Genomic DNA, 72,089 nt, shown 5'->3' on the forward strand with positions numbered 1-72,089 from the left:
AGATATGCCCCCAGTCAGTAGATTTGCCCACAGTAGTTATGTCCCCTGTAAATATGCCCCCAGTCAGTAGTTATTCCCCCAATCAGTAGATATGCCCCTGTAGTTATGCACCCAGTAGATATGCCACCAGTCAAACTTTATTCCCCCTGTACCCCAGTAGTCGTGCCCCAGTAGACGTGCCCCCCAGTAGACGTGCCCCCCAGTAGACATGCCCCCAGTAGATGTGCTCACAGTCAAAAGTTATGCCCCCAGTAGATGTGACAGCAGCAGATGTACCCCCAGTAGATGTGGCCCCAGTAGTTGTGCCCCCGGCAGATGTGCCCACAACCATTGTGCCCCCCAGTAGATGTGCCCCCTAGTAGCGCCGCTTACACAAATATGCAAGAAAAAAAAACAATACTCACCAGCCCCGCTCCTAGTACCGGAATGCTGCTGCCCTCCGCCTGGCTGCCCACTTTTCAGATCTATGGGAGAGACGTCATGACGTCTCTCCCATAGCGCCGCACACGCACACTGGCTGAGCTGGAAGCCGGAGCTCAGGAGTGAGCTCCGGTGGCCACTGAGAGGAAGAAGCTGGAGCCCGCTGGTAACAAAATCTCAGCGGGCGCCTGACTTCTCTATGGGTTAGGTGAGCCAGAGGAGGCAGAACTGCATTTCAAATGGAACTGACGGAACACAGTTCCGCCCGGTTCCGGATCACTTTAACCTCTGTGGATATACTATGTTAGATGTTTAAAGAACAGACAACTAGATAACTGCAAGATAGGCCATGTCAAGAGACTGGAGTGGGCAATGACATTACAAGGGGTGAAACTGAAAGGGCATTCAGTTTAGGTGGAGTGATTGCCAAGAGTCAAATGAAAACATTACCAGGTCACAACAGACTAGACTAACGAAGCAAGAATTATACATGGAGGGAAAGAGCCACCCACACCTCACCTGGAGAACCAAATTCCCAGTATCAGCCTTCTCTTGGACCTATAGCAGCAACATTATCTTTGGACTGCCCTCAGGTTGCTCCCTGGACATAAAAGAGCAGTGGAACATAACTGCATTGATAAAAGTGTAATTGGACACAGAAACACAGTGGGAAAGGAGCGTTGACTTCAATTTCCTTCACTCCCTTTATTGGTACAGTCTGTGGAAAACATTGTCAGCGACTACAGTCATTTGCTACATTGTAGTGCTGCTCCTGGAAATGATTGTTTTATTTTGTGACAACACTGATTATCAGACATACTGGGGGGATTCACACCTTTTGGAGCCTGCACACAGCTACACTGGTTTTGTAAGCAAGATCCTTTCTACTGCTAGTGCTCTTTCTACGTTCATACTGTGATTATTTCTTAGATTTTTTTTATTTAAAATGCACTATAATCAGTTAATGTTTATATGCCCATTGTATCTATATTTCTGGAACTTTATATACTGTATACTGGGTGAATGCAGCTGAGCGACAGTGGAGGAAATCACGCTGTAAGGCAGACTTCCTCCATTTCAAACTTATGCTCTCTTCATTCAGTGCTGGCCTTTCCTTCGCTAAACAGTTATACTTCAAAAACCTCATATCCTCCCAGTCTTCAAACCCCCGGCGCCTCTTTGCCACTCTCAACTCCCTCCTCTGCCCACCCCCACCTTGTCCCCCCCTCACTCTCTGCTCTTGACTTTGCCACTTACTTTACATCCAAAATTGACTCCATATGTCAGGACATCATATCCCACCAAAAATTCAGAAACCAGCCACCTCCTATCCCTTACCACCCCTCGCCTTCCCGCTTACCAACTCTGACATCTTTCTCCCATGTAGCTGGTGAGGAAGTCATGGCACTCATCTGTTCCTCACCCCTCCACCTCCCCACTTGACCCTATCCACTCCCGCCTCCTCCGCTACCTCTCTCTCTCTCTGCCTGCTCCCATCTTGCCCACCTCCTCAATCTCTTCCTCTCATCAGGCACTGTCCCCTCTGCCTTTAAAGCATGCACTTGTCTCGCCTATTCTTAAAAAAACCTACCCTTGATATACACACTTTCTCCAACTACTGACCCATCTCTTTCCCTCTTTTTGCCTCCAAACTCCTTGAGCGTATTGTCTATAATCACCTGACTGCCTTTCTTTCCTCCCACTCACTACTTGACCCATTCCAGTCTGGTTTCCGTCCTCTCCACTCCACTGAAACTGCCCTCACAAAAGTCTGCAATGATCTCCTATCTGCTAAATCCAAGGGTCACTACTCTTTGCTTATTCTCCTTGACCTCTCTGCTGCTTTTGACAATGTGGACCACCCTCTCCTTCTGCAAATCCTTCACTCCCTTGGTCTGTGTGATACTGGCCTCCCCTGGCTGTCCTACTACCTCTCTGACCATTCCTTCTATGTCTCCTCTCATGGCTCCACCTCCCCCCCCCCACTTCCACTAACTGTAAGTGTCCCCCAAGGTTCTGTTTTTGGTCCTCTCCTTTTCTCTCTCTATACATCCTCTCTAGGAGAACTCATTAGCTCTTTTTTATCATCAATAGTTTTTTATTGAATTTTTGTGATGCAAAACAGGGGTACAGAAGGAAAAAGGGGGGGGGGAATAGGTACATGAATACATGAGACAACATAATGGCAAACATGTACAACAACAACAAGTCACGTGTCCCACTAGAGAAGGGCGCACCCTTGATCACTGCTATACTACCCTCAAGTCTGCCTTCCGGTCTATCCCGCGTGCTGCACTCGGCCTATCTGATCACTGCCTCGTCCATCTACTCCCTACCTATACACAAAAGCAGAGAGCAGTTAAGCCTGTCGTTAAGACTGTTAAGAAATGGACCAGTGAGGCCAAGATGAAGCTCCAGGCCTGCTTTGACTGCACGGAATGGGGGGTCTTTGAAGCCTCGGCAACCGACCTGAATGACTTGACAGACACTGTCACATCCTACATCAGCTACTGTGAGGACATGTGTGTACCTACCAAGACTTACCGCATTTACAACAACAACAAGCCCTGGTTCAATGCCCAGCTCAGGCAACTTCGTCGAGCCAAAGAGGAGGCCTATAGCAGCGGTGACAGAGCACTATACAACCGTACTAGGAACTCTCTGACTAAAGGAATCAGGCTAGCAAAAAAGCGGTTCTCGGACAAGCTGACAAACGATCTCTCCACCAATGACCCCGTATCTGTATGGAAAGGAATGCAATCCATAACCAACTATAGGAAAACATCAAAGTCCACCGCCATGCACCAAGACCTTGCAGATTAACTGAACCACTTTTATTGCAGGTTCGCAAAAGAAGTTCCCTGCAACCCAAACAATCACCTCTACGATGCCCTGAACACCGACGGCCAACCCCAGGCACTGCAAGTCACCCAAGAAGAGGTGGAGGCATTGTTCAAAAGGGCCAAAACCAGTAAAGCTCCGGGTCCTGACGGAGTGTCACCATCTGCCCTAAGAGCATGTGCGGGTCAGCTCGCCCCCATATTCACCAAGATCTTCAATAAATCGCTGGAGCTACAGAAAGTCCCTTCCTGCCTCAAAAGGTCTACTATAGTCCCGGTCCCCAAGAAACCCACTATCACGAACCTGAACGACTACAGGCCGATAGCACTGACGTCTGTGGTCATGAAAACGTTTGAGCATCTGGTTTTGAATCACCTGAAAACTGTGACTGGCCCCCAACTGGACCCCCTGCAGTTCGCCTATCGCTCGAATCGGTGTGTCGAGGATGCAGTCAACCTGGGCCTGCACTACATTCTACAGCACCTAGACATTCCCGGTACCTACGCGAGGGTCCTGTTTGTCGATTTCAGCTCGGCCTTCAATACAATCGTCCCCAGCATCCTCCACCCCAAATTACTTCGCCTAGGGGTCCCAGAAGCTACCTGTTCCTGGACAATAGACTTCCTGACAGATAGGACATAGGTGGTAAAAGCAGGGGAATTCACCTCTCAAGCGCGGTCCATTAGTACAGGGGCCCCTCAGGGCTGTGTCCTCTCACCCCTGCTCTTCTCCCTGTACACAAATGACTGTACCTCAGAGGCGCAATCAGTAAGGATCATCAAATTCGCTGATGACACCACCGTCATCGGCCTCATCAAGGATGGGGACGAATCGGCCTATAGATGGGAAGTAGACCGGCTGGCCCAGTGGTGTATCCACAACAACCTCGAGCTCAACCCCCTCAAAACTGTCGAGATGATAGTGGACTTCAGGAAGAAGTCATCTAGTGCACCTCTGCTAACGATTGCTGACAGTGTGGTATCGCTAGTGGACTCCTTCAAGTTTCTAGGGACCACAATCTCCCGGGACCTTAAATGGGGGTCCAACGCTGACGCCACTGTTGGGAAAGCGCAGCAGAGGTTGTTCTTTCTCAGGCAACTAAGGAAGTTCAACATCCCACAGAAGCTTCTGCTCCTCTTCTACTCCGCGATTGTGGAGTCGGTACTGTGCTCCTCGATACTCGTATGGTACAGCTCCGCCAGCGCGAGAACAGATGCAGGCTCCAAAAGGTGGTCAGAACCGCAGAGAAGATCATCGGGGCCGACCTTCCCTCAGTCCAGGACCTGTACTTGTCCAGAGCTAAAAAGCGGGCAATGAAGATAGTAAAAGACCAGCTACACCCCAGCCACAGCATGTTTAACTTGCTTCCTTCAGGCAGGCATTACAGGGCCGTCCCCGCCAGGTCCACCAGAAGGATCAAAAGTTTCTTTCCCCAAACGGTCCGCCTGCTGAACTCCTGAACATTGACTGACTAGACGTACATGTAACTCACTTGTGTTCCTACCGTATACCTATCTGTGTGACTTTGCTTACCCCCCCCACCTGCTTATCTGTTACCTACTTGGCTGTTGTAAAGCAAACCGAAGACAAATTCCTAGTATACGCAAGTATACCTGGCCAATAAACCTGATTCTGATTCTGATTCTGAAGTCAATCAAACAAGTACATCAAAGAACTTGCAGTGAACCTAAAATAATGGAAGATGGTAAAAGAGGAGAAGAAAAACAGAACAAAAAAAGGGAGAAAGGCGGCAATGGGCATATTGTATATACAGCACTAGAAAGAAGGCCATCCCAGTCTTAGGGAGAGGGGGGACCTCATCAGCCGAGAGGTCAGGAGAATGCAAGTCTGAGGAAGAGGAACGTAGTATCAGTGTAGCACCCTCACTCTCCATGATAAACAGATGCCAGGGCATCCAACGGACCAGAGGAGATTTAGCGGAGAAGGAGTATGGGATGTGCTCAGTCTCCATCAAAAAGTGCAGCTGTATTTTGTGTATAACCTTCAATAGGGGAGGTGATGTGGGTTTGTTTCCAGTTTTGGGCTAAGGCCGCACGTGCAGCGAGACAGATATGTCCTAAAACATAATGTAAATGGGCACCCACGGATCGCGGGTATACATTCAATAAAGCTATAAGGGGGGAAGGGGACAAATCAAGATTCAGAACTTTATTGATAAGCCCAAATACCTCCACCCAGTACACTTGAATATGGGAACATGTCCAAAAAATATGAAAGAGGTGGCCCACCTCTCCGCAGAGACGCCAACAAAACTTCGAACATGCAGGCCAAATCGTATGCAACCTATCAGGTGTCAGGTATAATCTATGTAGTAACTTGACATGCATTTCGGAGTGATTCAGGCATTTATACATAGTAAAAGATGACAAAAAGATGTGCTGCCATTGGGAATCATGGAGAGTACAGCCAATATCCGCCTCCCACCTGATTTGGGCTCTGGATTTAAAAACGGGGATTAGTGACAGTAATGCTCTATACCAGAAGGAAATTTCCCCCTTAGAAGTAACAGTAAAAAGTCGGCGTATTACATGTGCAATAACAGGGGGTGGTGGAGCGAGAGTAAGGTGGAGGCTATTCCACCAGTGCTGGATTTGATAGTATCGAAGCCTCACAGAGTTAGGCAAAGAGAAGCGTCCCTGAATATCAAACAAGGAGGTGAGCACAGACCCATTAAACAAATCTCCCAGGACCCCCATCCCCCTGGAACTCCAGTTTGCCAGATTAAGATTAGGGACTAGGGCGGCCACCGCTCGTAATGATACTAAAGACATATTATGATAAGAGGGGGATATGGCCATAGTCAATTTGTCCCAGGCCTGTAGCATGGCTTGGGTAGAGGGAATGAGGTTTAAGCCCTGTGGGCGCAGGGATTTGGGCAGCCAGAAGAGATCTTTCAGGGGGAAACGGGGACAAGCCGTCTCCTCCAGACATGTCCACCCCGGAAGCATATCTCTACAGTATTCCTTAATCTGAGCCAAAAGGCAGGCTTCCTGGTACAGTGAAAGATTAGGCATAGCCAGGCCACCGGCATCCCTCGGCAGAGACATCCTCGCGCGAGCAAGTTTAGGCGGCCGCGAAGACCATATATAATTGGTAAGAATTGCTGTGGCCTTATCTAGATATTTCTTTGGGAAGGTAAAAGGGATAGTATGGAATAGGAACATTAATTTGGGGAGCAACGACATTTTAAAAGCGGCCAGACGCCCCAGCCACGAAATTTCATAATTGAGCCATGATTTGGTGAACAGCTGAAGGGAGGACAACAGAGAGGGAAGATTAACCTCAAAAACAGAAGAGGTAGATGGGGGGGATGAAAATACCTAAATATCGTATCGAGGATGTTTGCCAATTGTAAGGGTACTTAGCGCGTAAGAGGGGCAAGGAGTGGGCGAGATTAATGGACAAAGCATCGGTCTTAGAGGCGTTTAATTTATAATAGGATGCTGCAGAGTACATACAGTATCTAAAATATTGTGTAAATGTGGGAGTGTAGTGCAAGGGTCAGTTACAAATAAGAGAACATCGTCCGCGAACAGACAGAGCTTGTGAAGAGAGGAGCCTAATCGCAGTCCAGGGAACTGCGGGTCAGCTCGAAGCTTAGCTGCCAAAGGCTCAATGGCCAGGACAAAAATGAGAGGGGAGAGAGGACAGCCCTGGCGGGTGCCATTGGAGATTGGAAAAGAGGAAGATAAAAAGCCATTACTGAAGACCCGGGCCGACGGGGAGCTGTACAAGGCTAAAATCAAAGAAAGGATGCGATCGCACAGGCCAAATTTTAATAGAACGTCTCGCATGTAAGACCAGTTTAAGCGGTCAAAGGCCTTTTCCGCGTCCAAAGATAGCAGAAGGAGACCGTGCTTAGGGGTCAGGGAATCTACAAGGTTAAAAACCCTGCGTGTATTATCAGACGCTTGTCTTCCCGGGATAAAGCCGACCTGATCCGGATATATCAGGGAGAGGAGAAGGGCATTCAAACGAGAAGCTATTCATTTAGCATATATTTTAATGTCCCCGTTCAATAGCGCAATGGGACGATAATTTTGACAAGAGGTCAAATCTTTGCCTGGTTTGGGGATCGTGACAATACGTGCCTCGAGCATCTCCTCAGGGAGGGTACCTTGAGAAGTAATGTCATTGTAAACTGTCACTAGAGAGGGAGCTAGGAGGTCTTGGAGCGAAACATAAAAGTCATTAATAAAGCCATCGGGCCCGGCGCCTTACCCCGAGGTAGGAACTTAATCACCTGCAGAATTTCCGATAAGGACCAAGGGGCATTCAGTAATGCTAATTGATCGTCTGAAATAGTAGGGAGGCTTATATCAGCTAAGAAGGAGTTGATAGAAGAGGGAGTGGGATGAGGGGTAGAGGGATCAGTCGAGAGGTTATAAAGTTAGGAGTAGAAGTTGGCAAACTGATTCGATATCTCCCTCGGGTTAGAAATTTTGGCGCCTGCGGGGGACACAATAAGCCTGATTCTATTCTGAGCGTGCTGCGCTCTGAGCTTGCGGGCAAGCATTTTCCCCAGCCTGTTCCCCGCTAGATAAAATTTCTGACGCATCCTATTTAGTGAGGTCTGGGTGCGTGCCATAAGTAATATCTGGAGTTGGGACCTAGTGTCGGCTAGCTCCCTCTGTAGGGTTTTCGTAGGACTAGATTGATTTTTGTCCTCTAAGTCCTTCAACTTAAGCTCCAAATTGGCCTGGCGTTGTTGATTAAGTTTTTTAAGATGCGCTCCTGCCTGAATCGCTGCCCCCCCTAATAAAGGCCTTAAGTGCGCACCAAAAGTTCAGGGTGGACGTGTCCGAGGGGGAATTAAATTCCGTATAGGACAAGATACTGTCAACTATGATTTTTTTTGAGACGGGATTAGACAGCAAGTGAGGAGAGAGTCTCCAAGGGTGGGGGGAGAATGCTGGCTAGCAACATCCCATTTAAGAGTCAGCGGGGCGTGGTTTGACCAAGTTATAGGGAGAATGTCCATGGATCTGGCAAACTGAAGGGTCCATTTATCCGAAAACATAAAATCAATACGGGAGTAAGAGTTGTGGACAGGGGAATAGTAAGTGTACTCCCGACCAGTGGGCTTTTGCACTCGCCAAATATTATAGAGGTCAAATTCAGCTAAGAGATTACGAAAGGCTGAGGAGGGGGCAGTGGAGGAGGCTGAAGAGGAGGGAGAGGGCCTGGGAGACCTGTCCAATTTTGGTTCAAGGACTAAATTAAAATCCCCCGTGAGAAGAAGGGAGCCCTTACGAATCTTCTGAATGGCCACACATAACTTACGGATAAAAGCAACTTGGTTCGAATTCGGGGCATATGCTGAGACCAGAGTAACCGGCCTATCGTTTAAGAGGCCGCTCAATATGAGATAACGGCCATTTTTATCGGCTATCTGAGAATGCAAAGTAAAGGAGATGGAATTCCTAAGCAATATGGCCACACCGTTCCTCTTAAAGGGGCCATTAGCAAAATAACCCAAAGGGAATCTGCGATCTTTAAAAATAGGGGGCGCTGCAGATGAAAAGTGTGTCTCCTGTAACGTGACAATATCCGCTTTATACCTAGCAAAATAACCCAAAGCCAGCCTTCGCTTATTAGGGGAATTCAGCCCCTTGACATTCATGGATAGAACCTGAACCATCGGGGCAAACTAATGGATGTTGTGGGCAGTAAATGACCTTGACACATACACAGATAAACTTGTCTCAAACAACGAATACCTACATCATAATATAGGGGGTGGGGAGGAAGAGGAAGGACAAAGGGGGGGGGGAAGGAAAGGAACAAACCATCGGGTCGGCATAACTACTGCAAGGAAAACCAAAAAATGCAGTAGTGTATTACCAGGGGGGAAAAAATGTGGTCTAGCGCCACCACCCATGAACCTGAACAGGAAAAAAAAGGAAAGCAGGAGCAAATATGCCTACCAACAGTACAAATTAGAACAAGAAACAGATACATATATTCTGAGATATAAACAAGGAGATGGGACTCCGTTTGCACAACTACGAGCAGGACAACTCACGTGACCTCAACATGGATAATGACTGAGTCCCTTCTATGACAGCGGTACAGTACAAAGTTCAAAGTGAAGCCAAAGCTGAAGGAGTCGACATCAGGCTGTGGACCATTCTGATTGAAGAGTTGGCTGCCTCTTGGATCCAGGAGGCAGCGCAACAGAGATATCCCACTCCGCCAGCAATTTGACTCCAGCCTCCAATGAAGTCACTGTGTAGAACTTGTTTTCATACGAGATGACGAGCTTCACTGGAAAACCCCATCTATAAGTGATGTCTTGATCGCGAAGTGCCAAAGTTATAGGAAGGAATGATCATTGTCAGGGCAGAGAAATCCAGAAAAAGTTGTAATCCGCCAAGCACATCCGATTCGGAGTCACCCGCCTCCCTAGCCGCTTTCAGGATGCATTCTTTAGTTGTGAAAAAATGCACTCTCATGAGCGTATCTCTCGGGAGGGAGGGAGGGAGCAACAGAGCGTGGTTTAGGCAGTCTATGAATCCTGTCTATAAGCAGCTCTCTGGGGTTGGCTCTAGGCAGAAGTTTCTGCAACAGCGCGGTAGCGTAATCCTCCAACTCTGAATTCTGCACGGAGTCTGGAATGCCTCGGATCTTGATATTATTGCGCGGGGATCTGTCCTCTATATCTGCCATCTTGAGTTTAAATGCCTCAAGGTCATTTTACTGCTGATCATGGGCCGCTATAAGGTCATTATGGGACGAGACCAGTTCCTCTACTTTCCGTTCTAAATGGTCCGTACGTTCTCCTATAGCGTGCATCTCCGTCTTTATCTCCCGAACAGCGGCTGTGAGATCTTGAGTCAACTCAGACTTGAACGCTGAAAGGGCCTGGTACAGAGTTTTGACCGTGAGAGGGGCATCAGAGTCAGGATCAAACCCCGGCATAGAGTCACGGCTGCAGGGGGTATCCTGTGCAAAAGCGGCACCCGGGGACCTCCGTATTGTCAAAGTCAAAAATATTACATCGAGAGAACATACAAACTGCACACATTTAAGTCGCTATACTTGCAAATATGCGCAGCGAGCACAGCAATATATGGTAACACACGCATTTACACGGACATGGCACAGAGATGGATTCGACACTTATTTCATACAGTACATAATTATAATAATATCAAGCACCAGACATCATGGAGATTTAAAATTACCTAATGAATTAATGTCATGAATGTGTATTATTTGAACAGAACCAGATACACCCGTCATGTTTACTATTGAAACAAGCAGATTGGTGTGTAGATTAATTTGATACTTGTTGTGAAGTTGTGGGACATTGCTGCGGATAGTTATGATTATATGTATAAAAGCTAAAATCACTTTGTTAGAACAATTAATGATACAGTGAACAGGGAACTGAAGCCAACCCTGTTAGCAGTTTTCAGGGCTGAACCTGATCAGCATATACAAAGAGAATAGTAACTGAATCGTGCAAGAGAGACCCCTCCCCCAGGAACTAGTCAAACAGGAAAGTAGTTCCTGGCTAGAGAAGAGGTCAGTGTTCAGTTGCTTGTGGCCTCAGAGGACAGATGTACTGTAGCTACACACAGCTACAAAGCACCCGGAAGCATGGCTGGATCATCACTAGGACTTACCTCCTTACGAAGGCTAAGTATAGAATTCACATGGCTTAATGGCATAGAATAGTTTAGATATGTGTTTGAGGTAGAGTAGTTGTGAAGTGATTGGTATAGAGTGGTTGGTTTGGAGATACAAGTGGCTTAAGGTTAGTGATGCTTGTGCAGTTGTGTGATTGTTGGGTGTTTGTGTTGATACTCTATGAAATCTGTAATGAATTGGAACAGTAGACAATCTGTAGCATAGCATTTCCTGGTATACATTTATGGATGGTGATTTATAACAGATTATAGTAGTTTTACATGATGCATCTTGCTGAAGGTTTGAAGTCAAAACATACTTCCTTTTGTTACTGTAGTCATGTGCTTGTAGCAATGGCAGGCTGATACTTGTGGTTACCTGGTGATCTGGTGTTGTGATGGTTCATATAACATGGACTGTATGCAATAAACTGAGTTTGTTTGGTATGTGAAATTGAATAAGATGGTTCTAGGAAGTTGGATTGGAATGTGGAATATAATTAGTTGGATTGGAATGTGGAATATAATTAGTTGGTTTGTAGAAGATGGCTGCTGCTGGGTGTTTTCTCCTCCCCCTTTGAACCATGTGTTGCAGTCTTTGGAATCATGGGAGTTTTTCCCAAAATGGAGTCTAGCTTCTGTCCCATGCGGTATTGTAGGGACCATTGTGTTGTTGCTGGGTGTTGTGTATATAGGGACAGCCAGCCTGGGTAAGAACAAGTATTCTCTCCACAAAGATTCTCAGCATTGACTAACTGCGCAGCGATTGTTTCTCACATGTGTAAGTTTCTCTGCAACCATATTGTCTTTATTGTTATTGCAAGCCATTCTCTCTCTCTCTCTCTCTCTCCCTCTCCTTCCCCTTAAAAGTACTTGTGTTTTTATTGTATTTTATGTGTAGTAACTTGGTTAGGAATTCTATGTTATGATGGTAGTGTATAACTTGTAATGTATATTCTTTTGCAATAGAACGTTCATTTAAGGTGTTAGAACCTGAGACCAGTATCTGTGTGTGTTCATTATATTTCTAAGTATTCTCAGAGAGTCACATACGCTCATACAGCTTTTAAACTAACAAGGTTACACTGCATTACATCTACACATTATCACTGCACAAAGGTTTACAGTATAAGTACATTCCTTAAGGTATAGTTATTCTAGTTTAATTCTGTAAGTATCTGCAACGCCTGTGTTCACACCCTGTGCACAGCGTCTGCTACGCTAAGGGCGTACCCTTGCGGTACCTTTTGCGCCAATTGCGTACTGTGTCTCCTAATCTTTTAGAGTGTTTTAAATAGGATAAATATATAGGCTTTGTCAAGTGAGGGCTCCTCCGGTCTTCATATATCTGCACTAGGTAATTTTAGCAGACATTATCGGTCAGCAAAGGGCGGAAAAGGTAGTATCCCTCGTTAAACCGTTTGGAGGTCGGGGATACTGCAGTGCTGACCAGTTAATTGTCTGCTTCACTTGGTAAGGAGTGCTGAGGGAATTCGGGAACTGGAAGGTAGGAACAGTACGTTATTGTCTCTGTAAATCTGGTTTTTATTTCTATTTGGTGCCAACTGCACACGCAGATTGGATGGCTTGTCTGTTTAAATAGGTTTAAAATTATTTTGATAACTAAAAGGAGCTGGCATGATGATTTTCTTTGTGACAAAAGGTCTGTCCCCCATTTTGTGTAAACCTCATGGGAGGTGAAAGGGGGAGGAGCAGCGGCCATTTTGGGAAGGTCACATTTTTAATTTTTTTTCCCTAAGCGGCTGATTTTCAGTTGACTCAGGAAATAATCAGCCATCCATTGTCAAAAAGAAATCATCATTTAATGAGTTTTTTTTATGCATTTATTTAATCTATATCATAGTCAATCATAAGTAATAGTGATTGGTACTTATATGTAATATCTATATGCGTGTGCTTACATCAATGTATGTTATTAGATTAAATTTAGAATTGCATGTTCATTTGTGTAATTTTCACATCTCACTCTCCTGGTTGCCATTTCACAATTGATAACGTGCTAAGAAAGATTTGTTGCTATTAGTAGTTAAAGAGTAGAAGTAATACATTAAGGGGTAATTTGTAAAACACGCACACAGCTTTGCCTAAAGATACAAGGAGAGACCTGTGTGGTGTTCGGTAGATGATCACGGTTAAGGATCATCTAGATTGATAAACGTGTTAATTGTATTTCGGTGGACATATCTGGCTAGCGTATACGTGTCTCTAACAAAAGGGTGAGACAAGCGTACGCAAAACAAAGGCCGACGCACGCAGCGTATATTACGCAACGGAGCGTCTGGGTACGCCCACGTAACTCAGATCACACGATAGTATTATTTTTAACAGGCGAAAAGGAGGCAACGCGATAAATAGCGCAAGTCAATTTTAGTGTCCAAAATTTTAAGCTAATAGATCCTTCTCCAATTTGCGACTCATCTGGTCTAGACTTTTACTGAATGAAAGGAATTTCTGCGCAGAAATAACAATTAAAGTGTACATGTGGTGAGTGAGTGTATATATATAAGTTTCTACAATTTTTTTGAGGTTGAACCACAGGAAAGTCGAGTTCTCGTGAGGTACATACATGTAAGTGACGTGCATGGTGGCTTGGGAGGCATCCCTTGTTAAATATTGAAATAAGAGCACTAGAGTATAGCAGACCAGGAGGTCTATTGTAGCACTGACCGGGAGGTCCAAACAGACCGGGAGGTCTAGGTACAGCAGACGAGGAAGTCCGCTATAGATAGAGAAAAGAGCACAACCCAGGGGGTTGGTGCAAAACCCATATAGGCCATTAAAGCTCTGGCTGAAGGAATTCGCAGCCGAAATTTTCGATTCCACTGGTCGCTCCGCACATAAGATTAGTTGCTTATGTGCAGAACGATTGTACCGCACGTAATTGTGTGCATTAGTTAGTAACCTGACCAGTACCATTTGCGTACGAAAGGGGTCATAAACGCTATTTGTACACTCTAACGTGATTTGTGTAATTTTTTTTATTTTAAGGGAGGTTCGCTGGTCACTCAGGAACTATCCAGCAACCAATAGTTACTGGAAAGGGTTAAGTGCTCTGCGGATCACACTCGCATGTTCCAGTAAGTAGCGGTTCAGGTCGCAGGGGCCCTAGGTCGAGTACGCCAGCGCTAAGGCAGTGTGTGGGCGTATTGGTCGGCGTGGGCGAGTGAGTGGAGTACTCGGTAAACTGCCACCGTCGGCCTACACCGGACATCTTGGTTTTGTAAGGGTTCGCTGAAGACCCTGATTTGAAGGTCAGAGGTAGTGAAAGCAACACCTGCAGGTATGGGGGCCAGTTGTTCGGGTAGGGGACGATCAACCTTGGTTCGGGTTGATTCAGTAAACCGGCCAATCGGGTCGGCAAGGTATGTAATGTGTGAAAAATACGGTTCACACACGGAGGTTTTATGTGATGAATGGGAAAGAATAACTGTGCATGACGGGGAGAAGTTTCCCCGGGTAGGTAGCTTTAGCCCAGATGTGTTACAAAATCTTAGGAGAAGGATATGTCTCATTAAATCAGCAAAGAGACGGATCAAACATTATGACTATTTACAATTGTGGCAACAGAAAAGTGAAATGCAAAGAAATTTAACTTACATATCAAACTCTCATCTTGGGAAGAGAGACATGGCAATGGAGAGGAGTATGGTTGCAGAGAATGGCGATGGTGTACGATAAAAATGCACTTAGTAACTATATTAAGAATGAAAGTAACAAATGTAATAATGTTTATAAAAATGAAAGTGTAAAAATTACAAATGTTAACCTGTGCAAGTCGCACCCCATGTTAGGATGTCAGGATTACCAGCGAGAAGGTGAAACCAACACGATGTCAACACTTTACCCAGCAGTCATCATACGAGACACCCAGAGGGACACAGCCAAGTTGGTAAAGGCAATAGCAGAACCCCCTAACGGAGGGTCAGGTGAGGTCGTGTCAACAGGTAAGTACGGTATTGTATGTTACTCACAGACAAATGCATCTTACACCAAAGAGTTAACACAAAATAGCATAATGGAACAAAATCCTGTCAGGGTGAACACAATATATTAAAACAAATGTACACTACAGGAAAGTAGCAGTTTAGGTGTTAATAAATGGTTTAAAGGAAGTATTAAGAACGAGTATACAAGCCTCTCTACCTAACTGGAGAAATAACTCAGTAACTGCATTAAGGAACTCTGCTGTTGGGCATGAGCAAAACATCATCAAGCACAGGGAAACAAAGAAGCCCCAGATCCCTGTGGGTAAGTCAAAGGTGAAAAGGTGTTATAATTGCCAGAAGGAAGGTCACTTTGCAAGAGATTGTAGATCAAGAAGTAGACCAAATTCATATAAACCCCCTAGACAAAGATATGAGCAAAGTTATGACACACCAAATTGTAATCAGAGATCACATAGGAAGGAGTTTGGGCCGCACCTGTAACATGCAATCAGGAAAGGTGATCATTAGGACTGATAGTAAGCCTGAGGTTACAGTTAATGAAATGGGAGGTCAGTTCCTTGCAGGCACAAGGACGGCCGGGTAGACGTTGTAATTTATCTGTAAATGTTCTTTTCCCCATCTCTGACGTTCACCACAACTGCTCCAACATCACCTGACTACTTGGTCTTTGCAGAAGTCTACCAAACCCCAGCATGACCTACCCGCATCAATGTATCCTGGCCAGATACAAAGGGTGGAGTATGGAGGTGCTGGTGGGAGGGACTGCGCAAGGATACCATTGGACATGTAGATATGACAGCCTGATGATGAACGGCAGATCTGACAATGTTTTTTTTTCTCTCCTGAAAAAAAAAAAATGTTTGAAAAATGTTTTTTTCTGTTGTTGTTTATTGTTGATTTATGTGATGCATATATATATGAACGGTTCTCTCTCTCTCGTTGTTTTTTTTCTCTCTCTTCTTTCTCATGTTCTCATGTTTTAAAGATGGTATGTCACACATCAGTTAGATAAATGGTAATGCAAGATTTATTCTCCTTACAGAAAGAGCACTGAGCTAGAAGAAATATTGTATCACCAGAATGTTTAGAAGACTGAGAGACAGCACCTTTGAGATGACAGCAGAACAAGAAGAACAACAAGACTAGAGAACTAATTATCGTAACAAGTTTCTCTCCCCCTCAAACTGTTTTCCTGTACCCCCATTACAAATTTCTCCTTTTCTCCTCCTGTAAGATGGACTCGCCTCAAGAGACTGTGATCCGTGTTTTCATGTTGACCCTGATGTTGACCAGAGCAGTCTGTTTCGGTGAGAGTACCAGTGAGGTCGAGAAAGGATCAAGAATGGGTTTCTGATGACTGAGACGGAGGTGTACATTTCCAATAGCAACACAATCACCAAGCAAAGGCGAGTACCGGAAACGATCTAGCAGCCATGTTATTTGTAAACATTGTGAAGGATTGTTAGCTGAAAAGAGAACTGTATCTGTAGACTCTGTGACAGTGTAGTAGAGGATGGGTGCATCAAGAAATGTCAGTCCAGTTTTAACATTAACATGGACCGGCACCCATTGAGTGACTATCACTCCTTAGTGGGTAAGGTGTTAAATCAGACAGATTGTTGGGTATGCTCTCAAGTACCTCAAGGCCACAGCAAGCCAGGACTAGTACCATTTCCTTTAACGATAGGGGAGGTACTTGAGTTAAGTGGTGGGAGACCGGTGGACAGGAGGTTTAATATCTCCAGTCCTCCTAGTTTGAAGCTCCACCAATATCATGTGGATAGATCCCTAGTATGTTTTAACATTTCCAATCCCCGAAAGCCGGGAAATTGGGAAGTGTCATGGAGTAACCAAACCATGACCTTTTCATATAGAGCAGATAGAATGCCTACAGATACAGAGCTTATACGCCACATAGCCGGTATTGGAAGATCCTTCCGATATAGGTATACCCTAGGAAATAGGATCATGAGAGTTGGAGAGGTATCACCAGGATACTGTGCACATATCATACAAACAGATACGTGTACTAAACAGATGGGAGAATTAGGGTTAGGAGATTTCATATGGAAAATGTGTAATATGGTTATGTCCTACTCGGTCCCATATGTCCTCCCCGATGATGCATATTTCATATGCGGGAGGAAGGCGTATAAGTGGCTTGCCCCAAACTCTGAAGGATTGTGTTATATTGGAAAAGTACTGCCTGAGGTAATGACTGTATCGCATACCAAAATGAAAGATATTCACCGTGGTGCCCAAGCTCCTTACACTCACACTCATTACGAGCACGTAGTTAAAAGGCAACTGACAGTAAGGGCAGAGCATCCGGCCTCTGACCTGATCCATGAATCCACCGGGATTCAGGTTCTACTCGCGTTAGACATCACTCGCACCGCCATAGGAGTGTTGAACTATAAGTATATATCTGCGCTTGCTAATTTGTTAGACAATATCACTGAAAGGTATGACGACACTTTTAGATATACCGGAAGGGAGCTCCAAGCTTATAAAACAGAACTGGTTCAGCATAGGATGGTTCTTAATTATCTCACGGCAGTGACAGGTGGATATTGTGTCACACTGGCAACGCAGTACGGCGTAAAATGCTGCACTTATATTACGAATAGCACCGAGGACCCGGTCGAGGTCATAGACCAAAAGATGGACGACATTCTCCAATTAAAGTGGGAATTCCGCAGGAGACACAATCTCACCCTTGCGGCTGTGGGTAATGAGCTGACCAGTTGGGTGTCATGGTTGAACCCGCGAAATTGGTTCTCTGGTTTAGGAGAATGGGCTCAAGGAATTATAATGGATGTAGGGAAATTTCTTTTGTGTATCTTGGGTGTTGTCATATCGATTGGTTTGATATTTAGATGCGTTCAGGCTTTAACGAAGTGTAAACAAAGTACTAAGGTGATGAGCCTAAGGAGTGAGGATATTGTAATTCCAATGGATTTGATTTATGACCCAACGATAGAGACAATGTTGTGATGAAAATGTAATTCCACGGTCCGTTTCTTTCACCCGTTTCTCCTTTGTTTCTTTCCAAGGTGAAAAGACATCCGCTTGAAAGAAGAATTTGACATCCGCTTGAAAGAAGAATTTGACAACCTTGTACACAGACAACAGATGGACTATGCCATAGACCCCCTTATCCCTAGTCACGTTAAAAATTACGCTAGCCCAACACTTTTTGTAAGTCTATGGACATTGACAAAGCTTTTGCTCGCACTTTTGACAAAAGCCCAAAGAAGACTGCAGTTAACATGTACATCAAGACAAGACACCAGACAAGACTTCAATCAACAAATGTTCATTAACCTCACATAGAATACGACTGCATTTCCCATAATTGTTCTTTATCTTCATTTCTACAACCTTCAGGTAATACCACACATAGTCGATAGGGAATACAGGCACAGATATCAGCACTCACATATTCCCCCATTCATGTATCATCAACTAAAATGTGCTCCCCCATTTTGTTGCAACCAAAAGCCGAAAAGAGCTCGGTAAAGTTTGACAGCCCATCCACAGACCCTTGATACGGGATAAGAATGAATTCAAATGTATACTTCGCAATACCTCGAAGCTTGATTTAAAACACGTACGGCACGATGATACATGACCCCCCAAACATGGATTCATACACACATGCTTCTGCTATCTCACTAGGTCATACCCTTTTCCCACCTTCTTCTCTCCTCCCTTACCCAATCATAGAAATGTATTTACATATGACATATATTTTTCTCTTTTTGAAATGTTTTAGGAAGTGGCAGTTATTGGTGACTGCCAAAGGGTGGACTGTCAAAGTCAAAAATATTACATAGAGAGAACATACAAACTGCACACATTTAAGTCGCTATACTTGCAAATATGCGCAGCGAGCACAGCAATATATGGTAACACACGCATTTACACGGACATGGCACAGAGATGGATTCGACACTTATTTCATACAGTACATAATTATAATAATATCAAGCACCAGACATCATGGAGATTTAAAATTACCTAATGAATTAATGTCATGATTGTGTATTATTTGAACAGAACCAGATACACCCGTCATGTTTACTATTGAAACAAGCAGATTGGTGTGTAGATTAATTTGATACTTGTTGTGAAGTTGTGGGACATTGCTGCGGATAGTTATGATTATATGTATAAAAGCTAAAATCACTTTGTTAGAACAATTAATGATACAGTGAACAGGGAACTGAAGCCAACCCTGTTAGCAGTTTTCAGGGCTGAACCTGATCAGCATATACAAAGAGAATAGTAACTGAATCGTGCAAGAGAGACCCCTCCCCCAGGAACTAGTCAAACAGGAAAGTAGTTCCTGGCTAGAGAAGAGGTCAGTGTTCAGTTGCTTGTGGCCTCAGAGGACAGATGTACTGTAGCTACACACAGCTACAAAGCACCCGGAAGCATGGCTGGATCATCACTAGGACTTACCTCCTTACGAAGGCTAAGTATAGAATTCACATGGCTTAATGGCATAGAATAGTTTAGATATGTGTTTGAGGTAGAGTAGTTGTGAAGTGATTGGTATAGAGTGGTTGGTTTGGAGATACAAGTGGCTTAAGGTTAGTGATGCTTGTGCAGTTGTGTGATTGTTGGGTGTTTGTGTTGATACTCTATGAAATCTGTAATGAATTGGAACAGTAGACAATCTGTAGCATAGCATTTCCTGGTATACATGTATGGATGGTGATTTATAACAGATTATAGTAGTTTTACATGATGCATCTTGCTGAAGGTTTGAAGTCAAAACATACTTCCTTTTGTTACTGTAGTCATGTGCTTGTAGCAATGGCAGGCTGATACTTGTGGTTACCTGGTGATCTGGTGTTGTGATGGTTCATATAACATGGACTGTATGCAATAAACTGAGTTTGTTTGGTATGTGAAATTGAATAAGATGGTTCTAGGAAGTTGGATTGGAATGTGGAATATAATTAGTTGGATTGGAATGTGGAATATAATTAGTTGGTTTGTAGAAGATGGCTGCTGCTGGGTGTTTTCTCCTCCCCCTTTGAACCATGTGTTGCAGTCTTTGGAATCATGGGAGTTTTTCCCAAAATGGAGTCTAGCTTCTGTCCCATGCGGTATTGTAGGGACCATTGTGTTGTTGCTGGGTGTTGTGTATATAGGGACAGCCAGCCTGGGTAAGAACAAGTATTCTCTCCACAAAGATTCTCAGCATTGACTAACTGCGCAGCGATTGTTTCTCACATGTGTAAGTTTCTCTGCAACCATATTGTCTTTATTGTTATTGCAAGCCATTCTCTCTCTCTCTCTCTCTCCCTCTCCTTCCCCTTAAAAGTACTTGTGTTTTTATTGTATTTTATGTGTAGTAACTTGGTTAGGAATTCTATGTTATGATGGTAGTGTATAACTTGTAATGTATATTCTTTTGCAATAGAACGTTCATTTAAGGTGTTAGAACCTGAGACCAGTATCTGTGTGTGTTCATTATATTTCTAAGTATTCTCAGAGAGTCACATACGCTCATACAGCTTTTAAACTAACAAGGTTACACTGCATTACATCTACACATTATCACTGCACAAAGGTTTACAGTATAAGTACATTCCTTAAGGTATAGTTATTCTAGTTTAATTCTGTAAGTATCTGCAACGCCTGTGTTCACACCCTGTGCACAGCGTCTGCTACGCTAAGGGCGTACCCTTGCGGTACCTTTTGCGCCAATTGCGTACTGTGTCTCCTAATCTTTTAGAGTGTTTTAAATAGGATAAATATATAGGCTTTGTCAGTATAAAAGAGGCAGTAGGGGGACTTCCGGTTTCGGCATGACGGAGTGAGCAGCAGCTCCCGTGCGCTCCTCCGCCGCCGCCAGCTTTTCCGTCTGCTGTACCCTGCACAGACCCGATCCATACCCGCTACTGCTAGCGGTGAGCTCCAGGCATCGCTCCGCAACATCTCCCGCTGATATGGAGAAATACTTGGGCCCACTGGCACCGCTCAAGCTACAGCCGCCAGCGCTCCCCCCCAGACAGGAGAAACGCCGCGCCGAGCAGAGCATGGCGCCCAGCACGGATTCCAGTCCTATGAAGCCAATGGCAAAGAGGCGATTATGGACACCATGGAGGATCCCTCTCAAACTAAGGTGCTTTCAGACATTGGCACCACAGCCACTTCTCCCATGTATGCTGATATTGTATCTGCAATTCAGGACACCATGGCCCCACTGCTGCAGAAAGCAGTTAGTGATATCACAGCGCAGATTCAACAGCTCTCGTGCAGAGTTACTGACACTGAAAATCTTTTGGGAACCACAATAGATGAAGTTTCTGCCCTACAGAAGGCTGTTACACATTTAGAGAGAGATAATAAAATCCTTCTAGAAAAGATTGACAATATTGAAAACCGTACAAGGTGCTGCAATCTCCGTATAATTTGTCTGCCGGAGTCATTATCAGGCCCAGGGCTTGAAAATTTTGTGCGCATTATCCTTCCAAAACTTCTCCATATTGAGGCTGAGTGTGCTGATTTGGTCATAGAAAGAGTGCACCGAATGGGTGACTTGTCCCGTGCTCGCAATAATAAGCCGTGTGTGGTCATCTTTAAGACTTTAAATTTTTTACATAAATCTGCAATTTGGAGGGCCTTTCGCAAAGTAGAACACTTACAGTGGGAAGGTGCTACACTTCGAATTTTCCAGGACTATTCTGTGGAACTTTCCCGTCTTCGTAGAGCCTTCTCCCCTGTCTGTTCTATGCTAGTACAGAAGAAGTGTAAATTCGCTTTGTTGTATCCTGCTCGCCTGAGAGTGTTTCAAGGCTCATCATTTCTCGATTTTACCAATCCTACCGATGCTGCAGCATATTTTAAGGAAAACTCTGAATTCTCTACTAATGACATTACTGATCCCACTGATGATTGACTCGCTTGCAGTTTAGCAAATTTACCATTTTAAAACTACGAAATAGGGTTTAGGCCTGTGTTATATTTCTCTTTGCTTTTTATATCTACGGATTGCTGGTGGTGGCTGAGCAGCCTCTGCCGTTGTTTTAATAACTGACGTTTAGCAGTTATTTGTGTTCACCTGAAGTCCATTACATTTAGTAGTAGTCATTGTGATGTTTATATCATTACAGGTTGTCTTGCTGTGTCTTTTGTTACTTCTTTTTCCTTCTTTTCTCGTGTCTGGATCCCCCATTGTCTTTGTTTCCTTCCATCATGTTTTTCCCTCCCCCCCTCCTTCCCTGATCCCCACCTTCAGAGATGTTAGCAGTTTATATTTCGCTTTTCTGCCAGCTTTTGAAATTTCCATTCGTGCTGTAATGTATGTCTTCTCTTAAAATAGGTACTCTAAATGTAGGCGGGATTAATACTCCGGCAAAGAGACGCAAAATATTGTTGTATCTTTACAAATGTTCTGTTGATATAGCATGTTTGCAGGAGGCGCACTTGGTTTTACAGGAAACAAAAAACCTTCAGATGCTTAATTGGGTAGTCTTGGGAGCAGCATCCCTTAACTCAAAATCTTGTGGCGTAATTATTCTAGCAAAGAAATCCCTGTCTATTGATGTGCTATCTATTTCTGCTGACCCTGAAGGCCGATATGTTCTCATAGAATGCCAAATTGGGGGAAAGAAATATTTTATATGTAATGTATACGCACCCAATGTGTATAAGAAATCTTTCTTTACATCTCTTTTAACTATGTTATATAAATGTGATTTATCTTCCTTGATAGTCTGTGGGGACTTAAATTTAGTTTCTTCTTTATACTTAGATAAGTCCCATTTTGTTAAATCCTCTAGACCTTTGCCTAAGATTGGGGTGCCATGGGTATCTAAAAAAACTCAACCTTATTGACACATGGAGAGCTCTAAATCCGATTGAGAAAGAGTTTTCCTGTTTATCAATAGCTCACAATACCTGGTCATGGATAGATTATATACTAGTTGCCTCCTCACTCTTCCCTTATGTTCGTCAAGCGTCTATAGAACCGATTTCTATCTTGGACCATGGTTTGGTCTGGATAGTACTAGCTTATACTACGGAAAAGAGTAGTCGGCCTTTGTGGAGATTCCCTTCATATCTGGGGAAATCTGAGAATTTTAAAAGTAAGATATTATCAGTTTGGGAAAATTATAAACAGACTAATGCTCCATGTGAATTAGAAAACCCTTCCCTTTTTTGGCAAGCAGCAAAGTCGGTTTTAAGAGGCGAAATAATTTCCTATGATACACATGTTAAAAAACAGCGTGACACTCTATATCTTGAAAGCCAACAAATTCTTTCTTTGGCCTACCAGTCTTAAAAACTAAATTCTACTGAACGAAATAGACACTCTTATTTAGTAGCCAAAACGAATTTTAATAACCTTTTACATTCCTCCGGTGAGAAATATCTTTTTAATATTAGTTATAAATTTCATCGATTTGGGAACAAGTCAGGGAAGCTTCTCACTACATTGTTGACGGGTGCTAGGAAACCGATGATGGTTCATCCTTTAAAATTAGCAGATGGTTCTCACTCATCTTGAAATACCCAAATTTCTGCGATTATGAGAGATTTTTATGCTACATTGTACTCCCCCCTGATTCGTCCCCGGTTGATATTCCCCCAAATTCTTCAGAGTCCTCTGAGCCTTATTCTCAAAAGTTCTGGGACACTTTGCCGCTACCTCAAATTCCCACGATTTATATTTCTTCCTTGACTGCTCCCATCTCGATAGATGAAATTTCTCATACTATAAAACGACTTAAACTTTGAAAATCCCCTGGCCCGGATGGGTACTCAAATGAATTTTATAAATGAATGTCCCCACACATATGTCCTATTTTACAAGCTGTTTATAATGGTATTATGACTGATGGGACTCTTCCTCCCTATTTTTTACTGATGCAGTGATCAAAGTGTTACCAAAGGAAGGTAGAGATCTCTCCTTACCGGGCTCATATCGACCGATATCGTTACTTTATGTCGATTTGAAAATTTTTACATCTATTTTAGCTCAAAGACTTAAAGAGATCCTCCCTTTTTTGGTACATAAAGACCAAACTGGTTTTATTTCCGGTAGGCATTCGGTGGTAAATCTCCGGAGAGTTCTTTCAGTCATACACCATGTAAATACGAATTCTTCTTCAGTCTCGTCCCATAGTTTGGTTCTTACCTTAGATGCAGAAAAGGCCTTTGACCTTTTGCTATGGCCCCATTTATAACACACTTTGAAAAATTTTGGTTTTCTGGATTCTTTTATTTTTCTTATAAAAACCTTGTACTCTTCCCCTTTATCTTAAGTGTCCTGCAATGGAGTAATGTCCACTCCTTTTTTATTAAAACGGGGAATGAGACAAGGGTGTCCCCTTTCCCCTCTCCTTTTTGATTTATCTATTGAACCACTGGCTGTGGCCATTCGAGAATCTAGTCGCATCCAGGGTATAACAATTGGGAAGGAAATTCTGAAAATAGCCTTATTTGCTGATGACACACTTTTATTTTTGTCAAACCTGGAATTATCATTGCCAGCTTAAATGCAATTAATCTCTTCCTTTGGGAAAATTGCAGGTTATACGATCAATATTACAAAATCGGAAATCCTCTTGTTGGGCAATACCTCACAGAGTATCCTCTCCCACCCTGATATTCCTCCTTTCCAAATATCCAAATCACATTTTAAGTATCTTGGTATTAATTTATGCCCTGATTTAGCTAACTTATATAAGGTTAATTTTTCTCAAGTTATAACTTCTATGGCTCTTAAGTTAGATGTGTGGAAAGATTTACCCCTCTCTCTACTTGGCAGACTTGAAGTTATCAAGAGTATCCTTTTCCCCAAATTATTTTATTATATACAGATGTTGCCAATTTCCCTATCGCGTTCTGATATTTTCAAAATTGAAGCCCAGTTTTCTAAATTTATATGGCGGGGAAAGCGTCAGCGGATTGCTAAACTGAAATTGAAGGCTGCCAAGCGAGATGGAGGTTTTGGTTTACCCGACCTACAGGCTTACTCTTTCGCAGTACATTTCCGATATATCCTAGATTGGTTGCATGGTACTTCATTGTATACAGACATAGATCTAGAGCAGGCTATTTTCTTTCCATACTCCCCTGGTGCTCTAATTCACCTGCGACCCTCGCAAATTCCCTTTAAGATTAAGGATCATATTTTATTTAAGGATACCTTTTTAGCTTGGTCTACTATGAACAAAAAATGTCACAGAAATCCGCACTTCTCCCATTATATCCCCTTATGGGGCAATCCAGATTTCCCGCCTTCCCTACAAAATACTGCTTTCTCCCTATGGAAATCCAAAGGTCTAGATTCATTTAACAAGGTCTTTGACCCCGGAGGCTCTATATATTCATTTTCAGAATTGTGTCAAAAATTTGATCTCCCTAAGCAACATATGTTTATGTATTTCCAGGTGCGTCACTTTGTAAACTCTCACATCTCCCATTCTCGTTCATCTTCTCCAAATGATTTGAATTTGCTCTCTAAAGCTTTCGATACTCTTCTTAAACCTGTTCAGTCTTGTCCTTTTAAAGTGAAACATATGTATACTGTCTTACTGTCATGTTCCTCCACTATTCAATGGGATAACCTATTATTGAAATGGAAAAATGATATACCTACTTTGGTGGGCGTTAACGACCTCACTGACCCTGGCCAGCAATCTCTTAAATATCTAGCTTCATCTTATTTACAAGAGGTTCATCTGAGAACTATTCATAGGGCATATATTACTCCGTTACAACGTAAATATATAGTACCCAGTGAAACAGGGAATTGTATTAAATGTGGAGTTTCTTCAGCATCTTTCTTACATTGTATGTGGGAGTGTAGGAAAGTTAAACTTTTTTGGAGGAAGCTTATAGCGTTTATTAACCAAATGTTTTCAATGAATACCGAACTAGACCCATTAGCATGCCTATGTTTAAATTTCAAGAATTGGATTCTGAAGCAGGAAATTCGCCCCCTACTTAGTATTATACTTACTCTTGGTAAAAAGTGTTTATTGATTCGCTGGGTTAAGCGATCTGCCCCTTCTCTCAATGAGATCAAACAAAAGCTGTTACAACTCTTGTATTATGATATAAGAACATTGCTGACATCGACATCTACCTTTGGACCTCGCCGGTTTTGTCTCAAATGGAACTATTTCATTGAAACTCTAGATCAACCTACGAAAGCTCAAATTTAAAAGATGTTAGACTGTAAAGTATTGACTTATAATTCCTTTATACGGGATCATTGTTGATAGATTATTCTCTAATGCTTATACGTTTTGAAAATGCTGGCCTATCTATTTATTTAGTTGCTGACATCCCATTCCATTCCTTTCCTTCCTTTTCTTTCCTCATGTGTACTCCCTTTGTGTATGTACCCTCTTTCTTTCTATTATATTCTTACTAGTTTTCTTTCTTTAGAGTCAGAATGTATATTATATATTATATATTCTATGTTCTATATTGTTTTATGACCATGCTGTCAGTGGTCAGTATGTGCTACTACTATTGTTCAGTTGTTGAGACTTCTGATATGTATACTTTCTGATTCAGCTGTCTTTTTCCACAAAATCAATAAATATATCTTTAAAAAAAAAAAAGAAGAGGCGGTAGGGGCCGCTTTCTGAGGTGGAAAAGATACTCTGGGAGGCAGCACCCCTTTAACCTTTTTTGGAGGCATTCTAATGAAATGAGATTCCATAGGCGGGATGACGATGATAAAGAAGCTCAGGATCTCGTAGAATATATGACGGAGAGTTAGGTAAGCATAAAGAACAAGGGTGGTGGTGGACAAGTGGTCTGAACTACATCAGAAGATCGGTGTCACACAGGGCCAGGCAGAGGATCATCTACAGCCTGCAGCACCCAGTCGGTAGGCTCCCAGCCGGGTGAGAGGTCAGACACACAGCCAGGATCCAGCAGCACTGCACCCTAGATGATAGGAGACAAGGCTGCACTAATAAGGCTTAACTTCCCTCCAGGGACTCCCCAGTAGTAGAGTGCAGGGGCCAGCAGGCAAGAGAGGGGCCAGTAAATGATGTTGGCTGCCCAGGGGTGCAGGCAGGCCGGAGAAAGGCCAGCTCCAGGATTCCACTCCAATAGGGCACTTCTGGCGGGGAGGAGGCACAAATCTAGGCCGCGGCTCCCGGTTCTCGTGTAGGCCGCGGTCGGCCGGAGCATCCAGGAAGGCAGCAGGCCCCTCCACCACACCACGGGAGGGCGACTAGGCGATCCGGGGTGGATATGAGCACGGCCGGCGCCCGCTGGAGCGGGACGGAGCAGCCGAAGAGGAGGTCGGGTGGAGGAAGATGGCCGCCGGGAGGAGAGGGGCAGACGGAGACACGCCACAGCTGCGGCGCAGGAGGGCAGATGAGGGAGCCCCGGTCTCACCGCCGGTCCCGGAGCTGCAGAGCAGGTGAGAGGCAACTGGGGAACCTCGTCAGGGGCGGGAGGGAGCCACCGCAGATCCCGGTCCAGCTCCAGCACTTTCATGGAGCTCACGGCCGGGGAGGCGCCAAACTCAAGGCCCTGGTCTCAGCACGAATGGTAGGCCTCGGTCATAAAAAGTCACAGGAGACCTCCCCGGGACCCACACGCCAAGCAGGGCCACGGGTGGAACAGTGCAGGATGAAATGAGCCGCAGGGGCCAATTATTTAATATAAAACAGGCCTCTGGCAACAGGAGCTCTAATAGTGCACATCCACACAGAGCCAGATCCAGGCCACGCCCCCCTCATTAGCTCTTTTGACTTACAATATCATCTCTATGCTGATGATACTCAAATCTACCTTTCTTTCCTTGACCTCTCGCCTGCTCTCCTCACTCGTGTATCCAACTGTCTCTCAGCTATCTCTTCTTGGATGTCCCAGCACTTTCTTAAACTTAACATGTCTAAGACTGAGCTGATCATCTTCCCACCCTCCCGCACAACCTCACCTCCCACAATTTCATTAACTATAGATGGCACTACTACCTCTTCTAGCCCCCAAGTGTGCTGTCTTGGAGTAATCCTTGACTCCTCCCTCTCTTTCAAACCACACATTCAGCACCTATCACAAACCTGTCATTTTCATCTCAAAAATATTTCCAGACCCTTTCTCACCCAGGAGGCCACTAAGACCCTTATCCACTCACTGGTCATCTCCAGACTGGATTACTGTAATCTCCTCCTGACTGGCATCCCTAACACATACATCTCTCCACTCTAATCTATCCTCAGTGCTGCAGCCTGGATCATCTTCTTCACCAAAAGCACTACATCCACCTCCCCTCTCTTACTAGCCTTTCACTGGCTCCCCTTCCTCTTCAGAATCCATTTCAAGCTTCTCACACTCACTTACAAAGCCCTCACCCACTCCTCTCCAGTTACATCTCTGAACTTATCTCCCTTTACACTCCATCCTCTTCTCTCTGCTAATGCACGCCACCTCTCCTGCCTTCTGATTACCTCCTCCAATTCCTACCTATAAGATTTTGCACGTGCTGCTCCCTTTTTCTGGAATTCTCTACCTCTCCCCCTCAGACTCTCCACCTCTCTACAAAACTTAAAACGGGCTCTCAAGACACACTTCTTAACCGAACCCAGCCATCTCTCATCCTAAGCCTTCTGGGGCCCATGATCACTTTCTATCCCATCTGTGTCACCCCTGTCTGTGTGCCCCTCCCCTTTAGAATGTAAGCTCTCACAAGCAGGGTCCTCTTCCCTCATGTGCTTTTACGTCTCTTACTTAACCTATCTTCTTTTCAATACTCACTTTGATGGCACCAAATCTTTCGGTTTTCTGCCACCCTGATAAGTGCTGTTTACTGACGCAGCTATATACCCTCTACTTGTCATGTATTGTATTAAAATCTAAGTCACTGTCTTCACATTTTGTTATTTGTTTACTCTGTAATTGGGCGCTGCGGATCCAATGTGGCGCCATATAAATAAATGATGATGATTATAATAATAATAATAACAACAATAAGGAACTACTGTTTCAATTTGCACCATAAAAGATTAATACTGGTGAACACACAGATTTTGCATGTTCAATGGACAAAATTTGTACGTATGCATTTTTATTATATTTCAAAAGTGCTGTTTATCTGATAATTTATGTGTCACTAGATGTCCTATAAATATTATTAAATGTAAACTCTATTTTGGTATTTCTGAGTGACTATAGTACTATTTTCTTGAGGCTACAGGGCAGGTTCATTATATTTATGGTTCAAGATATATTAAACCTTGGCTTACTTGCACAGAGTGCTGTCACAGCACAAAAACATGTAGTTTCTTTGTGAGTAATCATTTAAATATTATTTTCATAACTCCTTAGTATGTCATAATCATGCCACGGACTAATATACTTGGCTCTGCAGAAGAAGAATTATGCTGTATATCATTATTATATCACTTACGTACTCTGCATAAGTCATGGGCTAAAGTGGTAGTAAGGATCTGTCACGCTATTAAATTACCTATGGGCGTATAACTTGCATCATGAAGAAGCTAACACAAGTGACAAGTGTACAGTTTAAAGCAGAAGTGGGCTTTGGTATGAGGAGGATAAGGCATTAAAGGCAGTAAAGAACTGAATTATAGCCTTCATAATCAATATGAATGATATCTTCTCTGAAGAGTGACAAAGCAGTTAAAATGAGTTTGAATGATAAAGAAGACAAGGAAAATGGGAGAACAGACACACCTAATATTAGTATTATTATGAAATGGATAATGTGGCATGTAACCCATCCAGTTCTTAGTTAACTGGTAAATACATCATGCACTAAAAATACTGCCTCTTAACATGTCCAAATAAGTGATATGGAAAATGGGCAGTGTTGTCTCCTTGGTAGTAGTACTATTAAATGTAAGCAATCAGGGAGGAGTAGTACCAGCATGCTTTAGTTGTGGTGCAAGGTGCTGTTGGAATCCTGGAGGACTCTTTAAACATTAATCAAGCCCTTGGTATGATCTCCAGTTGCTATCTTCCCCAGAAGACACCACATCTGAAAGAATCTGCATCAATGACAAACTTAGAGGACAAATAGCAGACAACTGGAACAGCTCTGGACTCTCAATGTATCCATGGACAGGACCTAAACTCCCTTTGTCTTCAATATTAGGTCTGGAAGGTGTTTTGCTCTCCTGTGACCTACAGAGTTTGCCAGGCTACCATGGACGTGCAGGGAGGTAAATGGCTGAGGAGACACTGGCTAGCACCAGAGCCAGATTTACACACAATATATGAGCCAAAGGGTTTATGTGGGCATTATGCAAAGGTGCAGAGGTATAAACTCCTGAAAATGTGGTGAGTTTTGATCAGAGATGTGCAGAAAAGATACACAGGTAAGGCACTGCCTCCCCTGTGATAGACCTTTTACTCCAGTGTTTTAACTATAAAAATTATTAGAATAATACAAAGATGATATATCTAACATATTCTTTGTATTTTTCATATACTTTATACAGTCAAAACTTTGACGCAAATGTTCGTATGACAGGAAAGGCTCTGCCTCACCCCGCTGCACGTCACTGCAGGCTACTGCTTAATCTGTCCAATTTTGGGCAGTGACAGTGGTCTCAGTGCTCCATGTGGCAGCAGCTGCCATCCTGGAGCACCCTCCATTTACAGTCAACCAGTCCTGCTCCAGGAGTCCTTATGACATGAGCATCACCGTAGCATTGCCTAATCTTCATCTCTCTCTCTCTCTCTCTCTCTCTCTCTCTCTCTCTCTCACTCTCTGTCCAGACTGCTGTTAAAAGCTCCTGGTAATTCTGTTACTTTGTCAGCTAGTATGATCTAGTTACTGCAGTCATTGTTACTGCAGTCACTTGCAGCTCACTTGGATTACAGTATTCTTCAAGTTATTACTCCTGCAGTGAGCCTCCTGTGGCGGCTTAATCAGACTGCAGCATTCTACTAGAAAAAAGGAATTGAACAGTCCCAAGGCGCAAAAACAGACCTATGCAGCTCTATACACAAATGGACCACTCTATCCTTCAATACAAAGTTTCATAGCCAACATAAATTGATTTTTCATGAGAACTGGCATATACTCACACTATTGCCAGAACATCCATGTTTTATTTATAGGAAAGTGGACACGATCAAAGACAAAATAGTATCAAGTGCATTTATTAACAACAATGGGTGTATGCATACACGCCAAAAAGGTTTCCGTAAGTGCTATGATTGCATAATGTGTAAATCTTGTACAAATGATGACAAAAAAACTTAGAATTTTTGTCATGAGGGCAAGACGTATCACATTAAATAATTTATTACTTGTAATTCGAAATATTGCGTATATGCTATCAGATGTTCATGTGATAAGATCTATGTAGGGAAAACCACAAGAACCCTGTCAGAGCATGTATGCAATATAAAAAAGGGGAATGAAAATCACCCTTTTTCTTTACATTTCAAGAATGTCCACAATAGCTCAGTTAAACATATTAAGAACTTTTGGGGCATAGATCAAGTTATGGAAAATTGGAGGTACCATAATAAGGATTCGACCCTAGCTAAGAAAGAGATGAAATGGATCTACGATCTGGATACACTAGAGGTCTGAACCATGAATTTGAATTAAAATGGTTTTTGTAATTTATTTTTTTTGTAATTTTTATTGTTTATGTTCTAGTTGCGTTTCTCCCTGCAACCAAGCGCTTTAGATTTTATATTCTTTTAGTTGTTTGATTTAGTTCATATGGAGCTTTGAACATTTATGGCATTTATATAATCCAACCGGTTAGTGGTTATATCACTCGCCCTTGGTGGGTGGATAAAAATAATTTTATGGTGATATCAATATGTGCTACTATTAGCCTAGTTGGTATTTTAGATCCATTGAAATTCACATGACTGTTTGGTATATCCGGTCATGTTTTGCACGGTCGGCGGAATAAAATATATGGCAAATATACAAGTCACCGTTTTAGATATATATTTTTTATTTATTTATAGGTAGCCATATTGCATATGTTTCAGATTCATGCACTTTAAGTACTATTCATTGTAATATTCCATTGGGTTTCAAGGTTCCATATGGATGTATATAGCTGGTTGGCGGAAGGCGGCCATACGTTCAGTTGGTTGGCGGAAGTCATCTATTGGTTTGCGATAACAAGGCTGTGTGGAGCGGGACGTGACTGACGCGTGTGCTGTCCGACAGACAGCCATACATATAGCTGGTTGGCGGTAGTTACCTAATGGTTTGAGAAAGAACGGCTGTGGGGAGCACGACGAGACTGACGTGTGCGCTCTCCGGCCAGGCAGCAGTGTATAACGAACCCAGTGTGATGGTTATTGATAATACACTTCCATGGGTGCCTCTTAGTGCATGATAATTATGTTATTATGATATATTTTCTACATCCGGTAATGGTTGGCTGGTTGGTGGAAGTAGATTCCTACCGGAAGTCTCGGCCGCATGTTTACTGCGTCCGGAAGTGGTTCTTGGTTGGTAGGGGATAAGGCAATTCCAGTTAGCAGTGCTCTCTAACCTTTAAAAAGACTTAACCAAAAGTTGAAACATGTTGGTTCAGGAGCACTGCTGATTTATTCTTTCAACCTTTGGGATTAGGACCGAATGGGGGGCGGGACGCAGCAGCTGCGTGACATCACGTGCAGCCGCTGAGGACCGGGGAGCAATAAGTAGCTCCCGGCCAGCACGCTAAAGCTGCGCTGGTCGGAAGCTACTCTTGAAGTGCAAAGGCATCACCGCTGTGATGCCTACGGGGAAGGGGGGGGCGGCACTGACATGCGGGGCGGGATAGCCCTGTGCTGGGCGTCCCCCCGCATGTCAGTGTGAATGATCATAGCTGTGCTAAATTTATCACAGCTACGATCATCTCGGAATGACCCCCAACGTGAGTATGGTACGTCCCAAAAGAGGGATTACTGAGTGAAGGTGTGTGCACAATCTGTTTATCTATATGTTTGATGACTGGTGGTTAAAGATACCTTTATGGGAGTCATTCATGTTACACAGTGTGAGTTTGGTACGCAGATCTTCTGTCACATCGTTCTTTTCTGGCTCACGTTGGTGTAATCGCTAAATCATAAACGTATTACACTATGTATTTTGTATTTGGTTTCTTTTTGAGGTATATTTCATACTGAAGGAATCATATGGTCACACCAACAGAAGTTAACCTGCTCTTCACAAGCTGTCCACCAATCACAAAGGACTATTTAAAACAGTTTTTTTCTGTACATTTATTTATGTTGGAACAGGACTGAGTGCTGATCTATACTCCATTTGCTGTTTGCAGCATTCTACTAGTTCATGCATTTACTGCTTCTATAGTTCTTCTCCATTTGAGACTTATTCTGATTACAACATTCCTCCTGTATCTGTATTTACAGCTTCTGATTATACATATTCAGTTGTTACATAATCTCACTGCATTACTCCTTCATTTTGTGCATACTATGTTCTGTAATGCCTCTCCTAGAGACATAGGGTGCATGCCTCGCGGGAAGGGGCATGACAAAATTAATCCCAGAGAAAGGATAGATAGATAGATAGATTGATAGATAGATAGATAGATAGATAGATAGATAGATAGATAGATAGATAGATAGATAGATAGATAGATATTATACACACACATTTGTAGAACACTGCAAGAAAATGGATGTGGACGCAAATCCTCTTTATACCACATTCATGCACTCAACCTGAAAGCTTGCCACCATCAGCCACAATACCCTTCATTAAATAACACATTTAAATATACTGCCACACTCAGGACTCAAACCCACAACCTGTTGCATCCCACCCAAACACTCAAACCACCAAACCACTTGATCCCACATAAAAACTGAGATTTATAACTATATGAACCTACCCGTCCCCCATAAAAAAAATGTATGGTATTGGGATCCAGGTGCTTGGTCAGAATACCGACAGCCGTATCCCAATGCACTGGACCCCGACACCTGGAAGGTAAATATGCTAACCCTCCTCTTCTACCCCCATTAACCTCCCTTCCTGCAGCCTAGCCCTAATCATCCACCATCCACACACACACACCCATACACAGCCTAACCCTAACCCAACCCGGTGGTGCCTAACCCCCCACCTCAAAGGTAAATATACACAGCAGTATGTTTGCACCTTAGGTACCAACCTACCACTGTATATGGATCAGCGCTATATGTAGTGTAACACAAGTGTCCATATTGGTGTTTTTCTATATGGAAGCCGCTGATGTGTATAATATCCAAAATTGTAGTATTTTGTCCCTCTTGTGGCACTGCGGCCACTCCGCTGTAAGAGCCTTTGGGAATGTGTATTATATTCACACTAATAGTCATCCATTCAGTGTGGATATAATACACATTCCCAAAGGCTCTTACAGCGGAGTGGCCGCAGTGCCACAAGAGAGACAAAATACTACCATTTGGTATATTGGGGGTAATTCCAAGTTGATAGCAGCAGGAAATTTTTTAGCAGTTGGGCAAAACCATGTGCACTGCAGGGGAGGCAGATACAACATGTGCAGAAAGAGTTAGATTTGGGTGGGTTATTTTATTTCTATGCAGGGTAAATACTGGCTGCTTTATTTTTACACTGCAAATTAGATTGCAGATTGAACACACCACACCCAAATCTAACTCTCTGCACATGTTATATCTGCCTCCCCTGAGGTGCACATGGTTTTGCCCAACTGATAAAAAAATTCCTGCTGCGATCAACTTGGAATTACCCCCATTATCCACATCAGCTGCTTCCCAGCTTCCATATAGAAAAACACCAACAAGGACACAGCCGCAATTAGTGGCAGGTATTGTATCAGCTACATTTTTTTATTTTCATGCAATGCATTGCATTAAGACTTTTTTAATGTGTGGTGCTTTCTAACATGGGACTTGTTGTTCTACAGATATAAGCTCTAAACAGGAGCTTGATAAGAAGAGGAGCAGATCCGATAATTATAATAACTCAAAAAAGAGGTTCATATCTAGGTTTTTAGAGGTGTTTCTAATTGCAATTGCAGTAGGTTTTTTTTAAAGATGAGCGGGTTCGGTTCTCCGAGAACCGATGCCCCCCGAACTCCACGTGGTTTTCACGGGTCCGAGGCAGACTCGGTTCTTCCCGCCTGACTCGGAAAATCCGAACGAGGCAAAACGTCATCATCCCGCTGTTGGATTCTAGTGAGATTCGGATTCCATATAAAGAGCCGCGCGTCGCTGCCATTTTCACTCGTGCATTGTAGAGAGAGCGAAGAGGACGTGGCTACGTTCTGTCAGTGGAAATCTCAATATCAGTGCTCAGTATCAGTGCTTACTTATTGCTGCTCTGTAATACTAGTAGTGTGTCTCTCCTGCTCAGTGTCAGTTCTCAGTTAGTATCCTCATCAGTGCTCAGGATCACTGCTCATTGTCTTGTGCTGCATTGTGGTGCTCAGTGTACTACAGTACATTACTAATAGTCCAGTGCTGCGTCTTGATGCTCAGTGTCAGTTCTAGTATCCTCATCAGTGCTCAGTATCACTGCTCATTGTCTTGTGCTGCATTGTGGTGCTCAGTATACTACAGTACATTACTAATAGTCCAGTGCTGCATCTTGCTGCTCAGTGTCAGTTCTTCTCAGTATTATCCTCATCAGTGCTCAGTATCACTGCTCATTGTCTTGTGCTGCATTGTGGTGCTCAGTATACTACAGTACATTACTAATAGTCCAGTGTCTTGTGCTGCATCTTGCTGCTGTAGGGTGCTGTGGTAGTGTCCTGTCACTGTGCATAGGTCATCATCATTCCAGTCACAGTGGTATCTGGTATCTATCTAATTCCAGATATTATCACCGTCTAATTCCAGATATATTACTGGCATATAATTCCACACATTAAAAAATGGAGAACAAAAATGTGTAGGGGAAAATAGGGAAAGATAAAGATCCACTTCCACCTAGTGCTGAAGCTGCTGCCACTAGTCATGGCAGAGACGATTCAATGCCATCAACGTCGTCTGCCAAGGCCGATGCCCAATGTCATAGTAGAGCGCATGTAAAATCCAAAAAGCTAAAGTTCAGTAAATTGACCCAAAAATCTAAATTAAAACCGTCTGAGGAGAAGCGTAAACTTGCCAATATGCCATTTACGACACGGAGTGGCAAGGAATGGCTGAGGCCCTGGCCTATGTTCATGGCTAGTGGTTCAGCTTCACATGAGGATGGAAGCACTCATCCTCCCGCTAGAAAAATAAAAAGAGTTAAGCTGGCAAAAGCACAGCAATAATTGTGCATTCTAAATCACAAATCCCCAAGAGGAATCCAAATGTGTCGGCGGGTGCGATGCCTGACCTTCCCAACACTGGACGGGAAGAGGTGGCTCCTTCCACCATTTGCACGCCCCCAGCAAGTGCTGGAAGGAGCTCCCACAGTCCAGTTCCTGATATTCAAATTGAAGATGTCACTGTTGAAGTACACCAGGATGAGGATATGGGTGTTGCTGGCGCTGAGGAGGAAATTGACAAGGAGGATTCTGATGGTGAGGTGCTTTGTTTAAGTCAGGCACCCGGGGAGACACCTGTTGTCCGTGGGATAAATAAGGCCATTGACATGCCTGGTCAAAATACAAAAAAAAATCACCTCTTCGGTGTGGAATTTTTTAAACAGAAATGCGGACAACAGGTGTCAAGCCGTGTGTTGCCTTTGTCAAGCTGTAATATGTAGGGGTAAGGACGTTAACCACCTAGGAATATCCTCCCTTATACGTCACCTGGAGCGCATTCATCAGAAGTCATTGACAAGTTCAAAAACTTTGGGTGACAGCGGAAGCAGTCCACTGACAACTAAATCCCTTCTTCCTCTTGTACCCAAACTCCTGCAAACTACACCACCAACTCCCTCAATGTCAATTTCCTCCTTAGACAGGAACGCCAATAGTCCTGCAGGCCTTGTCACTGGCAAGTCTGGCGAGTCCTCTCCTAACTGGGATTCCTCCGATGGATCCTTGAGTGGAACGTCTACTACTGCTGTTGCTGCTGGCACTGCCGTTGTTGTTGCTGCTGGGAGTCGATCGTCATCCCAGAGGGGAAGTCGGAAGACTACTTGTACTACTTCCAGTAAGCAATTGACTGTCCAACAGTCCTTTGCGAGGAAGATTAAATATCACAGCAGTCATCCTGTTGCAAAGTGGATAACTAAGGCCTTGACAACTATGTTGGTGTTAGACGTCCGTCCGGTATCCACCGTTAGTTCACAGGGACTTAGAAAATTGCTTGAGGTAGTGTGTCCCTGGTACCAAATACCATCTAGGTTCCACTTCTCTAGGCAGGCGATACCGAGAATGTACACAGACGTCAGAAAAAGAGTCACCAGTGTCCTAAAAAATGCAGTTGTACCCACTGTCCACTTAACCACGGACATGTGGACAAGTGGAGCAGGGCAAACTAAGCACTATATTACTGTGAAAGCCCACTGGGTAGATGTATTGCCTCCCGCAGCAACAACAGCAGCGGCACCAGTAGCAGCATCTCGCAAACACCAACTCGTTCCTAGGCAGGCTACGCTTTGTATCATCGCTTTCCATAAGAGGCACACAGCTGACAACCTCTTACGGAAACTGAGGAACATCATTGCAGATTGGCTTACCCCAATTGGACTCTCCTGGGGATTTGTGATATCGGACAACGCCACCAATATTGTGCGTGCATTACATGTGGGCAAATTCCAGCACGTCCCATGTTTTGCACATACAATTAATTTGGTGGTGCATAATTTTTTTTAAATGACAGGGGAGTGCAAGAGATGCTGTCGGTGGCCTGAAGAATTGCGGGCCACATTCGGCATTCAGCCACCGCGTGCCGAAGATTGGAACGCCAGCAAACACTCCTGAACATGCCCTGCCATCAGCTGAAGCAAGAGGTGGTAACAAGGTGGAATTCAACCCTCTATATGTTTCAGAGGATGGAGGAGCAGCAAAAGGCCATTCAAGCCTATACATCTGCCTACGATATAGGCAAAGGAGGGGGAATGCACCTGACTCAAGCGCAGTGGAGAATGATTTCCATGTTGTGCAAGGTTCTCCAACCCTTTGAACTTGCCACTCGTGAAGTCAGTTCAGACACTGCCAGCCTAAGTCAGGTCATTCCCCTCATCAGGCTTTTGCAGAAGCAGCTGGAGAGATTAAAGGAGGAGCTAAAATGGAGCAATTCCGCTAGGCATGTGGGACTTGTGGATGGAGCCCTTCATTCGCTTAACCAGGATTTACAGGTGGTCAATCTGTTGAAATCAGAGCACTACATTTTGGCCACCGTGCTCGATCCTAGGTTTAAAGCCTATGCTGTATCTCTCTTTCTGGCAGACACAAGTCTGCAGATGTTCAAAGACCTGCTGGTGAGACAATTGTCAAGTCAAGCGGAACGTGACCCACCAAAAGCTCCTCCTTCATTTTCTACCGCCACTGGAGCTGCCAGGAAAAGGATAAAATTTCCAAAACCACCCGCTGGCAGTGATCCAGGGCAGTCAGGAGCAAGTGCTGACATCTGGTCCGGACTGAAGGACCTGCCAACGATTACTGACATGTCGTCTACTGTCACTGCATATGATTCTCTCACCATTGAAAGAATGGTGGAGGATTATATGAGTGACAGCATCACTGTAGGCATCTCAGACAGTCTGTACATATACTGGCAGGAAAAAGGCAATTTGGAGGCCCTTGTACAAACTGGCTTTATTTTACCTAAGTTGCCCCCCCTCCAGTGTGTACTCCGAAAGAGTGTTTAGTGCAGCCGGTCACCTTGTCAGTGATCGGTGTACGAGGTTACTTCCAGAAAATGTGAAGAAGATGATGTTCATCAAAATTAATTATAATAAATTCCTCCGTGGAGGCATTTACCAGCAATTGCCTCCAGAAAGTAAACAGGGACCTGTGATGGTGGATTCCAGTGGGGACGAATTAATACTCTGTTAGGAGGAGGATGTACACAGTGAAAGGGGTGAGGAAACAGGGATGAGGATGAGGTGGACATCTTACCTCTGTAGAGCCAGTTTGTGCAAGGAGAGATAGATTGCTTCTTTTTTTTTGGGGGGGGGGCCCAAACCAACCAGTCATTTTAGCCACAGTCGTGTGGCAGACCCTGTCGCTGAAATGATGGGTTTGTTAAAGTGTGCATGTCCTGTTTATACAACATAAGGGTGGGTGGGAGAGCCCAAGGACAAGTCCATCTTGCACCTCTTTTTTTTTTATTTATCTTTGCATCATGTGCTGTTTGGGGACTATTTTTCTAAGTGCCATCCTGTCTGACACTGCAGTGCCACTCCTAGGTGGGCCAGGTGTTTGTGCCGCCGACTTGGGTCGCTTAGCTTAGTCATCCAGCGACCTCGGTGCAAATTTTAGGACTAAAAATAATATTGTGAGGTGTTCAGAATAGACTGGAAATGAGTGGAAATTCTGGTTATTGAGCTTAATAATACTATAGGATCTAAATTGCCCCCAAATTCTATGATTTAAGCTGTTTTTGAGAGGTTTTTGAAAAAAACACCCTATTCCAAAATGCATCCGAATCCAACAAAAATTCGAAAGGGTGGTTCTGCCAAAACGCGTCCAAATCCAAAACATGGCCGAAACCAAAAAATGCCTGCTGCACATCTCTAGTTTTTTTTTATATATTCGTATTATATATAAAAAATAAAAACATAACAAGGTTTTATCCTCGTTTGCTGAGTCTTAATCCAGCCATATTGGCCTAATTCAGACCTGATTGCAGCAGCAAATTTGTTAGCAAATGGTCAAAATCATGGCACTCATTCCGAGTTGATCGCTTGCTAGCTACTTTTAGCAGCCGTGCAAATGCATAGTTGCCGCCCACGGGGGAGTGTATTTTCGCCGCACGTAACCCCCCACCCCGCAGCCTAAAACTAACACTCCACACACACACACACACACACACACACGGCCTGGTATACTTTCATTTAGGATGCCGACAGTCGGTATTCCAGCGCCAGTGTTTTGATCCATGTCGAGATCCCGTCGTCAGCATTCCGACCAGTATCAAGATTCCGGCATTGGTATTCCGACAGCTGCCATCCTGAATACTGGTAGGCTGACCGGATCCCGTTTCTGCAACCCCTCAAAACATAAATCAATTGATCTGGCAATGGTCATGCCTCCTCTATTTCCCCTATCTTGTGTTTCTCCTTTTCCTCTCTTTATTCTGGTACCAAAAACCCATTTATTTGGGCTCTGACATCACATCTTCTGTTCATGCACTTTGGGCTTTCTGGAAACCATAAATTTCAGTACATGAGGCATCATTGCATGGCCCTAAATGCTGGAAATTCCTCCACACAAAAACAAATTCTGGCTCCCCTTTAAAACACAAACAGGAAAAATGTGGTGCTGATTAAGGGCCTGATCGCTGCTGTGCATTTTCGCACAGCGGGCGATTATCGAACTACTGTGCATGTTTAATATACAGGTGTAATTAGAATGTCATTGGTGCGAGTAGTCGTACCTGGTTGTTCAGCTGCAAACATCGATGTCGACCTCTTCCGGACCTCACATTACAGGCTTCAGGCAGAAGGATCAAGACCCCCAGAAAACAACCCCCAAATAATCACCACATGTTAGGACGGTGACTGAATGTTTATTTTACTGGCAAGATAACCTGTCACCACTGTGGATTTAACCTAGGTTAAATAATGAAATGCAGTAACAGCTGAAAAGGCATATACAATCACGTTACAATAATATAACAGCAATTTTTAGTAATTGCGTAACATTCAGTCACACAAATTAAAAGAATGCACATTTTTCAGGTATGGTTGATAGTTCCTTAAAACTACTTGCAATATATAAACTGACCCCAGGTGGCCGCTTAAGAGTCACTTAACAAAAATCCACTCCTTCGGCTCTTCCTGCCCAGCACTAACCAATCCTCAGTGACCCAGGCTTCTCACTCTGCCTGGCTCTAATTTTCCACTCCTTGGTCCTAGTGCCTGTCAGGTGGCTGTCACTGCTACTGCTGATGTCACCCAACAGCTAGGGAGAGGAAGGTGACCGCCTGCAGTTTTAGGACAGTTTGCTGCAGGGTCCTGCAGATAATGTTGGCTCCAATAGGGGCTCACTAGCACCCCTGTAATTTTACAGCATAGAAGACAGGGCCAGTGTACATTTATTTTCACAGCACCCCTGTAATTTTACAGCATACAAGACAGGGCCAGTGTACCTTTTGTATTTTTTACAGCATACAGGACAGAACCAGCACCCCTGTACTTTCACAGCACCCCTGTATTTTTACAGCATACAGAACAGTGCCTCTGTACAGCACAGTGACAGGATAGCAATACCCTTGTACAGCTGCAGCACCCCTAACAGTACATGACACCACAGTGACAGAACAGCACCCCTAACAGCACACAGGACAGCACCCTTAGAGAGCACACACTGACCCCACCCGACGCCACCACCCACACAGAAAGACAGAGGTCTGTCTCCCTCACTCTCCAAGTCTGGGGTGAAAATGGCAGTGACGCACGGCTCTTTATATGGAAACTAAACCCGTGACAATCCGACAGTGGAATGATGACATTTTGCCTGGTTCTGGGATCCGAGTCTGGCGGGAAGTTCCCGACTTGGATCGTGAAGTTCGGTGGGGTTTGGATCTCAGAGATCCAAACCCACTCATCTCTACTACATAACAGACTTTTTTGAGCATACTGTACATCAATTTGTGAGGATACATATTTGTGTAGAATCCGCTTGGGGCTTATGCAAAAAGAGACACTTCTTTTTCTTGCACTGTGCTGTTTGTGATGCAAATGTCCTCACATTATTGAGGGTCATTCCAATCCATTTGCATGCTGCTTTTTTTCGCAGCCATGCGAACGGGATCGGAATGCGCATGCACACCGGGCGCAATGAGCAGGTGCGTCCCTGCCCGGCGATGGGGAATTCCGGGCAGCAACTGAATTAACGAAGAAAATGATCACTACCGTGATCGCAATGAGATTCACAGGAGGAAGGCGTTCCGGGCTGGCAACTGACCGTTTTCTGGGAGTGGAGTGGAAAATGTCCAGGCGTTTGGAGGGCGGATGTCTGACGTCAATTCCGGGACCTGACAGGCTAAAGTGATTGCAGTGGGTGAGTAAGTCAGGACCTACTCCTAAACTGCACAAAATGTTTTTTTTAGTATAGCTCGGCTGCACAAGCGATCGCAGCCTTGCTATGCAAAAATACACTCCATCATAGGCGGCGTCAAGTTTTTCGCAGGGGCTGCAAACAGTTGCAGCGCGCGATCAACTCGGAATGACCCCCATTGTCTCTAGGTGTGCTTAGTGCTAAAAGGCAGCATGAAAGGAGGTGTACAGTAAATATTAACCTGGAGTGCAATGTTCCTTATAAAAGCAGAAACAAGTGCAAGTAAATAATGTAATCTCCCACCCAAAACCAAACTTACTGTAAGTGCATAACCTGCACTTAGAATAGTGGGTGGGGGATAAATATACTCATGTTGACAGTTGGGATCAGTACTGTGCTCTGTGTAGCTGAGCTACTTCAGCAGAGGGCACAATGACAAATGTTCGCGGATCTGCTTCACCTCCCAAGGACTATACTAATGAACTATAGCTCATTCTGCTGCTTCATGTTGTGCATGTTCCCTGCAGACTTTCTTCACACATGTAACAGCAGTAGTGGAAGCTGCTGTGAAGGGTGTAGTATGTTATGCAGGCGGCCGGCGCCGGGATCCCGACCGCCGGCATGCAGGCAGCTGGGTGAGCGCAAATGAGCCCCAGTATACCGGCGCCGGGATCCCGACCGCTGGCATGCTGGCAGCTGGGCGAGCGCAAATGAGCCCCTTGCAGGTTCGCTGCGCTCACCACGCTGCGGGCATGGTGTACATGCGCCACGCTGTTTATTCTCCCTCCAGGGGGGTTGTGGACCCCCAAGAGGGAGAATAGTTGACGGTATGCTGGGTGTCGGTATTCCGGTGCCGATATACGGCTACCCACCATGTGGGGGAAATGGAAGGGACATTTGTCACATACAGTATGTTCTCCTAGCATTCTGCTCTTGTCACATGAGGGTGTAGGGGCAAACTGTCCTGTTGCACAAATCCCAGTAATTTTGTAAAAACCAACTGTAATTTGATATAAGGATAAATGCAATTGAATGGCTAGAGTTTTATTTTGTAAAATCATTTACATATGAGTAAAATGTACAGTAATATATATATATATAATTTTTGTATAGCAAGAAATACATTAGTTTGAGAATGTATGCAAATTGTCTCAGACTCACATTCACATGCAATCATGGGCGAACTGGGAATTTAATGTAGCCTTGGAATTTTTTTCTGTGAAAGATGCCTCTGGTCGGCTTTCTAGAACTGTTGAATTTGAACTTTGCCTGCGCCGTCTCCCCAGCACCAACCCCCGTGTGTCTTCCCAGCGCCATCCACTTGTGTCTCTAAATGCCATCTCCTCTGTGCCCGCTCTCAGCATACATTGAACCTGTTACTGCCCACCTCACATCACTCACTGACCATCCTCACAGCACCACTTACTGCCCCCTTCACAGTACCACATACTTCCCTTTTCACAGCACCATAAACTGCCCCATTCAAAGCACCACATACTTCCCCTTTCACTGCCCTCACAGCACAGTAGCCCTCTTCCTATATCACAGCACCACTCACAGCACAGCAAAATCTTCTCCCAATACAGCACTCTGCACAGCCCCCTCCTAGCACAGTCCCCCTCATAGCACAGCCCTCCTCATAACAGCTCCTCACAGCACAGCCATTCTCCTCTCTTCCCAATCAACCACAAACTTACCTGTTAGCTCCTGCACAGCTAAGGACTGACGGTGGCAGTGCCATCCTTAGTGTGGGATGCTAAGCGCCCGCATGTCCGATATAACGAGCAAGCCGGCACTGCCTATGCCTCACACAACCGAGCCCTCAGCGCTGCTGTTCACACAGCTGTAGCTCCTTACACACAGCCGCTGTGACTGTCACTCTCCTCCGTCTCACACTGCTCCCAACAGTACATCACATAAATCCGGAGCTCCTCTAGTCCAATCCTCTCACACAGCCATTGCGCCGGGTAACTTGATCCAGCAACAGGTGCTGCTGGCCTGACCTGGTTAAAACTCCACCCCCAGGCCCTGTTTTCCAATGTATGTACTCATTTTGCAGTGAATACAGTTTTATTAATTGTATTAATGTTTTCTTATAAGTGTTAAATAATCATTCTGTGCTTCTATTAAAGTATTAATGAATAGAAACATAGAAACATAGAATTTGAAGGCAGATAAGAACCACTTGACCCATCTAGTCTGCCCCTTTTTTTTACCATATTTATATCTCAAAACTTATTTGATCCTTATTTCTTTGTAAGGATATCCTTATGTCTATCCCATTCATGTTTAAATTGCTCTACTGTCTCTACCACCTCTGATGGGAGGCTATTCCACTTGTCAACTACTCTTTCTGTGAAGTAATTTCTCCTCAAATTTCCCCTGACCCCCCCCCCCCCCCCCCTCCTCCCATCTCAGTGCATGTCCTTGTGTCTTATTGCTTCTCTTCATTTGGAGAATGTTTCCCTCCTGGACCTTGCTAAAACCGTTGATATATTTGAAAGTTTCTATAATGTCCCTTCTTTTCCTTCTCTACTCCACACTATACATATTGAGATTTTTTAGTCTTTCTGTGTATGTTTTGTGATGTAGGCCATGCACCATTTTAGTTGCCCTTCTTTGTATAGTCTCTAATGTAATAATATCCTTTTGAAGATATGGCCTCCAGAATTGAACACAGTATTCTAGATGAGGCCGTACCAATGACCTGTACAGTGGCATTATTACTTCTTTCTTTCTGCTGCCGATTCCTCTTCCAATGCAGCCAAGCATCTGACTTGCCTTCCTCATTGCTTTGTTACATTGCTTACCTGCCTTTAAGTCACCTGAAATAGTGACTCCTAGATCCCTTTCCTCCTCAGTAGTTTTCAGTATAGTGCCATTAATACTATCTTTAGCCTTTGGATTTTTGAGACCCAAGTTCACGATTATGCATTTCTTGGCATTAAACTGTAATTGCTACACTCTTGACCATTCCTCAAGTTTACCTAGATCCTCAATCATTTGCTTTACTCTACCTGGTGTGTCTACCCTGTTGCATACATTTGTATCATCTGCAAAGAGGCATACTTTCCCTTTAATGCCATTAGCAATGTTACCAATAAAGATATTAAAAAGAACTGATCCTAGTACAGATCCCTGGGGTACTCCTCTGGTAACATTTCCCTCCTGTGAATGCACTCCATTTTCCACAACTTTCTGTTTTCTGTCCTGCAACCAAGATCTTATCCATTCAATAATCCTTGTATCCAATCCCAAACTTTCAAGTTTATTTAGCAGACTGTGATGTGGAACTGTGTCAAAAGTCTTACTAAAGTCTAGATAAGCTATATCCACGGCTCCACCTTTATCCACCACCTTAGTCACATAGTCAAAAAAGTCAGTGAGATTTGTTTGACATGATCTTCCCGCAATAAATCCATGCTGTTTGTGATCCTGTAAATCACTGGATTTGAGATAATATACAACTCTTTCTTTTAAGAGTGTTTCCATCAATTTCCATACTACTGATGCAAGACTAACTGGTCTGTAGTTGTTTGCCTCTTCCTTGCTTCCACTTTTGTGCAGTAAGACTATGTTCACTCTTTTCCAGTCCTCTGGAATTGCTCATGTAGCTAATGACTGGTTGAATAATTCTGTCAATGGTGCTACCACCACCTCTTTAAGTTCTTTTAGTATCCTTGGATGTATCCGATCTGGCCCCATAGATTTGTCCACTTTCAGCTTTGAGAGTTCTGTTAGGACCTTCTCCTCTGTAAATGTACTTGTTTAATTTTCCTGAATATCCCTGTACATTAACTGTGGCCCCTTCCCCTCTCTTTCAGTAGTGAATACTGATCAAAAATAATTATTAAGATGATCTGCTATTACATTTAGTGGTGTGCACCGGAAATTTTTCGGGTTTTGTGTTTTGGTTTTGGGTTCGGTTCCGCGGCCGTGTTTTGGATTCGGACGCGTTTTGGAAAAAACCTCACCGAAAATTTTTTGTCGGATTCAGGTGTGTTTTGGATTCGGGTGTTTTTTTTTTAAAAACCCTCAAAAACAGCTTAAATCATAGAATTTGGGGGTCATTTTGATCCCAAAGTATTATTAACCTCAATAACCATAATTTCAACTCATTTTCAGTCTATTCTGAACACCTCACATCTCACAATATTATTTTTAGTCCTAAAATTTGCACCGAGGTCGCTGGATGGCTAAGCTAAGCGACCCAAGTGGCCGACACAAACACCTGGCCCATCTAGGAGTGGCACTGCAGTGTCAGACAGGATGGCACTTCAAAAAAATACTCCCCAAACAGCACATGATGCAAAGAAAAAAAGAGGCGCACCAAGGTCGCTGTGTGACTAAGCTAAGCGACACAAGTGGCCGACACAAACACCTGGCCCATCTAGGAGTGGCACTGCAGTGTCACGCAGGATGGCACTTCAAAACAATACTCCCCAAACAGCACATGATGCAAAGAAAAAAAGAGGCGCACCAAGGTCGCTGTGTGACTAAGCTAAGCGACACAAGTGGCCGACACAAACACCTGGCCCATCTAGGAGTGGCACTGCAGTGTCACGCAGGATGGCCCTTCAAAAAATACTCCCCAAACAGCACATGATGCAAAGAAAAAAAGAGGCGCAATGAGGTAGCTGTGTGACTAAGATAAGCGACCCAAGTGGCCGACACAAACATCTGGCCCATCTAGGAGTGGCACTGCAGTGTCACGCAGGATGGCCCTTCAAAAAAATACTCCCCAAACAGCACATGATGCAAAGAAAAATTAAAGAAAAAAGAGGTGCAAGAGGGAATTGTCCTTGGGCCCTCCCACCCACCCTTATGTTGTATAAACAGGACATGCACACTTTAACGAACCCATCATTTCAGTGACAGGGTCTGCCACACGACTGTGACTGAAATGACTGGTTGGTTTGGGCCCCCACCAAAAAAGAAGCAATCAATCTCTCCTTGCACAAACTGGCTCTACAGAGGCAAGATGTCCACCTCCTCCCCATCCTCCGATTCATCACCCCTTTCACTGTGTACATCCCCCTCCTCACAGATTATTAATTCGTCCCCACTGGAATCCACCATCTCAGGTCCCCATGTACTTTCTGGAGGCAATTGCTGCTGGTGAATGTCTCCACGGAGGAATTGATTATAATTCATTTTAATGAACATCATCTTCTCCACATTTTCTGGAAGTAACCTCGTACGCCGATTGCTGACAAGGTGAGCGGCTGCACTAAACACTCTTTCGGAGTACACACTGGAGGGAGGGCAACTTAGGTAGAATAAAGCCAGTTTGTGCAAGGGCCTCCAAAGTGCCTCTTTTTCCTGCCAGTATACGTACGGACTGTCTGACGTGCCTACTTGGATGCGGTCACTCATATAATCCTCCACCATTCTTTCAATGGTGAGAGAATCATATGCAGTGACAGTAGACGACATGTCAGTAATCGTTGCCAGGTCCTTCAGTCCGGACCAGATGTCAGCACTCGCTCCAGACTGCCCTGCATCACCGCCAGCGGGTGGGCTCGGAATTCTGAGCCTTTTCCTCGCACCCCCAGTTGCGGGAGAATGTGAAGGAGGAGCTGTTGACGGGGTCACGTTCCGCTTGACTTGACAATTTTCTCACCAGCAGGTCTTTGAACCCCTGCAGACTTGTGTCTGCCGGAAAGAGAGATACAACGTAGGTTTTAAATCTAGGATCGAGCACGGTGGCCAAAATGTAGTGCTCTGATTTCAACAGATTGACCACCCGTGAATCCTGGTTAAGCGAATGAAGGGCTCCATCCACAAGTCCCACATGCCTAGCGGAATCGCTCTGTTTTAGCTCCTCCTTCAATGTCTCCAGCTTCTTCTGCAAAAGCCTGATAAGGGGAAATGACCTGACTCAGGCTGGCAGTGTCTGAACTGACTTCACGTGTGGCAAGTTCAAAGGGTTGCAGAACCTTGCACAACGTTGAAATCATTCTCCACTGCGCTTGAGACACCTCCTTTGCCTATATCGTGGCCAGATGTATAGGCTTGAATGGCCTTTTGCTGCTCCTCCATCCTCTGAAGCATATAGAGGGTTGAATTCCACCTCGTTACCACCTCTTGCTTCAGATGATGGCAGGGCAGGTTCAGGTATTTTTGGTGGTGCTCCAGTCTTCTGTACGCGGTGCCTGAACGCCGAAAGTGGCCCGCAATTCTTCGGGCCACCGACAGCATCTCTTGCACTCCCCTGTCGTTTTTTAAATAATTCTGCACAACCAAATTCAAGGTATGTGCAAAACATGGGACGTGCTGGAATTTGCCCAGATGTAATGCACGCACAATATTGCTGGCGTTGTCCGATGTCACAAATCCCCAGGAGAGTCCAATTGGGGTAAGCCATTCTGCAATGATCTTCCTCAGTTGCCGTAAGAGGTTTTCTGCTGTGTGCGTATTCTGGAAAGCGGTGATACAAAGCGTAGCCTGCCTAGGAACGAGTTGGCGTTTGCGAGATGCTGCTACTGGTGCCGCCGCTGCTGTTCTTGCAGCGGGAGGCAATACATCTACCCAGTGGGCTGTCACAGTCATATAGTCCTGAGTCTGCCCTGCTCCACTTGTCCACATGTCCGTGGTTAAGTGGACATTGGGTACAACTGCATTTTTTAGGACACTGGTGAGTCTTTTTCTGAGGTCTGTGTACATTTTCGGTATCGCCTGCCTAGAGAAATAGAACCTAGATGGTATTTGGTACCGGGGACACAGTACCTCAATCAAGTCTATAGTTGGCTCTGAATTAACGATGGATACCGGAACCACGTTTCTCACCACCCAGGCTGCCATGGCCTCAGTTATCCGCTTTGCAGCAGGATGACTGCTGTGATATTTCATCTTCCTCGCAAAGGACTGTTGCACAGTCAATTGCTTACTGGAAGTAGTACAAGTGGTCTTCCGACTTCCCCTCTGGGATGACGATCGACTCCCAGCAGCAACAACAGCAGCGCCAGCAGCAGTAGGCGTTACACTCAAGGCTACATCGGAGGAATCCCAGGCAGGAGAGGACTCGTCAGACTTGCCAGTGACATGGCCTGCAGGACTATTGGCTTTCCTGGGTAAGGAGGAAATTGACACTGAGGGAGTTGGTGGTGTGGTTTGCAGGAGCTTGGTTACAAGAGGAAGGGATTTTCTGGTCAGTGGACTGCTTCCGCTGTCGCCCAAAGTTTTTGAACTTGTCACTGACTTATGATGAATGCGCTGCAGGTGATGTATAAGGGAGGATGTTCCAAGGTGGTTAACATCCTTACCCCTACTTATTACAGCTTGACAAAGGCAACACACGGCTTGACACCTGTTGTCCGCATTTGTGTTGAAATAATTCCACACCGAAGAGCTGATTTTTTTTGTATTTTGACCAGGCATGTCAATGGCCATATTCCTCCCACGGACAACAGGCGTCTCCCCGGGCGCCTGACTTAAACAAACCACCTCACCATCAGAATCCTCCTTGTCAATTTCCTCCCCAGCGCCAGCAACACCCATATCCTCATCCTGGTGTACTTCAACACTGACATCTTCAATTTGACTATCAGGAACTGGACTGCGGGTGCTCCTTCCAGCACTTGCAGGGGGCGTGCAAATGTTGGAAGGCGCAAGCTCTTCCCGTCCAGTGTTAGGAAGGTCAGGCATCGCAACCGACACAATTGGACTCTCCTTGGGGATTTGTGATTTCGAAGAACGCACAGTTCTTTGCTGTGCTTTTGCCAGCTTAAGTCTTTTCTTTTTTCTAGCGAGAGGATGAGTGCTTCCATCCTCATGTGAACCTGAACCACTAGCCATGAACATAGGCCAGGGCCTCAGCCGTTCCTTGCCACTCCGTGTCGTAAATGGCATATTGGCAAGTTTACGCTTCTCCTCAGACACTTTTCATTTTGATTTTTGGGTCATTTTACTGATCTTTTGTGTTTTGGATTTTACATGCTCTGTACTATGACATTGGGCATCGGCCTTGGCAGACGACGTTGATGGCATTTCATCGTCTCGGCCATGACTAGTGGCAGCAGCTTCAGCACGAGGTGGAAGTGGATCTTGATCTTTCCCTATTTTTTTAACCTCCACATTTTTGTTCTCCATATTTTTATGCGCACAACTAAAAGGCACCACAGGTATACAATGTAGATGGATGGATAGTATACTTATGGACGACGAGTGACGACACAGAGGTAGGTACAGCAGTGGCCTACCGTATTGCTATATACAGTATAATAAATGGACCTGGTGGACACTGTCAGCAAACTGCTAAACTAGTACAAAGAAAAAAAGGTACCACAGGTATACAATGTAGATGGATGGATAGTATACTGATGGACGACGAGTGACGACACAGAGGTAGGTACAGCAGTGGCCTACCATACTGCTATATACAGTATAATAAATGGACCTGGTGGACACTGTCAGCAAACTGCTAAACTAGTATAAAGAAAAAAAGCCACCACAGGTATACAATGTAGATGGATGGATAGTATACTTATTATTATTAATGGATGACGAGTGACTGACGACACAGAGGTAGGTAAAGCAGTGGCCTACCATACTGCTATATACAGTATAATGGACCTGGTGGACACTGTCAGCAGACTGCTAAACTAGTACTACTAGTATAAAAAAAAGCCACCACAGGTATACAACGTAGATGGATGGATAGTATACTTATGGACGACGAGTGACGACACAGAGGTAGGTACAGCAGTGGCCTACCGTACTGCTACATACAGTATAATGGACCTGGTGGACACTGTCAGCAGACTGCTAAACTAGTACTACTAGCATAAAGAAAAAAAGCCACACAGGTATACAATGTAGATGGATGGATAGTATACTTATGGACGACGAGTGATGACACAGAGGTAGGTACAGCAGTGGCCTACCGTACTGCTATATACAGTATAATAAATGGACCTGGTGGACACTGTCTGCAAACTGCTAAACTAGTATAAAGAAAAAAAGCCACCACAGGTATACAATGTAGATGGATGGATAGTATACTTATTATTATTAATGGATGACGAGTGACTGACGACACAGAGGTAGGTACAGCAGTGGCCTACCGTACTGCTACATACAGTATAATGGACCTGGTGGACACTGTCAGCAGACTGCTAAACTAGTACTACTAGTATAAAGAAAAAAAGCCACACAGGTATACAATGTAGATGGATGGATAGTATACTTATGGACGACGAGTGATGACACAGAGGTAGGTACAGCAGTGGCCTACCGTACTGCTATATACAGTATAATAAATGGACCTGGTGGACACTGTCAGCAAACTGCTAAACTAGTATAAAGAAAAAAAGCCACCACAGGTATACAATGTAGATGGATGGATAGTATACTTATTATTATTAATGGATGACGAGTGACAGACAACACAGAGGTAGGTACAGCAGTGGCCTACCGTACTGCTATATACAGTATAATGGACCTGGTGGACACTGTCAGCAGACTGCTAAACTAGTACTACTAGTATAAAAAAAAAGGCACCACAGGTATACAATGTATATGGATGGTAGTATACTTATGGACGTCGAGTGACGACACAGAGGTAGGTACAGCAGTGGCCTACCGTACTGCTATATACAGTATAATGGACCTGGTGGACACTGTCAGCAGACTGCTAAACTAGTACTACTAGTATAAAGAAAAAAAGGCACCATAGGTATACAATGTAGATGGATGGATAGTATACCTATGGACGACGAGTGACGACACAGAGGTAGGTACAGCAGTGGCCTACCGTACTGCTATATACAGTATAATAAATGGACCTGGTAGACACTGTCAGCAAACTGCTAAACTAGTATAAAGAAAAAAAGCCACCACAGGTATACAATGTAGATGGATGGATAGTATACTTATTATTATTAATGGATGACGAGTGACTGACGACACAGAGGTAGGTACAGCAGTGGCCTACCGTACTGCTATATACAGTATAATAGACCTGGTGGACACTGTCAGCAGACTGCTAAACTAGTAATACTAGTATAAAAAAAAAGCCACCACAGGTATACAATGTAGATGGATGGATAGTATACTTATGGACGACGAGTGACGACACAGAGGTAGGTACAGCAGTGGCCTACCGTACTGCTATATACAGTATAATGGACCTGGTGGACACTGTCAGCATACTGCTAAACTAGTACTACTAGTATAAAGAAAAAAAGCCACCACAGTTATACAATGTAGATGGATGGATAGTATACTTATGGCCGACGAGTGACGACACAGAGGTAGGTACAGCAGTGGCCTACCGTACTGCTATATACAGTATAATAAATGGACCTGGTGGACACTGTCAGCAAACTGCTAAACTAGTATAAAGAAAAAAAGCCACCACAGGTATACAATGTAGATGGATGGATAGTATACTTATGGACGATGAGTGACGACACAGAGGTAGGTACAGCAGTGGCCTACCGTACAGCTATATACAGTATAATGGACCTGGTGGACACTGTCAGCATACTGCTAAACTAGTACTACTAGTATAAAGAAAAAAAGCCACCACAGGTATACAATGTAGATGGATGGATAGTATACTTATGGACGACGAGTGACGACACAGAGGTAGGTACAGCAGTGGCCTACCGTACTGCTATATACAGTATAATAAATGGACCTGGTGGACACTGTCAGCAAACTGCTAAACTAGTATAAAGAAAAAAAGCCACCACAGGTATACAATGTAGATGGATGGATAGTATACTTATTATTATTAATGGATGACGAGTGACTGACGACACAGAGGTAGGTACAGCAGTGGCCTACCGTACTGCTATATACAGTATAATGGACCTGGTGGACACTGTCAGCAGACTGCTAAACTAGTATAAAAAAAAGCCACCACAGGAGTGTTTTTCAGGCAGACAAACGTATACTGGTGGTCACTGTCAGCAAAACTATGCACTGTACTCCTGCTATAGCTGCTCCCCAGTCCCCACAATTAAGCAGTGTGAGCACTCAGCACAGATATATCATGCAGCACACTGAGCACAGATATAGTATGGAGCGTTTTTTTCAAGCAGAGAATGGATTAAAAAAAACTGGTGGTCACTATCAGCAAAACTCTGCACTCTACTCCGAGTCCTAACAGCTGCTCCCCAATCCTCCCCACAATTAGTAATAAAACAAGCAATCAACTGTCTCTTCTACAATTATAAACGGAGAGGATGCCAGCCACGTCCTCTCCCTATCAATCTCAATGCACGTGTGAAAATGGCGGCGACGCGCGGCTGCTTATATAGAATCCGAATCTCGCGAGAATCCGACAGCGGGATGATGACGTTCGGGCGCGCTCGGGTTAACCGAGCCATACGGGAGAATCCGAGTATGGCTCGGACCCGTGTAAAAAGGGTGAAGTTCGGGGGGGTTCTGTTTCTCGGAAACCGAACCCGCTCATCACTAATTACATTGTCTCCTTCAACAAGACTCCCAGTCTCTGTCTTCAGTTTTATTATTCTGCCTTTTATTTTTCTCCATTCGCTTATATACCTAAAAAAAGTTTTGCCTCCTTTACCCACTGACTGGGCCATTTTCTCCTCAGCTTGTGCCTTTACACATCTGATTACCTTCTTAGTCTCTTTCCGTGTAACAAGATATATCTCTTTGTTCTCACTTTTTTGTATCTGCTTATATTTCCTAAAAGCCAGCTTTTTTGCTTTTACAATATTTGATACTTCTTTGGCAAACCACACTGGTTTTCTTTTCCTTGTGTTTTTCCAAACACTTTTGATACAAAGGTCTGTTGCCTTTAATATATGGTATATACAATGCTTTTAATAAGTAAAAAACGACATTTCTAAAAGGATGTGTGAGCAATTTGAACAGCACTGAGAATGAAAAAGTTCCCTTGAGAAATTTTTATATTAAACCTGAATAAATGTATTTCTAAGTGTTGTGCATGAGCAATGGTGTTAGTGACGAGATGTCAGGTGTAGGGAGATATATTTAGAGATGAGCGGGTTCGGTTTCTCTGAATCCGAACCCGCCCGAACTTCATGTTTTTTTTCACGGGTCCGAGCGACTCGGATCTTCCCGCCTTGCTCGGTTAACCCGAGCGCGCCCGAACGTCATCATGACGCTGTCGGATTCTCGCGAGGCTCGGATTCTATCGCGAGACTCGGATTCTATATAAGGAGCCGCGCGTCGCCGCCATTTTCACACGTGCATTGAGATTGATAGGGAGAGGACGTGGCTGGCGTCCTCTCCATTTAGATTAGGGTTGAGAGAGAGAGAGAGAGATTGACCTGAGGCTGTGATACTGTAGAAGAGAGTGCAGAGTTTAGTGACTGACGACCACAGTGACCACCAGACAGTGCAGTTGTTTGTTTTATTTAATATATCCGTTCTCTGCCTGAAAAAAACGATACACACAGTGACTCAGTCACATACCATATCTGTGTGCACTGCTCAGCCCAGTGTGCTGCATCAATGTATATATATATCTGACTGTGCTCAGCTCACACAGCTTATAATTGTGGGGGAGACTGGGGAGCACTGCAGTGCCAGTTATAGGTTATAGCAGGAGCCAGGAGTACATAATATTATATTAAAATTAAACAGTGCACACTTTTGCTGCAGGAGTGCCACTGCCAGTGTGACTAGTGACCAGTGACCTGACCACCAGTATATATAATATTAGTAGTATACTATCTCTTTATCAACCAGTCTATATTAGCAGCAGACACAGTACAGTGCGGTAGTTCACGGCTGTGGCTACCTCTGTGTCGGCACTCGGCAGCCCGTCCATAATTGTATATACCACCTAACCGTGGTTTTTTTTTCTTTCTTTATACATACATACTAGTTACGAGTATACTATCTCTTTATCAACCAGTCTATATTAGCAGCAGACACAGTACAGTGCGGTAGTTCACGGCTGTGGCTACCTCTGTGTCGGCACTCGGCAGCCCGTCCATAATTGTATATACCACCTAACCGTGGTTTTTTTTTCTTTCTTTATACATACATACTAGTTACGAGTATACTATCTCTTTATCAACCAGTCTATATATTAGCAGCAGACACAGTACAGTGCGGTAGTTCACGGCTGTGGCTACCTCTGTGTCGGCACTCGGCAGCCCGTCCATAATTGTATATACCACCTAACCGTGGTTTTTTTTTCTTTCTTTATACATACATACTAGTTACGAGTATACTATCTCTTTATCAACAAGTCTATATATTAGCAGCAGACACAGTACAGTGCGGTAGTTCACGGCTGTGGCTACCTCTGTGTCGGCACTCGGCAGCCCGTCCATAATTGTATATACCACCTAACCGTGGTTTTTTTTTCTTTCTTTATACATACATACTAGTTACGAGTATACTATCTCTTTATCAACCAGTCTATATATTAGCAGCAGACACAGTACAGTGCGGTAGTTCACGGCTGTGGCTACCTCTGTGTCGGCACTCGGCAGCCCGTCCATAATTGTATATACCACCTAACCGTGGTTTTTTTTTCTTTCTTTATACATACATACTAGTTCCGAGTATACTATCTCTTTATCAACCAGTCTATATATTAGCAGCAGACACAGTACAGTGCGGTAGTTCACGGCTGTGGCTACCTCTGTGTCGGCACTCGGCAGCCCGTCCATAATTGTATATACCACCTAACCGTGGTTTTTTTTCTTTCTTTATACATACATACTAGTTACGAGTATACTATCTCTTTATCAACCAGTCTATATATTAGCAGCAGACACAGTACAGTGCGGTAGTTCACGGCTGTGGCTACCTCTGTGTCGGCACTCGGCAGCCCGTCCATAATTGTATATACCACCTAACCGTGGTTTTTTTTTCTTTCTTTATACATACATACTAGTTACGAGTATACTATCTCTTTATCAACCAGTCTATATTAGCAGCAGACACAGTACAGTGCGGTAGTTCACGGCTGTGGCTACCTCTGTGTCGGCACTCAGCAGCCCGTCCATAATTGTATATACCACCTAACCGTGGTTTTTTTTTCTTTCTTTATACATACATACTAGTTACGAGTATACTATCTCTTTATCAACCAGTCTATATATTAGCAGCAGACACAGTACAGTGCGGTAGTTCACGGCTGTGGCTACCTCTGTGGCGGCACTCGGCAGCCCGTCCATAATTGTATATACCACCTAACCGTGGTTTTTTTTTCTTTCTTTATACATACATACTAGTTACGAGTATACTATCTCTTTATCAACCAGTCTATATTAGCAGCAGACACAGTACAGTGCGGTAGTTCACGGCTGTGGCTACCTCTGTGTCGGCACTCGGCAGCCCGTCCATAATTGTATATACCACCTAACCGTGGTTTTTTTTTCTTTCTTTATACATACATACTAGTTACGAGTATACTATCTCTTTATCAACCAGTCTATATTAGCAGCAGACACAGTACAGTGCGGTAGTTCACGGCTGTGGCTACCTCTGTGTCGGCACTCGGCAGCCCGTCCATAATTGTATATACCACCTAACCGTGGTTTTTTTTTCTTTCTTTATACATACATACTAGTTACGAGTATACTATCTCTTTATCAACCAGTCTATATATTAGCAGCAGACACAGTACAGTGCGGTAGTTCACGGCTGTGGCTACCTCTGTGTCGGCACTCGGCAGCCCGTCCATAATTGTATATACCACCTAACCGTGTTTTTTTTTTCTTTCTTTATAGTCATACTAGTTACGAGTATACTATCTCTTTATCAACCAGTCTATATTAGCAGCAGACACAGTACAGTGCGGTAGTTCACGGCTGTGGCTACCTCTGTGTCGGCACTCGGCAGCCCGTCCATAATTGTATATACCACCTAACCGTGGTTTTTTTTTCTTTCTTTATACATACATACTAGTTACGAGTATACTATCTCTTTATCAACCAGTCTATATTAGCAGCAGACACAGTACAGTGCGGTAGTTCACGGCTGTGGCTACCTCTGTGTCGGCACTCGGCAGCCCGTCCATAATTGTATACACCACCTAACCGTGGTTTTTTTTTCTTTCTTTATACATACATACTAGTTCCGAGTATACTATCTCTTTATCAACCAGGCTATATATTAGCAGCAGACACAGTACAGTGCGGTAGTTCACGGCTGTGGCTACCTCTGTGTCGGCACTCGGCAGCCCGTCCATAATTGTATATACCACCTAACCGTGGTTTTTTTTTCTTTCTTTATAGTCATACTAGTTACGAGTATACTATCTCTTTATCAACCAGTCTATATTAGCAGCAGACACAGTACAGTGCGGTAGTTCACGGCTGTGGCTACCTCTGTGTCGGCACTCGGCAGCCCGTCCATAATTGTATATACCACCTAACCGTGGTTTTTTTTTCTTTCTTTATAGTCATACTAGTTACGAGTATACTATCTCTTTATCAACCAGTCTATATTAGCAGCAGACACAGTACAGTGCGGTAGTTCACGGCTGTGGCTACCTCTGTGTCGGCACTCGGCAGCCCGTCCATAATTGTATATACCACCTAACCGTGGGTTTTTTTTCTTTCTTTATACATACATACTAGTTACGAGTATACTATCTCTTTATTAACCAGTCTATATATTAGCAGCAGACACAGTACAGTGCGGTAGTTCACGGCTGTGGCTACCTCTGTGTCGGCACTCGGCAGCCCGTCCATAATTGTATATACCACCTAACCGTGGTTTTTTTTTCTTTCTTTATAGTCATACTAGTTACGAGTATACTATCTCTTTATCAACCAGTCTATATTAGCAGCAGACACAGTACAGTGCGGTAGTTCACGGCTGTGGCTACCTCTGTGTCGGCACTCGGCAGCCCGTCCATAATTGTATATACCACCTAACCGTGGTTTTTTTTTCTTTCTTCTTTATACATACATAGTTACATAGACATCTCTTTATCAACCAGTCTATATTAGCAGCAGACACAGTACAGTACGGTAGTTCACGGCTGTGGCTACCTCTGTGTCTGCACTCGGCAGGCAGTCCGTCCATAATTGTATACCACCTAACCGTGGTTTTTTTTTCTTTCTGCTTTATACATACATAGTTACATAGACATCTCTTTATCAACCAGTCTATATTAGCAGCAGACACAGTACAGTACGGTAGTTCACGGCTGTGGCTACCTCTGTGTCTGCACTCGGCAGGCAGTCCGTCCATAATTGTATACCACCTAACCGTGGTTTTTTTTTCTTTCTTCTTTATACATACATAGTTACATAGACATCTCTTTATCAACCAGTCTATATTAGCAGCAGACACAGTACAGTACGGTAATTCACGGCTGTGGCTACCTCTGTGTCTGCACTCGGCAGGCAGTCCATAATTGTATACTAGTATCCATCTCCATTGTTTACCTGAGGTGCCTTTTAGTTGTGCCTATTAAAATATGGAGAACAAAAATGTTGAGGTTCCAAAATTAGGGAAAGATCAAGATCCACTTCTACCTCGTGCTGAAGCTGCTGCCACTAGTCATGGCCGAGACGATGAAATGCCAGCAACGTCGTCTGCCAAGGCCGATGCCCAATGTCATAGTACAGAGCATGTCAAATCCAAAACACCAAATATCAGAAAAAAAAGGACTCCAAAACCTAAAATAAAATTGTCGGAGGAGAAGCGTAAACTTGCCAATATGCCATTTACGACACGGAGTGGCAAGGAACGGCTGAGGCCCTGGCCTATGTTCATGGCTAGTGGTTCAGCTTCACATGAGGATGGAAGCACTCAGCCTCTCGCTAGAAAAATGAAAAGACTCAAGCTGGCAAAAGCAGCACAGCAAAGAACTGTGCATTCTTCGAAATCCCAAATCCACAAGGAGAGTCCAATTGTGTCGGTTGCGATGCCTGACCTTCCCAACACTGGTCGTGAAGAGCATGCGCCTTCCACCATTTGCACGCCCCCTGCAAGTGCTGGAAGGAGCACCCGCAGTCCAGTTCCTGATAGTCAGATTGAAGATGTCAGTGTTGAAGTACACCAGGATGAGGAGGATATGGGTGTTGCTGGCGCTGGGGAGGAAATTGACCAGGAGGATTCTGATGGTGAGGTGGTTTGTTTAAGTCAGGCACCCGGGGAGACACCTGTTGTCCGTGGGAGGAATATGGCCGTTGACATGCCAGGTGAAAATACCAAAAAAATCAGCTCTTCGGTGTGGAGGTATTTCACCAGAAATGCGGACAACAGGTGTCAAGCCGTGTGTTCCCTTTGTCAAGCTGTAATAAGTAGGGGTAAGGACGTTAACCACCTCGGAACATCCTCCCTTATACGTCACCTGCAGCGCATTCATAATAAGTCAGTGACAAGTTCAAAAACTTTGGGTGACAGCGGAAGCAGTCCACTGACCAGTAAATCCCTTCCTCTTGTAACCAAGCTCACGCAAACCACCCCACCAACTCCCTCAGTGTCAATTTCCTCCTTCCCCAGGAATGCCAATAGTCCTGCAGGCCATGTCACTGGCAATTCTGACGAGTCCTCTCCTGCCTGGGATTCCTCCGATGCATCCTTGCGTGTAACGCCTACTGCTGCTGGCGCTGCTGTTGTTGCCGCTGGGAGTCGATGGTCATCCCAGAGGGGAAGTCGTAAGCCCACTTGTACTACTTCCAGTAAGCAATTGACTGTTCAACAGTCCTTTGCGAGGAAGATGAAATATCACAGCAGTCATCCTACTGCAAAGCGGATAACTGAGGCCTTGGCATCCTGGGTGGTGAGAAACGTGGTTCCGGTATCCATCATTACTGCAGAGCCAACTAGAGACTTGTTGGAGGTACTGTGTCCCCGGTACCAAATACCATCTAGGTTCCATTTCTCTAGGCAGGCGATACCGAAAATGTACACAGACCTCAGAAAAAGAGTCACCAGTGTCCTAAAAAATGCAGCTGTACCCAATGTCCACTTAACCACGGACATGTGGACAAGTGGAGCAGGGCAGGGTCAGGACTATATGACTGTGACAGCCCACTGGGTAGATGTATGGACTCCCGCCGCAAGAACAGCAGCGGCGGCACCAGTAGCAGCATCTCGCAAATGCCAACTCTTTCCTAGGCAGGCTACGCTTTGTATCACCGGTTTCCAGAATACGCACACAGCTGAAAACCTCTTACGGCAACTGAGGAAGATCATCGCGGAATGGCTTACCCCAATTGGACTCTCCTGTGGATTTGTGGCATCGGACAACGCCAGCAATATTGTGTGTGCATTAAATATGGGCAAATTCCAGCACGTCCCATGTTTTGCACATACCTTGAATTTGGTGGTGCAGAATTTTTTAAAAAACGACAGGGGCGTGCAAGAGATGCTGTCGGTGGCCAGAAGAATTGCTGGACACTTTCGGCGTACAGGCACCACGTACAGAAGACTGGAGCACCACCAAAAACTACTGAACCTGCCCTGCCATCATCTGAAGCAAGAAGTGGTAACGAGGTGGAATTCAACCCTCTATATGCTTCAGAGGTTGGAGGAGCAGCAAAAGGCCATTCAAGCCTATACAATTGAGCACGATATAGTAGGTGGAATGCACCTGTCTCAAGCGCAGTGGAGAATGATTTCAACGTTGTGCAAGGTTCTGATGCCCTTTGAACTTGCCACACGTGAAGTCAGTTCAGACACTGCCAGCCTGAGTCAGGTCATTCCCCTCATCAGGCTTTTGCAGAAGAAGCTGGAGACATTGAAGGAGGAGCTAACACGGAGCGATTCCGCTAGGCATGTGGGACTTGTGGATGGAGCCCTTAATTCGCTTAACAAGGATTCACGGGTGGTCAATCTGTTGAAATCAGAGCACTACATTTTGGCCACCGTGCTCGATCCTAGATTTAAAGCCTACCTTGGATCTCTCTTTCCGGCAGACACAAGTCTGCTGGGGTTGAAAGACCTGCTGGTGACAAAATTGTCAAGTCAAGCGGAACGCGACCTGTCAACATCTCCTCCTTCACATTCTCCCGCAACTGGGGGTGCGAGGAAAAGGCTCAGAATTCCGAGCCCACCCGCTGGCGGTGATGCAGGGCAGTCTGGAGCGACTGCTGATGCTGACATCTGGTCCGGACTGAAGGACCTGACAACGATTACGGACATGTCGTCTACTGTCACTGCATATGATTCTCTCAACATTGATAGAATGGTGGAGGATTATATGAGTGACCGCATCCAAGTAGGCACGTCACACAGTCCGTACTTATACTGGCAGGAAAAAGAGGCAATTTGGAGGCCCTTGCACAAACTGGCTTTATTCTACCTAAGTTGCCCTCCCACAAGTGAGTACTCCGAAAGAGTGTTTAGTGCCGCCGCTCACCTTGTCAGCAATCGGCGTACGAGGTTACATCCAGAAAATGTGGAGAAGATGATGTTCATTAAAATGAATTATAATCAATTCCTCCGCGGAGACATTGACCAGCAGCAATTGCCTCCACAAAGTACACAGGGAGCTGAGATGGTGGATTCCAGTGGGGACGAATTGATAATCTGTGAGGAGGGGGATGTACACGGTGATATATCGGAGGGTGAAGATGAGGTGGACATCTTGCCTCTGTAGAGCCAGTTTGTGCAAGGAGAGATTAATTGCTTCTTTTTTGGGGGTGTCCAAACCAACCCGTCATATCAGTCACAGTCGTGTGGCAGACCCTGTCACTGAAATGATGGGTTGGTTAAAGTGTGCATGTCCTGTTTATACAACATAAGGGTGGGTGGGAGGGCCCAAGGACAATTCCATCTTGCACCTCTTTTTTCTTTTCTTTTTCTTTGCATCATGTGCTGATTGGGGAGGGTTTTTTGGAAGGGACATCCTGCGTGACACTGCAGTGCCACTCCTAAATGGGCCCGGTGTTTGTGTCGGCCACTAGGGTCGCTAATCTTACTCACACAGTCAGCTACCTCATTGCGCCTCTTTTTTTCTTTGCGTCATGTGCTGTTTGGGGAGGGTTTTTTGGAAGGGACATCCTGCGTGACACTGCAGTGCCACTCCTAGATGGGCCCGGTGTTTGTGTCGGCCACTAGGGTCGCTAATCTTACTCACACAGCTACCTCATTGCGCCTCTTTTTTTCTTTGCATCATGTGCTGTTTGGGGAGGGTTTTTTGGAAGGGCCATCCTGCGTGACACTGCAGTGCCACTCCTAGATGGGCCCGGTGTTTGTGTCGGCCACTAGGGTCGCTTATCTTACTCACACAGCGACCTCGGTGCAAATTTTAGGACTAAAAATAATATTGTGAGGTGTGAGGTATTCAGAATAGACTGAAAATGAGTGTAAATTATGGTTTTTGAGGTTAATAATACTTTGGGATCAAAATGACCCCCAAATTCTATGATTTAAGCTGTTTTTTAGTGTTTTTTGAAAAAAACACCCGAATCCAAAACACACCCGAATCCGACAAAAAAAATTCGGTGAGGTTTTGCCAAAACGCGTTCGAACCCAAAACACGGCCGCGGAACCGAACCCAAAACCAAAACACAAAACCCGAAAAATTTCAGGCGCTCATCTCTAGATATATTGCAATCACTGATCAAGGGGTATGCGAGCCACATGAATCACTATACTTCACACACAGCAAAAATGCCTTCTTGGTCACATACAAGATTTTCACACCATCCTGCATAATACACTATTACTGTATGCAAATAAAAACATCTGTGACAAATGATTGTGTGGTTCCAAATATTTCAATAACATCTTCTTCTTGTCATCATTAATTTGGTAATAAAGTTAATAGTCATACTGGGGCATGGTCTTCCAGGATAATGTACATGAAATAACTCTAAATTTAATCATTACAATTCTAATTATTATTATTTAATATTTGTTGTAGATGTATATGTCAATATTTTGCATGTCAACATACTGTAGTGACTGCATTCCTCTTCATTACCGTCCTTTGCCACAAATGTTAGGGTAATGCCAAACTGGGATTGACTGACATTTAGAAAATTCCATGAAAGTTAAGGTGTATACACACTACACACCAGAATGATGTGCCCGATTTGGACACGTCATCCAGTGTGTATGCATAATGTCGCTGATGATACTTGCTCCCTCACGTCATCTGCGACATCTTCCATAGGACCTGCATGCAGTTCTGATGGGTGACATTGCCTGTGAGGGCCATGCTGCCAAATGCAGCATGGCCCCCAATCACCCCTGCCGTTGCTTCATCGCTCCGGACATCGGCAATTGTGTTTGCACTTGCCGATGTCAGGTCACATTGTAGATAATATCACATCATTGTGATATCATTCTGATGTGTTCAAAGCCTTAAATGTACAGGCAAATCGCATTGGCAGGTTATTAAAAGGACATTGGGACAATAACCTGGGCCAAGGGCTAACATGTAGTACAATAATAGTACATGTCCTATACTACGATGTAGCTGGTTGTTTTAAAATAATGTTTGGCCATAATAAACTCGATGCACTATTCAGAAAGCTTAGGGAGAGCTAGATTGATGCTATTACAGAGTATAAGCCACTCTGTTTCTTAAGGATAATGATAGGTTGAAGACCAGAAACAGAAATTGTTACTCTAATCATACCTAATGTGATTAGATGTAGCAGCATATACTGTATGTCTGCATTACATTTTGATGTCTGTAAATGTATCCTTGCAGTTGGTGAATATATGATGGATATTTTCCTCTCCACAAGGTATTTTCTGTCAAGGGTGGTCACTTCAATTCACTTCCAACTATGATTAGAAAACACCTGCGACTTATATCATTTTTATATTAAAATCTCTTGAGCTCTTATGAAAGAAAAAATTGAAATAGAAAGACTCTATTTGAATGTTATTTTAAAGCTTTACTCTGCCAGGGTATATTTTCAAGGGAAAGCGTATTTGAAAGTGAAGCCAATATGCAAGTTAGAATTATTTATTATAACTACTTAATACTTAAATATGGTGTTATTTATGAAACCTACGTTATTTTTAACTATACTGTACATGTTCCTGTAAAGAAATGAAAAAATAACACACAAACTACAAATACCAAAACATTTTCTATTGTAAATGTAATTGTGAATGTTCTAACTGTGATTGATATGTTTCATTGCTGTTCTTTTATACTATAACATGAATGCTTTCCATTTATTGGTTGGTGTAACCTTTCAAAAAAATACCAAGTGTTTTTATATCATCTGTTATGTCCATTACATCTTTGCAGATATTGGCCCTCATTCCGAGTTGATCGGTCGCAAGGCGAATTTAGCAGAGTTACACACGCTAAGCCGCCGCCTACTGGGAGTGAATCTTAGCTTCTTAAAATTGCGACCGATGTATTCGCAATATTGCGATTACTAACTACTTAGCAGTTTCAGAGTAGCTTCAGACTTACTCTGCCTGTGCGATCATTTCAGTGCTTGTCGTTCCTGGTTGACGTCACAAACACACCCAGCGTTCGCCCAGGCACTCCCACCGTTTCCCCGGCCACTCCTGCGTTTTTTCCGGAAACGGTAGCGTTTTCAGCCACACGCCCCTGAAACGCCGTGTTTCCGCCCAGTAACACCCATTTCCTGTCAATCACATTACGATCGCCGGAGCGATGAAAAAGCCGTGAGTAAAATTACTTTCTTCATAGTAAAGTTACTTGGCGCAGTCGCAGTGCGAACATTGCGCATGCGTACTAAGCGGATTTTCACTGCGATGCGATGAAAAATACCGAGCGAACAACTCGGAATGAGGGCCATTGTTTTAAACTACAATTCTGTGTAATTTAATTTCAGAAAATGAAATACTTTTGCATCACATACAGGCAGAGACATATTAACACCCGGGGGGACTATTGTACTGCAACCTCTTCCCTTTGTGCAGCGTAGCTAACTAACCCCTTCCATGAAGTGCTCCTAACACCAGCACAATTTCTGATATTTGGGAATATAACAACAGTGGCACCAAGAGGGGGGAGCAGGTACTAATTACTATGGCCAGGGCCTGATGTAGGGGCCCGGCAGGGGCCCAGGTCCACCACTGCCACCCCTCTTACCTGTCAGCAACAGGTAGTCTTCTCCTCAGCCCATCACACAATGCTGTGTTCTGGGCTGCAGTGCGGCCAGGGAGGCTGTCTCCTCTAATTTTTACCCAATATTTTTCTAGGGGTGCGTGGCCACGCCGCCCCTGATTAGGCAAGGCCCCCACAACATACCTGGGCCTGGCCTGCTCTCTATAACCCTGGATGACCCATACACAGAAGGTAGGAAAGGACCTGGCAGAGAGCCAGTGTCTTTGCTAATACCTTTGTCTGAGCACACATACTGCAGACATTATCCAGAAGATGCCACCACTGGCATATTAAATAGGCGGGAACTCACTGAAGGCACACTGTAGGATATATTATTGGTGAAGGGTCTGCACCTCACAAATTTCATGCATTTTTTAAAACAGTAGTATAAAATGGCTGCTCAATCAATTGAATGGTCCTTCACAAGTGTATGAAAGGGAGGGGTTACTTTAGACAAGAAATAAGGAAAAATATTCTCCACACACACTGATAACAGCCATACTGTATTAAAATAGACACATATTATTAAGTTTTGGTTTACTAGAGACTTTACTCCATTTTATTTTTCCACCATAACTAATTGTTTTGGTGTAAACAGTCTTATGGGCCCTACACACTGGCAGATAAAATGCACGATATGAATGTTCTCGTTCATTACCGTGCAGTGTGTATGCACCAACGATTAACGATGCGCGGCTCCGCGCTTGTTAATCATTGGTGCCCCGTCACTTATGCATGCAGGCCAATATGGACGAGATTGTCCTTATTAGCATGCAGTGCTATGGAGCCGGGTGACGGGGGGAGTGAAGAAACTTCACTCCCCCCATCACCTCCCCCCGCCGTTGGGTCGCCCGTCGGCCATATCCGCCGTCAGGCAGCTCGGCGGCGGATCGGTAAGTGTGTAGGGCCCATTAGACTCAACAACAGTGCATTAAGCTAACAAATATCTAATTGATGTCCTGAGAATCCTGTGTGATGGGGGCATTTTGTACATTCACATGTTGTACCTTTTGGTGTAACCAGTCTTTTACTCAACAACTAAACTAATAAATATCTAATAGATGTGATGAAAATCCTGTGTGATGTTTTTTATTTGTAAATGAACATGATTCATTTTGCAACAGTAAATTGTAACATTTCATAGTTATAGTATGGATTCTGAGGCCCCAAATCAAAATAGGCCCAAGCCACATGGAGGAGCAAAGAAGGTAAGTAAACTACTTGTAATGGATGCAGATTGGGCGGGGGTGGAGGGTTAATGGACACAGATGCGGAAGAAAGGGGAAGAGAACACAGATATAGATACGGGGGTGGGGGGGCTACAATGTAATAATGGACACAGAGGAGGGGGAAGAAAATGCCATAAAGAATGAAGGAAGGGAGGACAATAATGGATGCAAAGGAGGTGGAGAGTACATAATAAAGGACATAGATTATGAGGCATATGGTATGACAGGAACATAAAAATGGACACAGGAAAAGAGAGAAGAAGAAATCAATACAATACTGTACACAGGTGAGTGGGGGCAATGAAGGACACAGGTGAGGGGCAATTAAGCATACAGAATATGTTGGGGACACTATACTGGACACAGATGAGGAGGAAGTGGGAAAGACAGAATAAAACTTGACACCGATGAAATGGGGGTGGGGTGGGGTAGGGATAGAACACAATACTGGGCACAAGTGAGGAGAAAGGTGGGACATAATAATGGACACAAATGAAGAGAAAATGTAAAGGTGGTACACAACACAGTACATACAGATGAGAAGGAGGGGGACAATAATGGACATACAGATGAAAGATTGAAGAACACAATGCAGAATATACAGATGAGCTGGTAGCATAAACATAAAACATATACAAGCCTACAAGGGACGAGAAAAGCAGTACATGCAAACCAGTATGGGGGAAAGGGGAGAGCAACACAGAACATTTAGACATAGAGGGGAACAATCTAAATATGAAAAGACAGAGGACACAACAGAGAAAAATGTAAGATGGAAAAAATACCCTGAATAGATTATATATTATGACTGCAATAGTAACATTAGTATAAAGGCTATCTTCCCAAATATATAAACCATGAAAAAACTTACAGAAAAGGTAAATTGTGGCTATAGTCTAAATAGATAATTGACAGTATTATCATTATTATTCTTATCATTCTTATTTTTATTTGACTGCATTTACCGTCTCTATGAGATGTTTTGAGGTTAATATATATGTAGATAGATTCCGTATACTAACATTACTATTTCCATTATAATATACAGTATATTCTATTTACCTGTGTATGTATTTAAATATTTGTGCCATTTTGTATTCGTTTAGTTTTTTTATATTTTTTGTCAACCGCCCTCTAGAAAGGGCAACCCCTGTGTACCAGGAGACTTCTGCAATTCAACACCAGCTCAGACTGAGAAGAAGATCATGAGTAATACAACTGGCATTAGGAGGAGTGAATAGCATGAGGTCATTGATAGATACAGATGTAGCCATGTTTATCTTATCCGCAATACATACTGTATGGACATGCACACATATCTTGGGTATGATTCAGTGTGCCAGGCTGCAGCTATTCACACCAGCGATCGCACAATGAAAAGTCAATGGGCCGCTGGTGTGAATATATCCACAAGCCTGTGTCTGTTCTCACACACTGCTGCAAAACATTCACAGATGCAATTAGTCAAAGCCAAAATGATTGTGGCTTAATCGGTAGGACAACTTAATAAAAAAATTAAAATGTTATACAATTTTCTTTTGGTGTTTTCTTTTTTGTCAGATTTTGAAAAGCGTATTTGAGTGTCAGTTATGTGGTCAGGGCATGATGAGAGTGAGGGATGTTTCTGTGTGTCAGTTATGTGGTCAGGGCATGATGTGAGTGAGGGATGTTTCTGTGTGTCAGTTATGTGGTCAGGGCATGATGTGAGTAAGGGTATTTACGTGTGTCAGTTATGTGGTCAGGGCATGATGTGAGTGAGGGTATTTATGTGTGTCAGTTATGTTGTCAGGGTATAATGTGAGTGAGGGATGTTTCTGTGTGTCAGTTATGTGGTCAGGGCATGATGTGAGTGAGGGATGTTTTTGTGTGTCAGTTATGTTGTCAGGGCATGATATGAGTGAGGGGCATTTCTGTGTGTTATGTGGTAGGGGATAATGTGAGCGAGGGGCATTTCTGTGTGTGTTATGTGGTCAGGGCATGATGTGAGTGAGGGCATTCATGTGTGTCAGTTGTGTTGTTAGGGTATAATGTGAGTGAGGTTATTTATGTGTGTCAGTTATGTGGTCAAGGGATTATGTGAGTGAGGGTATTTATGTGTGTCAGTTATGTGGTCTGGGCATGATGTGAGTGAGGGATGTTTCTGTGTATCAGTTATGTGGTCAGGGTATTATGTGAGTGAGGTATGTTTCTGTGTGTCAGTTATGTTGTCAGTGCATGATGTGAGTGAGGTTATTTATGTGTGTCAGTTATGTGGTCAGGGCATGATGTGAGTGAGGGATGTTTCTGTGTGTTAGTTATGTGGTCAGGGCATGATGTGAGTGAGGGTATTTATGTGTGTCAGTTATGTGGTCAGGGTATAATGCGAGTGAGGGATGTTTCTGTGTGTCAGTTATGTGGTCAGGGCATTATGTGAGTGAGGGATGTTTCTGTCTGTCAGTTATGTGGTCAGGGCATGATGGGAGTGAGGGATGTTTCTGTGTGTCAGTTATGTGGTCAGGGCATGATGTGAGCTAAGGGCATTTCTGTGTGTTATGTGGTTAGGGCATGATGTGAGCGAGGGTCAATTCTGTGTGTTATGTGGTCAGGGCATGATGTGAGTGAGGGTATTTATGTGTGTCAGTTATGTGGTCAGGGCATGATGTGAGTAAGGGTATTTATGTGTGTCAGTTATGTTGTCAGGGTATAATGTGACTGAGGGATGTTTCTGTGTGTCAGTTATGTGGTCAGGGTATGATGTGAGTGAGGATATTTATGTGTGTCAGTTATGTGGTAAGGGTATGATGTGAGTAAGGGTATTTATGTGTGTCAGTTATGTGGTAAGGGCATGATGTGAGTGAGGGGTATTTATGTGTGTCAGTGGGATCAGAGAGTAGTGGTGAGAAGAAATAGAGGGTAGAATATGGGGTCTGAGAGTGATGGTGAGTGATGGGTATTTTAGTAGATCAGGGAGTGTTTGAGAGATGGCATCTGTGAGTAATAGTGAGTAAGAAGTTCTGGATACAGTACTGATTGATGGTATTTCAGTGGGTGGTAAAGGCAGCAACACATGTGCATGGCCAAAGGTGGTGCAATATGTGCCCACCCCCATAGGTGAAAACCAAAATGTGTGTGTGGGGAATGGGGGTGGCAGGGCCTTATATATTTGAAGAAATTAGGTAGATTGGGGTTGTTGAACCACACCTCTACAGCATTGGTCACACCCCCCGTGGCACACAATAGGCCCTTCTTAAATTTAAGATCCAGGCACATGTGGACCTTAATGCCACTGTGCCCATGTGCCACTGCTGCCAATTAACTGGGATCAATGTCTAAAGGGCTACAGCTAGTGAAACAGTAGCCATACATTGCTGGTGTTGTCCACCTACTGTACTTATCATTCAGTTGGGGTGAAAGTTAGAATCTTTTCCCTTACACTAGAATGATTAGTTGTGAAAAATCAAACATGTTTGATTTTCCAAACTAGGTGGAACGACCATTTTCTGCTGCTTATTGGTGTGAAACAAACGGGTGCTTAGCGTTTGCTCCCATACACTGCCCTATTAACATTCTAACTAGCCAAGCTGGTTGGCTGGTTTAAATGATTTTGTTGTGGTGTATGGTCAGCTTAATAATTGCACTGCTAGGACAGAGGTGGGAGATCTTATTCATTAGTGGTTCTGCCAGAGATCCATGCAAGGGGGTTTGGGGATTGCTGCAAGATGTAAGGTACAAATTCAGAAGGCAGAATAATAGAAGAAGCCAGGTCAATATGAAGGAACAGTCAAAATCAGGAGGCAGGCATGGATACTGTATGCTGGAGTTCAGAAGTGAAAGCCTCCATTGCCCAGAAATCTTCTTAAACTAGAAAGAAGCCTGTATAGGCTGGAAGTTTTAAGTTGACATTTCTGGTATAAATGGTCACACGACCACTACTACTGAAAATGCAGTATGGCTGCTACTATAGATCAAGTGAGAGGAGATGCTGACTTTTATTCTCTTAATATAAGTGAGGATCCAGTGAAGGCAGAGAACAGGGGGAAGACTGGAGATGAGTGGGGACGGGTTGGGTACGAAATCTTGGCAGTCTAGATCTCAACTGTCAGAAGACAGACAGCAGAATCCCAATGAACAGAATCCAAATGGATCCCGTTAAATATTTGAACCCTTCCGCTACCCCTATCCCTTACCCACCCCTCCAGCAGCCTAAACCTATTCATCCCTTCCTAACTGTCCCTCCTGCAGCCTAACTCTAACCTCCCCTACCACCGCAGCCTAACCCTAACCATCCCTCTATTGTCTGACCCCACTACTTTCCGGTGGGATCTGTAGGGATTCTGTCCTTTGGAGAACTGCTGTCGGTCTTCTGACTTTCGGGATCTCGAGTGCAGGGATTTTGACCCCAACCCATGGGGACATGCTTAACAACAAGATGGTTGTTAGTATTTTGTTATTATAATTATATCTGATTAATGTCAAAACTATTTCCTTTGAGAGACATACAATAATACTTGCACATTAATTGGGTTTTATTCATTACAAATAAATGAAAGTATGTAATAAATACATACTTATACTTACGACATGTACTGTACTGTACATATCTTAAACTTACATTGCTATTGTGATAATGACAATGGTAAAGGTAAGACTTGGTGTGGGCTAATATGCAGTCCTTTGGGCTTCGAATGGTTGAAATGTGTGGGCTGGTATATACTGTAGTTTTGTGGTTTTATTGCTAGCTATTATAAAAAACTAGGAAGGTGCAGTTTAGTGCAATATACAGTGTTGATCTGTGTGTAACATCATAAAGTATTAAGGTAACTAACGGAAACAATTTACTTTGTTTTCTTGTTATGGGCTGCACAGAATCCATTATTTTGTTGTATGCAATTATTGCATTTGGCACGACAAGTACTATAACTATCAATTTTAATTATGTAAAATGCATAAAAATACAAAGTATAATAATGGATGTCTTTACTAATTAGCATTAAACTGATTTATTCATCACTGTTCACTGACACATTTTATCTTCTCTATTTGGAATAAACCCAAAAGTATATCACAGTATTAAAAGTGCTAAACATTACTTTAGTGGATGTATTATAGATGTGGTCTGTATTATTAATAAATGCATCATTTTCTAAAAACAAAGAATAGAAAACTGACAAGTGCCTACACAATAGTAAGTGAAGTGTGTCTCACAGTTGATGGTTTACTAGCACATAGATTTTTTATTTACAAGTTACTGTATGTCAACCAATTTATTTCAAGAAAATAATTTTGTCACTGTATATGTTCAAAAATGTCATTAAGATTAAACATATGTTATTTATTTTAAACATAGTGCATAATCTGTTTGTCACACAAGTATGTACTAAGGAATATTTAGATATAGACACAGTATTATTAGTAGACCATTAATATATTTTAGTATGGGTACAAATGATGCTGTGTAAGCATGTGTTGCTCTGGAATGAGTCAGTGGTAGATATAGACATACATAAAGAGTGCATTCAACATTACAATTCATCTGTAGATTTCATATAAAGGAATTATTTTCCCCTCTAGCACTTCCAGTCACGATTTGCAGTCACAATATATTCAGTAAAGGAGAGGAAAGAGCTGTCCAAAGTTAGAATACCAAATGCCATCAGACAGCCATAGACCAAAAGAGATAAGGGATGAACATCGGAAAATAAAATTCAGGGTTGTTATAAATCAGAATGCTAGGAGAAATTAGTAAATATCATCAGTTGGCATAGTCCCACATTTGGGTGATACAGTAAATAGCAGTTTTGGACCACTGCAATCAAGAGAGTCAGAGGAGGGATATGGAAGGAACAGAATAGTTTGAAACCTTCCACTTTGATCAGATCTGTTAGAGCCAGGGCAGTTCCAGAGTACACATTGTGTGAAATCGTCCCTGCCTTACTAGG

Source organism: Pseudophryne corroboree, chromosome 6, assembly GCF_028390025.1.
Source record: "Pseudophryne corroboree isolate aPseCor3 chromosome 6, aPseCor3.hap2, whole genome shotgun sequence".
In the NCBI taxonomy this organism is placed as follows: Eukaryota; Metazoa; Chordata; class Amphibia; order Anura; family Myobatrachidae; genus Pseudophryne; species Pseudophryne corroboree.